This window comes from Ylistrum balloti, unplaced genomic scaffold, assembly GCF_031769215.1.
Source record: "Ylistrum balloti isolate Yb309-2 unplaced genomic scaffold, AGI_CSIRO_Ybal_v1 Utg370834, whole genome shotgun sequence".
Classification (NCBI taxonomy): domain Eukaryota; kingdom Metazoa; phylum Mollusca; class Bivalvia; order Pectinida; family Pectinidae; genus Ylistrum; species Ylistrum balloti.
In genome coordinates this window covers 259,439-331,527 of record NW_026782481.1, presented here as the reverse complement: position 1 = coordinate 331,527, position 72,089 = coordinate 259,439, and the positions used below count along the sequence as shown (strand labels likewise).

Genomic DNA, 72,089 nt, shown 5'->3' with positions numbered 1-72,089 from the left:
CTTAACTGTTTAAGTCTATTCCAAATAGTGGATCTTGGCTGTTGAAGTCCTCCCCACACAAACAGTGGATTTTGGCTGTTGAAGTCCTCCCCAAACCAACAGTGGATTTGGGCTGTTGAAGTTCACCCCAAACTAACAGTGGATTGGGCTGTTGAAGTCCTCTCCAAACCAACAGTGGATTTTACTATTGATATTGTTGCTGAAATCCTCTTTAAACAATGAATACAGCAACTTATCTCTAAACAAAACATTAGACTTCAGCTACATGACAATGTTATCACCAAACAAATAACCAGTTTGAGCAATAAGTCATCCTTAAGCAAACATATTAGCAATAGATAATGTGTAAGTCAACAATGGATCTTTGAAGAAGAGTTTGTACTACCAGTAAAGCTAACTTTGGTTGTGTCATTTTAAGAAATGTGAGGTTTGGTTTTGGATGAATGCACACAGAATATTTTTAAGGAGTTAAGATCATATTACTGGCAATGTGAATTAACAGTATGTGTTTATCACCTTTAGTATTTCATATGTTGTCTAGTCAGTACAAAATTGCAGGAATTTCAGTCTGTTGTGGTTATACTTCCTGTTATGGGAACAACTAGGAATAGATGAATCTGTCTTGCAAGCTTACCAATAGATGAATGTCATGCAGACTTACCAATAGATGAATCTGTCGTGCAAGCTTACCAATAGATGAATCTGACATGCAGACTTACCAATAGATGAATCTGACATGCAGACTTACCAATAGATGAATCTGACATGCAGACTTACCAATAGATGAATCTGTCTTGCAAGCTTACCAATAGATGAATGTCATGCAAGCTTACCAATAGATGAATCTGTCGTGCAAGCTTACCAATAGATGAATCTGACATGCAGACTTACCAATAGATGAATCTGACATGCAGACTTACCAATAGATGAATCTGACATGCAAGCTTACCAATAGATGAATCTGACATGCAGACTTACCAATAGATGAATCTGACATGCAGACTTACCAATAGATGAATCTGTCGTGCAAGCTGACCAATAGATGAATCTGACATGCCAGACTGTACCAATAGATGAATCTGACATGCAGACTTACCAATAGATGAATCTGACATGTGCAAGCTTACCAATAGATGAATCTGTCGTGCAAGCTTTACCAATAGATGAATCTGACATGCAGACTTACCAATAGATGAATCTGACATGCAGACTTACCAATAGATGAATCTGTCGTGCAAGCTTACCAATAGATGAATCTGACATGCAGACTTACCAATAGATGAATCTGTTGTGCAAGCTTACCAATAGATGATGAATCTGACATGCAGACTTACCAATAGATGAATCTGACATGCAGACTTACCAATAGATGATGAATCTGACATGCAGACTTACCAATAGATGAATCTGTCGTGCAAGCTTACCAATAGATGAATCTGACATGCAGACTTACCAATAGATGAATCTGTCTTGCAAGCTGACCAATAGATGAATCTGACATGCAGACTTACCAATAGATGAATCTGACACCAATAGATGAATCTGACATGCAGACTTACCAATAGATGAATCTGTCATGCAAGCTTACCAATAGATGAATCTGACATGCAGACTTACCAATAGATGAATCTGACATGCAGACTTACCAATAGATGAATCTGACATGCAGACTTACCAATAGATGAATCTGACATGCAGACTTACCAATAGATGAATCTGTCGTGCAAGCTTACCAATAGATGAATCTGACATGCAGACTTACCAATAGATGAATCTGTTCTGATGAATCTGACATGCAGACTTACCAATAGATGAATCTGTCATGCAAGATGAATCTTACCAATAGATGAATGAATCTGATGAATCTGACATGCAGACTTACCAATAGATGAATCTGACATGCAGACTTACCAATAGATGAATCTGACATGCAGACTTACCAATAGATGAATCTGACATGCAGACTTACCAATAGATGAATCTGTCATGCAAGCTTACCAATAGATGAATCTGACATGCAGACTTACCAATAGATGAATCTGACATGCACATGCTTACCAATAGATGTCGTGCAAGCTCCAATAGATGAATCTGACATGCAGACTTACCAATAGATGAATCTGTCGTGCAAGCTGACCAATAGATGAATCTGACATGCAGACTTACCAATAGATGAATCTGACATGCAGACTTACCAATAGATGAATCTGTCGTGCAAGCTTACCAATAGATGAATCTGACATGCAGACTTACCAATAGATCTGTCATTACCAATAGATGAATCTGACATGCAGACTTACCAATAGATGAATCTGACATGCAAGCTTACCAATAGATGAATCTGACATGCAGACTTACCAATAGATGAATCTGACATGCAGACTTACCAATAGATGAATCTGACGTGCAAGCTTACCAATAGATGAATCTGACATGCAGACTTACCAATAGATGAATCTGACATGCAGATCTGAATCTGACATGCAGACTTACCAATAGATGAATCTGACATGCAGACTTACCAATCTGAATCTGACATGCAGACTTACCAATAGATGACATCTGTCTGACATGCAAGCTTACCAATAGATGGATCTGTCATGCAAGCTTACCAATAAATGAATCTGTCATGCAGACTTGCCAATAGATGAATCTGACATGCAGACTTACCAATAGATGAATCTGACATGCAGACTTACCAATAGATGAATCTGACATGCAGACTTACCAATAGATGAATCTGTTGTGCAAGCTTACCAATAGATGGATCTGTTGTGCAAGCTTACCAATAGATGGATCTGTCGTGCAAGCTTACCAATAGATGGATCTGTCATGCAAGCTTACCAATAGATGAATCTGTCATGCAGACTTACCAATAGATGAATCTGACATGCAGGCTTACCAATAGATGAATCTGACATGCACCAATAGATGAATCTGTCATGCAAGCTTACCAATAGATGAATCTGACATGCAGACTTACCAATAGATGAATCTGACATGCAGACTTACCAATAGATGAATCTGACAGACTTACCAATAGATGAATCTGACATGCAGACTTACCAATAGATGAATCTGACATGCAGACTTACCAATAGATGAATCTGTCGTGCAAGCTTACCAATAGATGAATCTGTCGTGCAAGCTTACCAATAGATGAATCTGACATGCAGACTTACCAATAGATGAATCTGACATGCAGACTTACCAATAGATGAATCTGTCGTGCAAGCTTACCAATAGATGAATCTGACATGCAGACTTACCAATAGATGAATCTGACATGCAGACTTACCAATAGATGAATCTGTCGTGCAAGCTTACCAATAGATGAATCTGACATGCAGACTTACCAATAGATGAATCTGACATGCAAGCGTACCAATAGATGAATCTGACATGCAGACTTACCAATAGATGAATCTGACATGCAGACTTACCAATAGATGAATCTGTCGTGCAAGCTGACCAATAGATGAATCTGTCATGCAGGCTTACAAATAGGTGAATCTGACATGTAGACTTATCAAAAGATGAATCTGTCGTGCAGTCTTATCTTTGTCCACTAACTTTTGTTTCTGCAACAAAATTAACATTGAAAACTTCTATATATTGTTAATCATTATACTAGATACTGTACTGTTTAATGGGTGAACCTGTATCGTCACAATAATTTATACAGCATTATTTAAAACTAATTCAACAGTAACAATGTTCAACATTAACAGGGAGTTGATATATGTTTACGTGGAACTTTTCCATATACCATTCTATATGAAATATATGTATAATAATGCTGTTAATGCAGTATCAATTCTTTAATCAATTTTAATTCCTAAATTTTGAAACATGGTAAGATTCCTATAATCAGTTATAATTTGAGTATGTGTCAGCCCTAATCCTTGATCCAATCAATTGAAACTAAATGAAATTGCCTAGGAAGAATTAAATATTCTTGCCGGCGCAATGTTATTTTCTTCAAACTTAATATTGTTAAACTTTCACTTGAAACTGTGTAATTCAATTGGATATGATTATAATTTACAGGCTTGCTATCCTTTCTGTACTGCTGTGTAACGTGAATTGTTAGGAGATAATTTCTATGTAGGGTTATAAACTGAAGTAGGCTCTACATAATACAAAATGTTTAAATCTGGTGTTATATTTGTTGCATTTGATTTTTTGTTGTTTAGAACAATTAAAATTTCAATATGGTAAACATTTTGAGGAATAAGGACATCTTTAGACAGTCAGTACTACTGCCTAATTAAAATCATCACATAGAACTGTGACTGAACATCCTTCATCTTGTCCTTAAGACAGCTCTGAATGAATACCAAACTTAGGAGAATAATTATTTACAGGTTTCACCTTTGAAATGAAATTTAACTAATGAGACACTACAGAATTAGTTATCTGTAACCTTCATGAGGCGATATTGATAACTTTAGGTTTGCTGCCACAAATTGTGGAAAGATATTTCATATATTTTTCTTTTTTTTTTTTTTTTTTTTGCCAGCTTCACATTTAATAATTTCAGTGTAACTATAGCATATGAAGTCATGTTACAGTGTCTGACCTGTGTGTTCCTGTATTGCTTATTCAACTGCCTTGGCCTAACATCAAGGTTATAGGAGTCATATGGATTGAAATGTTTAAACAATTTCTTTGTATAACTTTATGGCAGAGAAAGCTTAAAACATTCATCGTTTAAGAAATTATATTTAAAGCGACTATTACCTTAGATTTCAACATCTGGAAATGGAGAATTCGGTTATGAATAATAAAATATATCCATCATAAAGCGATACACGCCCCTATATCATCAAATTTGTTGTTTTTGTACATATTTTCGGCGTTGGAACATTGTTTACCTTGATCATTGTTTATAAACATGTTCACGCTTGGTTGGTTACAGAGAAAGCCGAGTTGGTCACATGGCTTGTCATGTAATTAATTTTGTTTTGGCTTTGTCGTGTGAGAATTATCTATGCCAAGTTTTGTAACATTCTTTCAGAAAATAGAACATTTTATATAGTTTTCTGGTAGTGATTTTTAACATTATAGTCGCTTTAAGATGTTACCTTGACCCATATGGAATGGTTTTAAATGACTGCTATGTACGGATTCATTATGTCATATCCTGAAATATGTTGAAATCTGTAACTTGTTGGGATGAATATTTGGTTCAATGATGGATCTTGACCAATCATATCCAAAGATACTCTCTGACAAATATAAAAAGACCTCGATGAGATGTTCAGTGCTGGCATTTTGAGACAGCTGATTTATTGGAGCAATTTTGCTTAAAAAAGTGCTAATCTGCCCTTTAAGACTTAACGGATTCTGGAATATTTTCAGTGGTCTACATGAAAGTCTGGTAGTAGTTGATATATTTACCAATGAAAACATATATAAGGTGCATTAAAAACCTTCGCTTTCAATGCATCTAGCCCCCCATGTTCAGAAATAATAATTTCTTTCGCATCAGTAACATATTTATGGTCACGTAAAGCATTCCAGTTCTATTTCAATCATGGACGGATTATCGTTTCACTTTGTGTATACAAGTGTAATTATCAAATTTTATAGTGCTATTGTGCTTTGAAATATTTTATCATTACAACTGTAAAAAAAACCCAAAAAAACGATTTGCTCTCAATGTATTGAACAAAACAGTGCTTGTTTTTTTCTTAAAGTTTATTAACCTATATAGGTCGACACTCTTTTTTTCAAGTCTGTGTCAGTCCTCGAAAGATTCTTAATTGCATTTGTATTGTTTCATTTAGAAATTCAACTTTCCATATTTGTGAATATTTTATAACCTTAGTATCATTTTCGTTTGGGTATAAACAAACGACTAAATATTCACAGAACTTCCCTGTAAAATATATTTACCTTAAGGACTTTCATCTGCAGTAGGGTTCGAAGGCAGATGTTGTGAGTTGCGAATATTGTGTGTTACTGACCAAATGTTTTTAGCTTTAATGTTAAAGCTGTAATTTATCTGTTGTATACGCTGTTGTTGTTTTAATAACTTGAGTATTTAAGATTTACGAAAACTTTGTTTCCATGCTTTATTTTTATATTGTGAAGCCTTTATTAATCCACATTGCATATTTTATCAGATTTTTCATCAATTCATTACTGATTTGTTAGATTTGAACTTTATTTGCAGTGTGAATACAAAATACTTTGCATTGTATTTACTACAGAAAATGAATTTATCAAACAGTTTCGATGTAAGTTGCTGTAAATATACTTTATCAATGTGACAAGGTGTGATCATGGCACGCTATTATGCTTGAAAAAATAATTTCATTTCTTCGAAAAAAATTTCCTATTTCTTGTTACAATCAAGTATATGCTTAAGATATTACTTTAACATCAGTATTGATGTTAAAGACGAAAAGTGAAAATAGTGACCTGTAGGATGAGTATTTGACCTGTGTTATGTGAACTTTGCTACAATTTTTTTACAAGATTAATTTCACTTGCTCTGTTCTGTAAATAGACAATGATTAATAAGAAAAAAATGCATGTGGTTAGTATTCTTGTTTGAATGAGTGGAAATGTAAAATACAACTTTTAATCATTGATATCAATTAGGTTAGTTTCAGATCATGATTATCATTAATGTTAAAACAAATGCTTTGGATCTGATTTTTTAATAAATTTTATATCTTCTTTTCAGATTTTGAATGTTTATGGATATTTTGTTGAAGTATATGATTATATTTTGTCCAGAAAGGTAACCATAATTAAGAATGTTTGTCATTATAAAAAGGACAAAGATATAGGCATATCTGTAACTTCCCAAACTTAATTTGCTACAGCAAAGATTGGAAGAGTGAATTTAAATGCTGTTGTCTATCTTCCAGACCTGACATGAGTTATAACAGCAATGCTAATTTATAGTAATTAATCTTTCTTTGGTTGATTACTTCTGTCGTTGGAAAGAGAATGGTTAATATGTTTTCTTAAATATTATCCATCTTGTTTCTAAAGTTTTTGCAAATTTAAGATTGCGATTTTTATGTGAGCATAATTTTAAGTTGTTATAGTGAAAAGGAAGTATTCTTATAGAAGTGGTTTGAGAAAATCTGTAGGTGTGAGAATTGTTTATGTGAAAGAACAAGATAGTTGCTATCATGAAGAATTTTGGGTCTCATCACTAATCATTATTGTGTGTAAAGTAGTTAAAGATATTTAACTATGCCCCTCCCCTCAAAAGTGATAGAAATAATGATACACATGCCAATAAAAGGGGAAAATAGCCATGACACGATAGACAACTTAATATAATATTAATATTGAAGAATTCCAGGATGGAACAATCGATTGGAACAAAATAAAGTTATTTGTGTACCAGTATGAGCATTCTAAACTCCAGATTTACTGCCCTTTGTTTTACGTTGTCAGTATGGTTTGCTGCCCTTTGTTTCTGTCAATATGGTATAGTGATGAGCTCGAGCAGAATTAGGAAAATTGAAAGGAACAAGGGAGAGAAAAGTGGTCGAGGAGGGAGGGGGCGGGGTAGGTTAGGGAAGTCATGCATATACGTGAAGACTGATATAAACGACAGGAGTAGCAAAGTATTTGTATATCTAAACTGTAGACTTGTACATACGGTGCGTGAGTGTGTATGTATGTGTACAAGAGTTTGTGTAAATTTAAGTCACATGTGCTGTAATGTGTGATATGTACATCTGCTGAGTATTTGTGGTGTGTATGCAATTATGTGCACATGAACTCCGTGATTTAAATTGTCACTTGGGCTGTCGAGCGTGAACATAAGCACTTTAGCTCAGTAATGTAAATTATGTCACATGTGGTGTTGAGTGTGATGATACATTCAGGATTCTGAAATAAAACATTGAAGCAAATTTTACTAATGATGGCGTTGTTCATCCTTTTCTCACCTATTAAAAACAACAAAGTAGGCATGTACGAGGGCTGATTGATGAGTTGTGAGCCTTGGTTTGAAGAAGTTAAGCAGGAATGTCCTTTTTTTCAGCTCTACTATTCCCTGCCTATTTAATGCTGTGTACCGACGACTGGTGTGTCATTTGGTCAGTTTATGTCGAAGAGGTAGCACTCTAAAGTAAACATGGCAAGAGACTGATAAAATGGACAAAATCGCTGAAAGATGAGTGATTCAATATTTGCATATGAAAGATCTAGCATCTAAGGATATCAATACTGATATGGTACCAACACTAGTGAATGATGCCCCTTCATATGCTACAGTGGAAATTTGGGTGGCGGAATTTAAGCGTGGCAGGCAGTCTTGAGAATGACGCCCTTTCAGGAAGGCCTGTCACTTGCAATCCCAGAAATGGTCAATAAAGTCCATGGTAATGTTATGACTGACAAGCGATTTACAAAGAGATCTATAGCCAGTATAGTTAAAGATTTCAAGAGAAAGAGTACATGCCATTCTTACAGAAGATCTTGAAATGAAAAAACTATCAGTCAATTGGGTACCAGGACTTCGGGCAGTTGATCAGAAGTACACCAGGCGGACTTTGTCGCGTGCTAATCTGAACATTATAGGACAGGCAGATCCTATTAATTGTCTGCAGAGGGTTTGTGAATGTGGATGAAACGTGGGTCGAACATTTCACCCCAGATGCCAAGCAATAGCCAAAACAATGGAAGCACCCTGGTTCACCCCCGTCAAAGAAGGCAAAGGCTTCCATTGCATGGAAATGTTATGATCTCGGTTATCTGGGATGCTTATGCCCTTGTCCACAAGTCTGTCATTGTCATGGCTGACATTAACGATTGCAGTTTTGAAGTGGTTGAACAACCGGCCCATTCTCGTGAACCCGCTCCATCAGACTTCCATCTGTATCCAAAACTGAAAAAGGCCACTTTCGGTCAGATGATGACGTCATTCATGCAGTTGAAGACTCTCTGAACGGTCAAGAAAAATGGCATTGAGTCCACTCAAACATCGCTGACCAAAATGTCTAGATTCTGATGGTGATTATGTCGAAAAATAATGCAATATATCAGTCAAAAGTCAAACATGCAGATATGAGTCTCGCAACTTATTACTTCATATTCGACACTGATTTCGAGAAAACAATCTGTTTCCATAACACATTACTAAATAGAGGGAAATATATCTATACAGCGGCATTTCACGTTTACATGTAAAACACGTTGCAACCAGCATTTCAAATTGTTATTGTTTTAAAAACCAGTTTAATGTTGGGATCTAGAGCAGTGTTACCAAATACAAAAAAAGTAGCCCTAAACCTTTATATATGACAACAATATCATTTACTAGTTTAAATGCTTTTGCATCGAACATTAAATACTTTCATAAGTTGTGAGATTCGTTGGAGGCATGACTATTGCCTTATGGTGAAAGAAAGCGTGTGTTGAGTGAGTGTTGGGGATTAATAGAGTCTACCATATGTAGGTATGTGTAATAGGGATATTCTACCCGAGGGTGTAGAATTTTATGTTGTATAGATGTTGTTTTGTAGTGATTTGGTTGTATACAAACTCCTCAATCTTGTAACTTGTTGCTCTTGTGTTTTCTTTTCCCTTAATCGAGACCAACCTCGCATTCACACGTTACAGTGTTGTTAACTCGTGTTATATTTTGTGGTCGTAATATATTGTTTTCAAATACCTCATGATTGTGCTGTGGAAACATACTGGCTAGAAATGTGGTCTGAGACAGTGCTATTACACATCAGCTAACAGGTAAAGAAGGATTGAATAACACAAGAGTTATTTAAATGGTGTTGCACACATAAGTGACAATAATCACAACAAGATAATGTTACACTGACCTTCATACAGACTGCTTAGAACCAGGGAACGAAAAACACATGTGTAGTAGATCAGCAAAGACAGAATGACTCTGGCCACTGCTCAATACATAATTGTTCACAATAAATGTCAGTAATACAATCGGACTAGAAAAAAGTTCGAAATAGCGAGAAATTCGATATGTAAAAGTTCGAAATAAGTATGGTAAAATTACTATAGTTATATAGTAAAAAATTTCGGGACTTTTTAAAAGTTCGAAATACCGAGAAATTCGAAATATTGAAGTTCGAAATACCGAAGTTTGATGGTATATTAACAAAGGCAGATACATTATGATGAAACATCTGCTTATGTCTAGCACAATCCTGAATATTCTAGTTAACTTGCATATCAACTTTTAATTAAACGGTCTTGTTTCGTTTTACGTTGTTAGTATGGTTTGCTGCCCTTTGTTTCTGTCAATATGGTATAGTAATGAGCTCGAGTAGAAAACCTAGGGGATTGAGAGCAGAATTAGGAAAAAATCGAAAGGAACAAAGGAGAGAAAAGTGGTCGAGGAGGGAGGGGGCGGGGTAGGTTAGGGAAGTCATGCATATACGTGATGACGGATATAAACGACAGGAGTAGCACAATTTTGAATATCTAATTAACTTACATACTAACTTCTGATTAAATGCTCTTATTTCGTTTTCACCTGATATGTACCTTTCATACCCCGTCTCTTCGGTTTACTGACTCAACTGTTTATCATATGCCTCGATATATCGACATAATGAAATCGAGTTAAACATAAGTAAGTCGATTTATTATCTTTCCCGATAATATACAGTCGAGATGACGAATCTATTTTCATAAATCGAGTTTTTTAATATCAATTTGACTAAATGTATCTTGATAAGTCAATAAAATCGAATGAATACGGCGACATAATAATGCGGTATTTCGATCTCTGTGAATATGTTTTGACTTTAGGATTAAAGCAAAAGGGGCTAGAGATGAACTCGGGACGTTTATGAAAACACACGTGCCTTCGTCTCTCTATTTCCAAGGTAAATATGTATAGTTATAAGTTAAGATAAATTTACCAGTATATAACATATCTATATTTTCAAATTACTATGTAGTAAAATGATGAAATACATATGTATATAACACTTTAGTTTCTTAAAATAAAAATAAAAGAAATTAATACAGGAAAAAAAATATTTTTAATTTTATCAAAATCTTCTACATTCATAATATATACTTACATTTTAAATTAACACATAACATTTGCGTGATCAGTGGGTTGAGTGTGGTCATGTTGTCCAAATCCAGTGGGGAGATCGTTCATGGTGTTAACGGTGGCTGGGCAGGTTGCAACGAAACATCTCCAGTATGTTCTCTCTGCACGTCTGGTCTTGACGCTGTAGATGTAATTGTTGTGGGTCAGATTCTGTCGTCCAAATTTGTTACGAACAAATTTGATCTATATCTGTGCATTTGCCATAGTTGTTGATGAATCGAATGATGATTTCCAAAAATATGCATGTATTTAAACCTAAGGGAATATTCATAGTGACAAGTGTTTCATGTCATCAGTGATGATAATTTTCTGAAACAGCTTCGTCAATTTAATAAAGTACCCATTTACTATAATCCTCTGGAGTGGCTTGGGCAAATCAATTACTATAACGCCATAGGGTTGAAATATTTCATTATTATTTTTAATGATATAATAACACATTTGTTTAATACAATACCCTATCTATATCTATGATATAAAATACTAAATACAATTATTGTAAATAAACAAGATTATAGTAAATACAATAAATAAATATATCATTTTTATTAAATACAAAATAGAATTAATGTAAATGTACAATTTCTAAAATTAACCAACTATATTAGCCTACAATAACCACTGTATAAGTATATAGTCAAAATGTTTGCCCACAAAGTATATCCCACAGGTAAACAGACATTCTATTGGTAACCCGTAATTTAGAAACTGACTTTAATCCCTTAAAATAACATACAAGATAATTGATGTTGGCAGTGTGGGTAGTTCTCGAGTCATATGTGTATACAAGTATATGTACTATAGACTATGTTCTCGTCCATTCAGATCATACGGGCTTTGTTGAACATTGCAGAGTTGGTAATTGCAATGAATTTTCTGGCCATGCACCATTGTATTTTAGCTTGTATGCAGCTGCTGGTCGTTGTAAATGTTGTGATAAACCAGATAACTGTTGTACAATAAAATCTGTCAATTGGACAGACGATGCTAGAATGAATTCTGCTGAATGTTTGAATGAAAATACAATGCACAGAATTAATTGCTAGATCATTAGATGAGTTAGAAAATACCAAAGTTAGTACTGATTCTTGTCTTGAAGTGTTTATAAATAATATTCATTATGTTTTTGTTCCAAAGATAATGTTGTAAGTACATGTTGTTGTTCATGTCATAAATGATCTACACGTAAAGACAAAGATCTCGATAAGCCATGGGTCGACCATGAATGTAAGCGTATTTATAAATTGTATAGGAATGCTTTGTTTTCTTTAAATAGATGTAGAACTCCGGGCAATAGGGAAATTTTAGTTCGCCAAAAGAAAAAAAAATACACGATGTGTGAGGCAATGGTGAAACGTCATTATCTAAAGATGGAAGGTGACATGTTAAGCATTTTAAAGAGGAATGACCCAAAATCATTTTATAAGCATTTTTCGAGGCGTAAGACTCCGGACATGGGGAATTTATCTTTAGAACAGTTTTACAATTACTTTAGAGCACTCTCTGATATGGATGTTGAATGCTCTGGAAATACTGACCAACAGGTGACAGATAATGAATGTGTTTACACCGAGTTAGACAATGACTTTAGTCTTGATGAGCTGAAATTTCAATTAAGGAATTATCAAGAGGTAAGTCACCAGGGCTTGACGGGATGCTTAATGGGCGAGTGCTTTTGCACCAATTCTATTAAAGTTGTCTAATACGATAGTACATGTAGGTTATTTTCCTAAAGCATAGTCGCAATAGTCCGGTTGCCAGACCAAAGATTTTTGGAGAACCTTGCAATGCGATCCGTACAAAGTATTTTTGCCTTTTCTATTCTTCTGAAGTGTGCTCTTCAAGAATCTGTATGATGCCACTCTGTCATCCTTGGGCAATCCGTACAATATGCAATGAAGTCCGCCATTACTGAAAATCTTGTTTTCGTCAATATCTTAGTAATTATAAATGATGTCAAAACGATTTTGGTGTCTACCCCCATGTTATGAGGGGCAAAGTCATTTCAGTAAGGATCACATGGTATCAAGAACAAAAAAATATAGACATTCAACCCCATGTTTTGAGGGGCCTACAATCAGATTAGGCTATTCCATCAAAAACCACACAACCGTTTTCCGTGAAATGTGCAAATGAGGACAACCGTCATCGATAATCTCAGCTGTAACGGCCATGTAAAGCAGAAACTGTTCTAATAGTTAAGTGCCTAAACTGTTATGAAAGGGAAGGAACAGACGAACCGCAGCACCGTCGTCCGGATGAGACATTAAGCCGTGTCCACGTGCACAGATTTACCTAAGCTGACAGAGTCTACGAAGCTGAAAAACTGATATGAAGGTGAAGGAGCAGACGAACTGCAGCACCTTTGTTCGGATAATATGTTAAACCATGTCCACGTGTGCAGCACCGTTGCTTGGATGAGATGTTGAACCGCGACAATGTGTACAGAGTCATCCAAGCTGACATGGTCATCCCAGCTACCTAAACTGAAGGTGGAGAAAGTGGTCGTTCAGATGGTATGGGGAACTCGGACATCGTATAAAGAGATTAGTTAGAGAACTTGAGTTCAGACTTCTTCTTTGTTTCACCTTCGGTAATTGATCAGCAAATATTGACCAGAAAAAAAAATCTTCAAGGTAGAGGTTTAGAGATGGAAGAGTGTTGCTTTTTCTGTAATGAAGATGGAAGCAAGAAAGAAATAAGCGTAGCAAGCACTGATAGGATACTATCATTGAATCAATTAAACGGAGATGTGATTTTCTCCATGATGATTTCGAAACTAGACTTTCCGCAGACAAACTTAGAGGTCCTTTGTCATAGAGACTGTGTATCTACATATACATCCAAAACTCACAGGAAGTAGAGACATGTTTGACTGGGGCAGTGAGTGATCTGCATGTAGCCGATGGTAGATACCACACAGACTGCTACAAGAAGTTCTGTTCATCTCGGTCAGTGAAGTCAGCTTCAGCAGCATCTAGTTGTAGTCAAGAGGAGGTGGATGTGGCTTTTGAAATGAGAGTCAATGCACTGAGAGCAAAATCATCGCGATTGAGGAGTTCCATCGAATTATACGACCTATATGAGTCAAATGGTGGAGAAGGCATTAGCAGGTTATTAGAATACTTTGGTAGGGATCATCTCGTACTGAATGGCACAGGTGTTGCTATTCTTCTTGTATTTCGAAGTAAAGCATCAAGTTTGTTCAGGTTAGTGCCGAGCAGTGAAGATGATGTTGAGATAGGACTGGGGAAAAATGCCAACCAGACTGCCCATGATGTAAAGGAATCATTAGTTGATAAAAAAAGTATCATGCCAGAGTCAACATGGACATTGCCCTTGATTGTGTCACTTTGTTATCATTGCTGTCCAACTTTCCACAAAGTTGGACCACACTTTACCAGCCTCTCTCATCAGAAACATAGTTACAAATGCCATAAGCGGTAGATTCACAACCCTCCAGATTGAGCTTGACCTGTTGTCTTACAATGGAAGGACCAAGCGCTGAACGAACTACTATAGACATTGGGGCCACTGCAAATGAACATGGACAATTGCTTTCACAACTGCCAGCCGCTCATGCCCTTTTAGGCTGTGATACTGTTGCTCAGTGCTTCGGAATAGGAAAAAGCACAGCCATCAAAGTTCTCAAGAGTGGTATAACACTGCAGAAAGTGAGTATATTATCTGAGGACATGGATGACGTTCAAAAAGCAACAGCATTCATGACTGCATGCTGCGGAGTCAAAGTCTCGGTCACCTCGAACATGTCTGAGGCCCGGAGAGAGAGTTCTGGTCAAGAAGGATGGGCAGAAAAAACATAACAAAGGCTCCAGACCTCAAGTCACTCCCATCTTACCAAGAGGCATTCAAAGAGAATGTAAAGCGGGTGCACAGCCAAACTGCCATCTGGAAGCCTGCTCTTGATTCAGAACTTCCAGCATTGTATCCTGTCCAGTTCAGATGGGAACGTGACGACCGTACCCGATGCTTGACCCAAGTTACAGTGCAACAAGACGTCAGTGTTGCTCCACTGGAGGTGCTGGAAATGATAAAGTGTGGTTGTGCTACGGAAAGTTCGACAACAATGTGTGGATGCTACAAAGCTCATCTGCCGTGCACAATGTTTTGTTCATGCCACGGGGAAGTACACTGCCAGAATGAGCACACCGGACGTGTTGATGACAGCGACAATGTTTCTGACTTGTTTGGTGACTGACAACATGCATCAACACAAGTAATTGGTATGTTCTTTGACGATTCACATACATGCTAAAGTTGATTGTCCAATCTTTGCAGAAAATACAGTTGTGGTTAATACTGGAATGGCCTAATCCGATGCTTTACCCCTTAGAACATAGGTATGAACACAAAAATTATTTTGTTACCACGTTTAATTATTGTGATATTGACAAAAACAAGATTTTCAGTAATGACCGCTCCAATATGTCTATACACCATAAAGTGATTTGTGCGTTCTTCACTGTAATGACTTATTTTGATTCTTCACCCCTCAAAACGTGGGGATAGACACCAAAATTATTTCGATACCATTCATTGTTACTGAGAAATTGATAAAAACAAGATATTCACTAATGGCGGCCTGAAATTGCAAATTGTTCGGATTGCCCAAGGATGACATAGTGGTATCATACAGATTTTGAAAGAGCACATATCAGAGATACAGAAACAGCAAAAAGACGATGCACGCCTGATGGTTTCTGCCACCGGACTGCAAGGTGTTATCATACCACTACATAAAAAGGGAGATAAAAATGATGTTGATAATTTTAGGGGCATTACCTTAATTAGTCACATTGCTAAGTTATTTACGTCTATTTTGAATAAACGTCTGCTTAAATGGAATGAGAGCGAACATGTTATATCGGATACTCAGTTTGGCTTTAAACCAGGTAGTGGTACTAGAGATGCAATGTTCGTACTTAATTACAAAATCCTTACAAAGTAACAAAAGGCTTTACTTTGTATTTTTTGATTACAAGAAAGCGTTTGGTAGTACTTCACATAATAAGTTATGGTTTAAGTTGTGGAAATCTGGGGTCAGGGGACGTTTGCTGAATGTGATAAAATCTATATACCGTGTTTCTCCGCCAATAAGCATACAGTGTATTTTTAATGACCGTGGACCTCGGATTTGTCAACCGGCACATCAACTTGAATTCTGCTGATATTTCGTTTAGATAACGTCAGTCATGAGTGCTAAAAGAAAAATCAATGTTTAAAAAATAATATCCTGGCCTCGATTGCCTGTGGTGTCGCAGTGTCTGTTTCGACAAAATAAATATTTTACAACAACTTTCCTGTTCCTACAATTTGTTCTAGGTATTGTCTGACAAAATTAATTACCTTGTTCACAACTAACACTTATATTTTTCAGAAGCGGATGGCATTATATTATAGTAAATAGACAATAATAAACGATTTTGCAATGTGAGTAAATCTCATAAATACACAAATATGAACTATAAGTAAGATTTTGGTATGTTTCTGAAGCATATAATTTGAACATATAATGTCTTTATCGAATGTCAATCTGACTTCCGTAACGTTTTAAGATATCCTTTTGAAACGTATATAATTTTGTCTGAAAATTTGTAAATATGTCCAGTTATTGTTAAATGTATTTTTTCCGTTCCAGTTGTTCTAAAGAACTTTATGTTATTCCGTTAGTTTCTTTACCGGTTGGTTGTGTTGTTACCTTCTGACCTCCGTAACTAAAATCCTTCTGTATATAAAACTTGTTGCGCAATCAAATAATCGTTTTGCACAATTATGACAAATTTTAAAATACCCAATAATATCAAAGAGTGAAATAATGGATTGATTGATGCCAATAATGGCATAATGAACGTGCATGATGTTGTTGTTTTGACGAATAATAAAATTACATGAAAAATGTTGTAATGTTTCATGCGATTTCTCATTGTCACAGTGTGTATAATGAACGATATGTATAAAATGTTTCCTAGTCTTTATTCACATCAAGTACTTTAAAGAAATCAGAAAATCAGATATTTTTTTATTTATGAAGAGTCGTGTGTGTGAAAACTTGTCAAATCACTCCCGTAATACTCTACTTCGATTTTAAATACATTTACTGAATAGAAAAACTTTTTTTATTTTTCATCACTTTTCATACAATAGTGGGTCAATTATTCTGGAATGGCTGATATACATTAACAGAAACAGAACAGCAGGCCTAAGTTTGGTTGAAGCCCGCTTTCTTGCAAATTAGATAATAAATTATGACTGTCTTATATAATTTATAGTAATTACAGTGTATTTATTAGTATTAGGTAAAGTAATATTTAATATGAAATGACTTTGTTTCAGGCAGGCTTAACGGTTTGAGGAAGCTATTTTTACATTGGAAATGGTCACGTGTTGTTATGTTTACATGCTGTTCGCGGCCATCCGGTTGCATTGACCAAGATAAGACGTACAAGAGTTATAGATTAAAATTAATACTTAGATTATTCTAAATGGTTGAAGAAATTACTTATAATTTTAGGAATACTTTTATTTTTGTGTTTTTGAGTTTCAAGAAACATTTCTAATTCTTGTTTTAGAACGTTTATTAAGTTAACTTGTTTTTGTTTGTTATCACTCATACAGTAACCCTTATAGATTGTGAATCCAATGAGTGTTAGTAAAATATTTATATTCACATGGTTGTCACTGTGGAGTTTATAATCTAGCACTAAGTTTTTTAATGTTATCATGTCTTTTCTATAGCCTATCAACTCAAAAATTTTATTCAGTTGATTGTTTATAGGAACTATAAAGTCACATTTTGTAAAAAAAAGTGATCAAAATCTTAACTACACTGCATAAGTTGCATAGTGGATTAATCCTTATTTTATATTTATATAATAACTGATTGTTTATTAAGATTTTATGAATCAATTTCCATCGATATATTCTCAGCTTATTATCATAAATGTGAGTGAAAGTGAATTTCAGGGCATTTGCCATTTTCTTGTCTAAGTCTTCTTCATCAGGAAATTGGGAAGCCCAATAGATGTAGGAGATTGGTTTTTGGGAGTTTAAGTGTTTAAGATAGTTGTATATTTGTTTGTTGCACAACTGATCTAATTCCCATATAGCCGTTGATGTTTTCAGTTTTATAGTAGGTTTAAAAGGTTCTGTATTCCATATATGTTTGTCTATATTTGAGTTTTTAAATTTATTTTTCCATTTATTTGGAATGAATTTCTTTAAAATAGCGAATTCTGAAATCCAATTGTGTTTATTTCTTAATTTTACTAATATAATATTTTCATTAATATTTCCTTGATTATCTAATAAATCTTTTATTCTAATAATATTTGATTCAATCCATTTTTCAAAGACTATAACTTTATTTTGATATGTGATGAATCTATTTCCCCATATTATCTGGCCTCCAATGTCTACAGTGTGTTTTGGATATTGTTTTTGTCCCCCTCCCATTTCAATCCAGGCCTTTATAATTTTCTTATAAAATGTGGGAATGTCAAATTCTTTCAGTTGGTTTATATTATCAATATTCATAGCAAAAATTATGTATTTTCTCCCAGCCTTGGTAAGGTATCTCCCCGGAATTATTTTCCATTGACTATCCTGTTCGTCTGTTAGCGCTTTCACCCATTTTATTAACATTAACTTAACATGTGCTGTGAGGTCAACTGTATTTAATCCTCCCCTCTCATAATTTTGAACTATAGTTTTTCGCTTAACCCTTTCTTTTTTCCCTCCCCAGATGTAATTATACAATATGCCTTCTATTTCTTTTATTTTTGTTTTTGTTATTGGTAGCACCGAATAGGTGTATGTAATTTGTGGTATAAGTAAGGACTTTATAATTTGTATTCGGCCAATCGTTGTTAATTTCCGTTTGTTCCAAGAAATTAAAATTTTTTTAATTTTTTCTATCTTAGTTTCCCAGTTTTTATAATCATACTGTTTATTTTTACAAACAGGGCTAGCTCTGGGTCAAAATTCAGTTTCGCCAAACCAAATTTTTTTTTGCTATAAGCGCGCGAACAGATTCCGGAACTCACCCTCACCCGACGAGCCCTTAATTTCCCCATATAATAAAAACACATATGCTAATTATATAATTACATTATTTATTCACTTTTTTAACAACAATACATCAAACATAACACAGTATATGGTAAAAGAGTTTATAAACATGGAATTATTACAGGCCTTCTGCATCTCGACAGTTTGCTGTTGTGTTGCCAAAGCAGCAGAGTGAGAGTTCTCATCTGTAAAATTGAAAATAAAATTTAGAATAGAATTGGACATTTGCAGAGAGATACAGGATTACATTGAACCTTATTTTACACCACCAAAGTATTATACTTATTACAGTAACTACCTAAGTAATATATCTCTTAAAAACACTTCAGAGATAATAAAGACATAATCGTTAAACTAAAAGATTGAGTTTCTAATTCATTTGCCAAGCAGGCTGTAATGAGTAACTACATTGTACCATCCTCCAGGCTGGATAGTATTTCTGAATTACTTAATCTAAATTTACATAATTTTCTGTTCATAAATGATGAATAGTTGTATATACTGATCCTTTCTCATGCTTAACCAAGCACTTCTTCTTCATGATACTGCAGCCATCAGTGAAACTATTTCTAACTAATGCCTTAATACATATGTCACAAAACATGAGCTTTTGCTCTGGGTCATATTTTAGCCATGGCCTGCCAATTTTCCAACTATCTAGAAACTTTCTTGAACTACTGCCCCTGTTAGTAACCTGATCAGGACTATCATTTTCCTTTTCAATAGATGGTGTCTTAAAACCAAATGATGACAATCTAGGTACTTTCCCTCCCTATCACTAAAGGGGGGTTTACGTTTTCCCATTTCATCTAACGATCTATCTCAGTGAAGGGCCAAATCTGATGTGACCGAAATATGTACAAAAATATAAAACAAAATCGGCAACATAGTGTAAAAACAACGAAATTATTTCTTGTGTTTCTTGCTATTTTGATTGTCGATCAAAAAGATTAAGAAGCCCATTTCGGGCCCTTTCAAATACACTAGTTTACTAAGTTATGTCTGCAGAAATCACAAACTCGTGCCCATCGACACACCTAATGATCCACCTACCGTAAGCCGATAAAACAACATCTTTCCTTCAGCTAACTTACCTTCTTGTTCACGGCAGAGGCTATCTCGGACCTTGCCCCAGCTGCGTGAGTCAGTCAACCGTGACCGTGTAGTACACAACGATGTCGGAGCAAAATTTACCTGTGTCACTCAGTACAAATAAGTTAAACGCCAGCGATTTTTCTCTATACAGTCATCGGTGACTGGAAATGTCTGTAATCGGCATTTTCGCCAATAGAAATTTGAAATCGCCAATCTCATTTCACTTTCGCCAATGCGAAATACTCAGATAATTGAAATTAAAAGAACTGTTACTGTTATCTATCATTTGTTACGGCAATTATAATAATGGATTAAATGTGATAAATTCATATTACATATTATCTTTTATTAAGCTAATAAATCAAATCTTACCTCCATGCTTGATTCCTTGTATGATCCTCCTTCTTGATTTATAACGGAATTTCAGGGGATAACAATCCTCTTGGAAATGAGCGCTGCACAACACGGAATGTCGAGTAGGCTCCCAGTCTTTCCTTTTTCTTCTGACAAATGCCACCCATTGACGGTGGATATCAGGCCTCTTTGTCGGGAAATTGTGCAGAGAAACACCATTAGCGTTAGTGTTCGAACATCCACCTGCCACGCAACGTCGACCATAACGTGATCCCGGTGTGTTTTCATAGGTAATTATCTCCATCATGCCGCTATAAAATATCGCTTCAATATGTCCACTGTCTCTGGCGGGTCACCGTTCTTACGTCACTTTCGCTGTAAATTTCATTTTCTCATTACAAAACCTTTTTATTTTTAGACCGAGCACATGCACTAAAGCTACACTTTAATTAATCTATACATTTTCATTTGTCAAAAGTAACAGTTCCGAGTACTGGTTACCGCTCTGTTTAAAATTTGCTTGATATTTATGCATACTTATGCATTTTGTGTCTTAATCTTATTGGTTATGGCACGGACTTATATACACATATATAAGTATATAAGTCCGTGGTTATGGCAAATATTCTCCGCCATCTTGTGTAAATGTAAATGTTATCATCTGTATGTATATTGTCAGTCTTATATGATGTTGCATACGGAATGAAAAAAAAATTGGAAATTCAATTATTACACCTATTCTTAGTTTTCTCGTGACGTCAAAACTCTACCCATAATGTCCGCCATCTTGTAGGTCAAAGTTATTTCTATAAATATTCATCGTGGTATCATTATTTGGATAAACTAAACAAGCTATTTCAGCTATGGTAAACGTTTGTGTCGTGTACGACTGTCACAACCGTTCTTCCCAGGGTGTTGTTAAACGTTCCTTTCATGCGATTACGGCTATTATCACAACACAAGGCGAGAAGACGCAATATATACATTCTTAAACCACTATACTTGTGTGTGTGTATTATCTGTAACGTTTCCATGCATAAGGTATTAACGTTAATTTTAATAACTTGATTTGTTGAAGGACGCATTGACGTTACATAGTCATAGGATGTACTGTATTGTAGCTTTATAACTTATTACTGATTGAAAAATATCATGATAAAAACTGTGTTCTAGCTCGAATCATCATTAAAATAACTCTGGTTTTTTTCAGGAAAACCATCAGATCTGTACAACCAAAGTCATCCTGACTGGGCACCTTCCCTGAAACTTGGTCTTGCAAGATCTGGTGAGGAGAAAGCAAACACCTGTTCCCCAACATCGTTAGAAAGGTAAATTATAACTCTAACTAGGCCTATTCTAATTATTATCATTCATTTATTTTGTGGTAACATGTTCTCTGTAAATTTTCCCATTGCTTAGTTTCTAGTAATACATGTTTTCAAATAGATTAATTAGATTGTAATCTTTAGTAGCTAATTCTGTATTTTGTTTTTTGTGTTTTTTTTTGTCATTAGTTATTACATGTGTACATATATTTTTTCCTAGTTCATATATTTTAATGTGAACATCATAATATTTTATTCGGGTAAAAGATTATATAACACACAATACATTTATAAGTATCACAAGTAATTATTATTTATTATAGACACTCTCGCTTAAATTTACAATTGTATCTCAGAAAAGTAGTAATGTCCAAATGAAACCTTGGATATAAGTGAAAAAGCTTATTTCCAATTGGGGTCATCAGAACACCAAAGTGTATATCATTACTATCAATTCTTTATCTATCAAATGAATTGTATATGGTACAAATTATTGGTACCCGGTACATACATTTTTGTAAATAAAATGTGTAAGCAGCTGCACTATGAAATTTTATTTTGTCTTGTGTAATTTTAGAGATTCCAGAGCTCTGGAGAGACAACACAAGAGGATTAAATACTCTGCAGCAGAGACTTTGCTGGAACTGGCAGATCCTGTTCTCACTGCAACGCCATCAGATGTGACCATACAATGTAGTACTAGTAAAACTTGTACTTTTCGTTTGATGGGTAAGCTTGACCCAAGAAGTACTGATCAACAGACAGAAGGACCAAGTGTAGACCAGATCCGATAGGACCACCAAAATCTGACCACTGAAAACTTGGATTTAAGGAAGAAGTTACAAGAGCAGGACATCACACCAGAGTCTCTAAAAGACAAGGATGAGAAGGTGAAATATTTCACAGGTCTTCCTGGATATTTAAGCCTGATGGCATTATTCAATTTTTTGGATCCACACATCAGTGGCAACGGCAGAAATATTTTAACAAACTTTCAGAAATTGTTTTTGGTGCTGATGAAGCTTCGACTAGACCTGAGTGTGCAAGATTTAGCTTACAGATTTGGTGTATCTGCATCAACAGTATCCAGAACATTCAACCGTGTTATACATATCATGTATGTTAGAATGAAAGATCTAATCATGTGGCCCGACCGAGAACAGTTGAGATCTACTATGCCCATGGAGTTTAGAAAGAACTTTGGTCTTAAAGTTGCCGTTATCATAGATTGTTTCGAGATTTTTATCGAAAGACCGTCAAATCTTCTTGCTCGTGCTGAAACCTGGTCGAATTATAAACATCATAATACCATCAAGTTTCTTATTGGTGTTACACCACAAGGAGTCGTGTCATTCCTGTCACCAGGCTGGGGTGGGCGAACCTGTGACAAACAGATTACTGAAAATTGTGATTTACTACAACACTTGTTACCAGGTGATCTAGTTTTAGCAGATCGATGGCACCTGCTGGCTCCCTTAAAACACGTTTAAATCACCTCTGTACGAGGATTATACTGTATGTTAGTATAACGAGACAGAGCACGTCGAGGTTGATAAAATCCTTTCATGCGTGGCGGTACTGCTATTGATAATTGGTCTTGAGACAAATTCAACATTCCGCGTCTAAACGTGGTACACCAAACGAAGCGGTGTCGGCCATTTTTGTTACCGGCACCGAAGCGGAAATCAAGAAAAAGGGCTTCAGTCTTAAATCTCATACTATATTGCCAGTCTATTAGAAGTTGGTACGGAAGCATTGGTAAATGAAACAGATCACATTTAGTAGTTTCATTGAGTCTGATTTGGGTAGAATTTGAAATATTACTGAATGACTTACATTCAAATGGATTTTCGAAAATGAGGACAACAACATTAAGACTCACCAAAGTATGTGTGGGATTTATATCGTTATTGTTATGCTGCATTTGTATTCGTCGACAGATTCCTTACACCTCTTGTCCAGGTAAGGACTTTTACTGTTTGTTTTACAATAGAACACTTAAAATTAGAAACATAGGATCTTTGTGTGTAGTCGTGCCTTTACAACCACCACCATCACGACAGTCATTAAATATACACACAAGTCTGTAATCAACAAATACAGACCATCTTTTAGCAGAGCAACACAGCTTTATCCAACTGTTGACAATGTATAAGAAACAAGAGACACACTTTTAATAAGACATAGGGTCTTAACTGGGACAACATAGAGTGGTAACTGGGACACATAGGGTCGGAACTGGCACAACATAGGGTCGTAACTGGGACAACACAGGGTAGTTAAAATGGCTGATGTATGGACATTCCTGACCAATACAACCTTTTCATGTACACAACTACTGACTGCTTTCAAACACAATGTGTACAGATTCAATATTTTTACTTATTATCGGCTCCACTTCTATAATGACATGCATGCAGTTTCGTAAACAGCTACCTACACCTTAAACTAACTCGGAATAGTTTAAATAATTGTTTTCACCTCGTACTTTAAGTCATGTTTTATCATGGCTTATATTGACAAACAGACAAATGTATCAGTACAGCGAGAGTTTGATATTGTGTAACACACGATTGGCGATATAAGAACCTCTAACTCATTGTGAAATAAAAAAAATTATCACGACAAAAATATCAATAGATGAACATATTTTACTCTGACGTTAGGACTTGGCAGTGCTTATCTGTCAGATCATTACGTTAATTTGTACCTGATTATGACGTCATCATTATAAACACGACCTATAAGAGTTCAGATTATGCAATCTATATAAAAGTTTATTCTAGTTGCCTTTCTGCTGTTAGAACGTATCGCTTGTTTTCTCCAGTGATGATAGAAACGAAAGTCGAATAATTCACTGAGACAATGGCAGCGATAATTACTATTTAGAAATTAAACATTATTTGCATTTAACAACTTTTTTGATTTAACGTACCAATTATTTCAACAACTTTTAAATAAAACTAAAATTATATAATTTTGATTTAATTAAACAAAGATTTGGAAACAAGTACAAATGTACTTATTCTAAGTCCGTCTCATCAATACAGCAATTTAAATTTTACATGTTAACCCTTACATTGACAGCATATAGTGAATTGATTATAATGTAACTTAACTAATGTTTATAATATGAAACGAAAAAGTTAACAACTAAAGGAAGAGAAAATGGAAGAAGAGAAAAGAAAAGGGGGTATATAAAATAAGGCAAGAGTGCATAATTTATAAGTATAAATATTGTATACATGAATTGATGAATTTCCCCGCTTGGATTGATAGGATGCTAGGTACTATTTCTAAATCTTTCACTCGATTTTATAAATTTTTGAGTAGCTATGAATATTTCTACATTTTGGTCATAAGATAAAAGTGGATTGCCAAACAAAAGTAAATCAACACTAAGATGGTAAGTCAACGAGGTTAAATACTTTCGTCTTGGGGCAGAGTGATTGGCACACTGCAACAGGAAATGGAAACTATCTTCAAATAGGTATCCACATGCACACATGGGACTATCAACTAGGTTTCTCCGAAAGAGGTGACCTTTTAAGGAACTACATCCAAGCCGTAATCTAGTATGGTATATTTGGTCTAGTCTCAACCCTACATAATAATATTCAGGCGGACGTCCCCTGGAATTGATATTAAGATACTTTTTGAATGAAAATAGTGAGGGATTATTACGAATTTCCTCAGGAATATTGCTCCAAAGTGTAATCATGAGGGTAAAAAGGAATGGCGATAGAATTCGGACATACATCTAACACCGATTAAATTGTTACCATGTCTTGTGCCATAATTATGTGTGTCAGATATGTTAGGAGTTACCAGACCGGACAGATATTCAGGCGTTCTACCATGAAACATTTTTAAAAAATTGGATTAATTTGTGTTTTCTCCTTCTTTCGCTTAGTGTTTCCCACCCGGTATCTATATACAGTTTATCTATATTAGTTAATTTAGTAGCCCCACATATTATTCTGGCAGCCTCCTGATTTATTTTCTCTAGCTTATTTACATACTCGTTGCTTAAATTATCCCAGACAATATCAGCGTATTCAATTACAGGCCTAATAAAGGTAAAATATAAAAACTGCAAACTTTTCCTGTCTAGAGTAAATTTTAATTTCCGTATCATATTAAGCTTAGATGTTACTTGACCAATAATAATATCAACGTGAGTAGTCCAGGTACAGTCGCGATACTAAGTAAAGAAATAGGACGGTAATTTTTAACATCATTTTTGTCATTCTTTTTATGTACAGGTATTACATTGGCTATCTTCCAAGAATTAGGAAACATACCAAGTTGTAAAGAAGAGTTGAATAAAATACAAAGTGGTAAGACTAATTCGTTGGCACCTTCTTTAAGTAAACGTGGGTTCAACAAGTCAGGTCCTGTAGCTTTTGAAGTGTCAAGTGACATCATATTTGCAACATCGGAAAGGTAATACAGTACATTATCATTATCATAACAGTTCAAATCAAATTAATCAGGACAAAGAAATGGAAAATATACTTCATCCTCTATATCGTTATGATCACAAAATGTACATTTTCATTCAGCTCTAAGAACACTATTATAACACCCAAATTCTATATGTAGATTATGCCCTTGTATACGAAAACGACTCAATAATTTTTTATTTTTATTTTGAACATAATGGGAATTCGTAATTTAAACCCAAACTAAACAGTCCATGCCTAATCTGAGAAAACCACTTCATTTTCATAGTTAAAGCATTATAGTATGAGTTGAAAACGCCCATGTCAGTATTAAAAATTTTCAATCAAGATCTTTTCTACGTAAATAGGAAAACATCAGTTAGTGAGAGTTGTTATTTACACCTGATTAGAATTGGCTTAGAAAGGTATGACGGATACTTCGTTAGTATGTACGGATCTTTGATATATAACTGAATGACTCCTCTGTTGAAAACAGGTGAACAGGAGTAATAATTGAACATTGGCAATTGTAAAACCGTAGCAAATATCAATGGCATATCATGTATGGACGCCAATAGGTGTTATATGACACGTTTTCATCGTTCGACATTACGAATTTAAAACCCCTGATAACCTATGGACTGTCATGTCACAGTCTGCAGCTGCTCTGGACGTCCGTTTTTTGCCCATCAAACAGGGACAACGAGATATCGCCTCCCAGTCAGTAGTCCAGCTGCCTTGTTTCAATAGAAGCTATTGATCTGTAAATCAACTGTAATTTTCCATATAAAATCGGCCTACTGGCTGGACTGGAATACAATGGAATATCAATGTTGATAGGGGGTACAATCGGATAAGTCTTGGCTATTTAAGGTGAAAATCTAAATCGCTAAATATATGTGTGTTAGCAAGTCCAGAGATGCTCACACAGAACGTGAAGTAACAAACGACAGCTTCCAAATGTACAATCAAAATAATAGAATATATAGTATGATGTATTTTATTAAGTTTGACAAGGTCTTTAATGTTTCCCTTCCCGCAAAAACAACTTGTGTGGATTTATCTAAAGATCGAATTCTATTGATAGCCTGAGAAAATTATATATATATTTCAATGGATATCACTCTGTATTCATGTATATTTGTCATATTATATACATCTAATCATTTAAACCTTACGTTGATTTAAATGTGTTTAAATTTGTACATCTAAACCTTACGTTGATGTAAATGTGTTTAAATTTGTACATCTAAACCTTACGTTGATATAAATGTGTTTAAATTTGTACATCTAAACCTTACGTTGATGTAAATGTGTTTAAATTTGTACATCTAAACATTACGTTGATGTAAATGTTTTTTTTTTTAATTTAATTTTTTTTATTCAATATAATGTACAGGTACATAATACAACAGTAGTATTTATAAATATGAAAAACACTCTCCCAGAATAACATACACATTTTCACTTCCTTGAATGCATGTATACATGGCTATACACATACAGATGAGCTTCTCTCAAAGAATATGTGCATGTCTACTCACACATGCCTATACATATTACATGTACATGCAATACAAACATGCACCCAGGCATACACCATACACCTAATAACACATACAGGTAAAGCCATGTATGCATCGTGTACATACACCACACTCGCACCTTCAAGTTTTCACACATACAGCCACACTTATAAATCAATAAATAGGAAATCAATCAGCCAAAGAATGCTAGCAATTCCCTTTGGAAATAAAAAAAGGGGAAAAAAAAAAAAAAAGGTTTGCAGATCTCTTCTAAAATAATCAATTAAATACTAGTAGGTTCAGTGATCTAATATTCTGAGAGCTGTTATTGTGAGGAGGTATGGAAGTGCTACCACACATTATTTTTTTTTTGTTTTTTTTTTATAGAAAAAAGTAAAGGAATAGATTGGAATAAGAGATAGATTGACAAGTTATTAGTATTTTTTTATTATTATTATTTTGAGATATTCATTTAAACAAAGGGTTTCTACAACAGAGTAAACTAATCCAAAACATCAACAGCAAAGCAAATGAATTGCAATTTGGAGAAAAAGTTAGAAGAATAGTATGAATTAGAAGTGACAGGCTTAAGAACAGGATAGACAAAGAAAAGATTGGGATGAAAGACAAAGAAGGAGTTGGAACAAGCATGAAATGGAAGGAATGTAACAGACTTACTCTTTGAGAACTTTAGTTGTTATCAAATGAGCTCAATATTGAGCATATAAAAAAAATATGGAAAAGATACAGAAGTCATCAGCCTGAAAACAGCCAAGCCTTAGGCAATATCTACTAGTTTTTTTCCATTTACTCCATTCATTTGAAAAGATTTGTAAGGAAGAATTACCTTTACCAGTTGAAATAAACTTTGGACAATATAGTTTTCTTTTATAACATTGACTAAATCAAAGACCGATAACGTATTATGCAGAGTTCTGGTTTTATAGATATAAGATTTAATAATCAGAAGTACTTCATTATCTACTCGATTGTAAACCCCAGTATTATTTACCAGGCCAAATATGATTGATTCTTTATTAATTGGGAACACTATTGTAAGAGCATCCAAAAGTGTTTCAAAACTGGCATAAAAATTTTGGACTTCACTACATTCCCATAACATATGAACGATTGTCTCCCTTTCCCTATTACAAAAATTACAGTTAGGGTTGTTTGAGATACCAATTTTATATGCATACAAGTTGGTTGTTAAAATAAAATGATTTATCCTGAATTGTAACCAACGAAGTCTGGTGTTTTGAGTTGATCTAAAAGGAATATTGTATATTTTTTTCCACTTCTCTTTACTTAAATCAAAAATACTTCCCCATTTATGCTGCCCCGTAATGTTAATTTCCTTTTTAATAAGTAGTTGATAGAAGACTTGTGATCCTTTTTTTGCCTTTAAAATTAATTCAAGACTCAACGGGATAGAGGGATACATTAACGTTCCAGTTAGAGGGGTAACAGGCCTCAAGTATTTCTTTATACTTTGGAATACTCCATAGTACTGTAAATAATTAGTTACTAAACCATATACATTACAAAATTCAATAAAATCGTAAAATGAAAATTCTCTAGAGTCCTTTAATAAATCATTTACTACCCTCACTCCTGCATTATACCATTTTTCATAAAAAATTGGTTTATTATTTATGTCAAAGTTTTTATTAAACCAAAGAGGCACTTTAAGTATGAACTCATCATCATTTCTGAATAGTTCTTCTTTCACTATAAATTTATACCAAGCCTGAAAAACATTTTACCAAAAAATATTTTTACATCTATTTTTTGCAATGAGTAAATACTCCCTCCCACAATTAGCTAAAATCTGAATATTCACATTTTCTTTCAAAATCACTAGCCACTTACTAGAAGATCTGAAAATTCTTCTGATCCAACCAAGTTTGAGAGCATCTATGTATGTATCAATCTGTAACATCTTCAGGCCTTCTTCCATGTAATTTTGTACAATAACATCTCTTTTAACTATGTTTTACCACCCCAAAGATAATTAAAAAGAATTAAATTAAGTTTTTTTATGAAAGTTTCATCAGGGTTGGGAAGTGATATAAAAAGATGATTGAACTGGGAGATCAATAGAGATTTAATTATGCTTATTTTCCCAATAGGAGTGACAGATCTACGGCTCCAACACTTGATAAGAGAATAGAGTTTGACAAGTTTCTTTTCATAATTAAGTTTAGCAATTTTAAACAAAACAACATGGAATTCAATACCTAGGAGTGAGAAATGTTCCACTCCCCAATTTAAATTTAAATTTGGCAAAAATACATCCTTACTATATTTTTTGCTCCCTATCCATACAATCTGTGTTTTACCTATGTTGATTTTAAGACCTGAGATTTCTTTGTATATAGTTAGTTCCTTGATGGATTCTTTGAGAGAGCATTCTGATCCATCTAAGATAAGGGAAGTGTCATCCGCATATTGCGAAAGAAGAATTTGGGCAATTATTAATCTCTATACCCTTAATATTTTTATTGTTTCTAATACGTATTGCTAAAATTTCTGCACAAAGGATAAACAGGTAAGGGGCTATTGGGTCGCCTTGACGACAACCACGCTTTATCTCAAAACAATCTGACAAATTCCCCCCTTGATTTATGGCCGAATTAGCTTTACTATGCAAAATTTGTACCCATTTCCTCATGTCATGACCAAACTTTAAAAATCTAGAACTTCATCAATAAATCCATGAAACCGAATCAAAGGCCTTTTCGAAGTCAATCTTCAAAAGCATTCCAGGAATATTACAATCCTCCGTGTATTGCATAATATCAAAAATAAGTCTAGAATTTTCTCCCAAATATCTCCCCGACAGAAACCCTGTTTGGTCTTCATCTATTAGTTTTCCTAGTAATGGTTTAACTCTATTAGCAATGGAACCTGAAGCTATTTTATACACAGTATTTAGAAGAGAAATTGGTCGCCAATTCTTTATAAAATGTCTAGGTTTGTCCCCCTTGGGTAGACAAGTGATTATGCCCTGTCTCTGAGTAACAGACAGCTGATTGTTTTTAAAACCATAATTAATTGACCTAACTACAAAGTTCCCCAAATCTTTCCAAAATTAAAAAAAAAATTCCACTGTATACCCATCAGAACCAGGGCTTTTATTGTTTTTCATGTTTTTAAGAGTATCAGAAGCTTCCATAAGAGTTATAAGACCTTCCAAGCTTTCAGATTCTACTTTACTTAATTTTGGAACATGGTAATTTTTCAAAACTTTATCTAAATATGCATCTTTTATATATTTGTCCTCACTATATAAATGCTCATAAAAAGACTTCACTTCCCTTAAAGTATCCTCTTGTTCAGTTACTATTTCTCCATTATCCAATTCTAATTTGGGAATTATTTTTGATGTGTAATTTCTATTTTCTAAATTTAAAAAATAGCTAGAAGGTTTTTACCCATCTTCAATCCACCTGGCCTTTGAACGAATGAAACTTCCCTTAATCTTATGTTGTCTAATATCTTCCAATTCTTTTTTTTTTCATATTTAGTACATCTAAATTTACATTTTTCTTCTGCTCAATTGATTTAATTTCTTTTTTAATACATTCCTCCTTTAAGTTCTGTTGTTTCTTCTTATATGATGAGTACGAGATAGATTTTCCTCTAATTTCCATCAATAAAGTTTCTAAAAACAACTGGTCATGAATAACAAAATCTAAATCATCGCATCTAGGATTTTTTACATAGTCTGGATGGTATACAGGGAGCCAATACTGCAGTTTAATATTCATAATCGTATCATTGATAAGTTTTATATAATCTTGATCGTAAAGTAATGAGTTGTTGAATTTCCATAGGCCTTTGCCCTTTTTTAAAATAATTAAATTTTAGCGTAATAGTTGGAAATGAATGATCAGACCTATAGCCAGGTTCAATGCCTGTTTCATATGTACTAGGTAGGAGGCTACCAGCAACCAGAAAAAAATCTAAACGAGCCTGTTTTACAGGGTTGCTCCTCCTCCATGTATACCGCCTGGAATCAGAATGCTGCTCTCTAAAGACATCAATTAAATCAAAATTTTCCATAATCTCTAGTATTTTTTCTCTGGACTTTGGATTGTTTACCCTTTTGTAAGATTTGTCATAATCTAGCTCGGGATTCAGGATCAGGTTGAAGTCGCCACATACTATACACTTATCGGTCTTAAACTCATACATTGTTTCTTCTATCAACTCAAAAAAAGAAGGATCACCATTATTAGGACCATAAATAGACATTACTGTCAAATTAGTACCCTCAATTTCTAAGTTAAGTGCTAAAAAGTTCCCATATATATCTCTTTTCTCTTTAATTACTTTTACTTCAAAATTATTGTTAAATAGAATAGCAACACCCCTAGCGTTTGATTAAAAAGAACTAAAGTAGCAGGAATAGCCCCATTCATTTCTTATTAATTCCTCATTATTATTTGTAAAGTGTGTGTCTTGGAGACAATACAGATTAATTTTTTTACTTCTTAGATATGCGAATACATCTTTACGTTTCATTTTGTCACCTAAACCCTGACAATTGGCTGATAAGAACTTTACCCCTTCACCTATACTTAATGTTTAACTTATTAGATGTTCCTTCCATGGATGCTTGGGTGAGAAGAAAGAAGATAGACAAAGGGTATATTAACACAACAGAAGAAATAGAGAAAGGCTGTAGGGGATAGAAACAGAGACAGAAGCTAGTTAGAGTATAAGGTTTAGGAGGGAGAATACTGATCCTGATAGTACCACATACCCCAAAACTTTTATATTCTTTCCTAACTGACAATAAAGAAATTGATTTAAAACAGAGAACCCTTACTAGAGACTCAACACAAAATAACATGACACCACCAGGAGAGTCATTAACACACTTTGTAACTTTTGGGCTGATCTGCTTATAAACATTGCTTGTAGGCAGTAGTACATACCATAATTCCAGAATTCCCCCCAAAAGTACACATAAAATCCATATTTGGACTGGCATACCAGACATTTTGAGCGTTCCTAATATTTTGGTCCTCTACACAAGGCAAAATTGGATTCAGATAAGTATCAGAAGATTGAAAATCCATTTTTATACAATAAGTAGTATAGGCTAATTAAAATATTGTGACTCCATATGAATAGTGAAAATAGATATATGTTTGGACAACAATATCTTCAGTACAAAATAAATTATCATCAAAATTGAGATTATCCAATATATGATAATGACTTAGAAAATCAGAATACTATGATAATTATTGTTTATATTATTGAAAAGGCACATCATCAACAATAAACACTGATACCAGATACAAAACCACAGGCTAGTCATCCATGCTACATGTAGGTATCGAGGTTACAGATACATTCATACTGGGGTTCAAAATCTTTATTGTATTACTGAAACATATATCACTCGAACTTATATAATTACATTGAATATAAAACAGAATTTACTCATAATCACTGTCTTATCAATGGTACTCATGATTAACAAACACATGTTTATAGTACCACCTTACTGTTTCATTATCTTATAATACTGCATGGTTGTACAACATGTGTTATCCATAAAAATAACATTATGGAAAAACTTTCTATTTTTTTTTTTTTTTTTGACAAACATTCATAGGATAGGTAAATATATATATAAAGAAAATATATATATATAGTTAAACTGCTTTATATATATAATTATATATATAGTATACTATACATTTTTATTTTTATTTTTATTTATTTTTTATTTATTTTTTTTTTTACAGTTTGAGATTATTGTAAGGTTTTGCATTTGTTTCCCTGTCAGTGGTAGAAATGTAGCAGGAATCACGATATCAAATTGCAAATGTTGGTAAAACATCTAGTATAAATAATTTAATGTTATGATCACGACTTCTTATTACTACATGGAAAAAGAAATGGAATCACACTGAAAACAATGGAGCTTATGAAGAATCTGCAATATTTGATCTACTTGATATGAGTGTCATATAATTTTAAACTGAAACTTGATATTTGGTCATGTGCACTCAGCAACTGTATTACAACATAAATTCTTGCAAATTTTGACAAAAAATAATTGAGTTTCATATATACAAAAAAAAAAAAAAAAAAAAAGAGAAAAAAAAATCACTTGAACAAAGTGTATGTTAACAAACAGTGATTTGATCATTGACTTACCTCTCTCAACAGAAAATACAATCCGTGTATCATGTAAGAGACAGTTCAAAGGTCAGTCTCATACATTGCTACACCACACATACAAATATACAAATAATCTATTACTATTGTGTTATTTTTTGTCCCACGTATGTATTTGTATTCATATTAACACTCTGGATGTGTTCATTCACAATGCAGTCAATGTCATCAAACAAACTGAATTTCACTCGTTGTTTTGTTTCAACACAGAGACCATACACATTACAGTTATAATACCAGCTGTACTCAATTTTGTCACAAGCCCGTACTTTGTCCATGAGTAGAAAGTTTTCGCTGGTAATGTCCTCAGCTATGTATAGTCCAGCTTTACGTAATGACTGTTTGTTTTTTGTCACAAGGTTAATGTCACTGTTTAAGAACTTCACAATGATTGGTCGAGGTGACCTTGATCCACTGGGAATACGATGTACTGCAACGATGTCATAATAACCATTCAATTTCACACCGGTCACTTCCAGGATTTTCCTTGGTAACTCCTCTCTCAGGTTTTCACCTCTACATTCTGAGAGCCCTCTTATCCGGATGTTGTTTTTCCTGGAATACTGCTCATTACGGTTAGCTGTGTCTAAGGCTTTGTTTAACCTCCTCTGCTGTACCACTAAGACATCCTTCAACTCAACTATAGTACTATCCCGTTTCTCAACCTCCTCCTTCAGGTTTGCTACATCCAACTCCACACTGGATAGATGTTCACCAATATCATTGGTACTATTCTCGACATGAAGTTTGACTTCTGACACTATGTCCTCCTTAATTTCATCTTTCATAATTCTCATTGTCTTTTTCATGGCTATATCCAATGCTTTATCAACTGCATCTTGTATGTCTTTCACACTGATAGGGTTCTGGTAACAACTAGTTTTCAAATCCTGTATTTCCTTCCTAAGCTCACTGATTTCCTTCATTAAAATGTCTGTGTTAGGTTCCAGGCTAAGTCTCATTTGTGATTTGTCCTTCTCCTTATTTTTAGTAGCTCTGGTTTGTGTGAAACTCATTGTCCCTAAGAATAATCACTGTACAGGTAGAGTGTGCCAACACAGGTAAGACAAACAGGTAAACTCCCTGGCCACTGATGATTTCTACTCACACCAATATGAAACAATGGAGAATATCATTTTTGTCAAATATCTTTTTAACAAAATTGGTTTTCTTCAAAATGCTTTTACAGAAGTGTCCATCACAACTTTCTGCACACTGTGGTATATATTTTATCACTGAGTTCTTCTTCTGCCTTGTGTAGTATACCAAAACATCAGGAGCAAATAACATGTGACTGGTATGTTCAGTGAAAACATATCTCTCTCCCACGTTGATGTAAATGTGTTTAAATTTGTACATCTAAACCTTACGTTGATGTAAACGTGTTTAAATTTGTACATCTAAACCTTACGTTGATGTAAACGTGTTTAAATTTGTACATCTAAACCTTACGTTGATGTAAATGTGTTTAAATTTGTACATATAAACCTTACGTTGATGTAAATGTGTTTAAATTTGTACATCTAAACCTTACGTTGATGTAAATGTGTTTGAATCTGTACATCTAAACTTTACGTTGATGTAAATGTGTTTGAATTTGTACATCTAAACCTTACGTTGATATAAAGGTGTTGAAATATAAAAGTTTACGTCATAGTATTGCATTGTTACATTTGAATCGACAAGAAATGATACATACTTCAGAGCAAGAACTATACTTTAAAGCCGTTTAATGACTGTTACATTAGATCAAAATAAATACATCACAACATTACACACTTCAACACAAAATTGATTATGTTAGAAGCCTTCAAGTTTCTTATTAAAGTTTTGTTAACAAGTATTTGTTTAATAACATAAATATACACACATTCTCCTGATATCCACACATGTTCCTGACATCCGCACATTCTCTTTATATCTACACATTCTCTTGATATCCACACATTCTCTTTATATCCACACATTCTCTTGATGTCCACACATTCTCTTGATGTCAACACATTCTCTTGATATCCACACATTCTTTTGATATCCACACATTATTCTGATCTCCACACATTCTCATGGTAATCTGTGTTTATCTCCCGCTCCAAGTCCAGTGTTTAATATTTTCAAAAGTTCAGAAATAGTCATTTAAACTCTCACGATATGATTCTTCAGTTTTCTTTTATAGCTTGTTTCGGTATGCAGCTTATTCTATTTCAAACAAATATAAAAATATAATGCATGAAACGGTCAAGGAATCCATTATGTCGGACGGTGAATTGTCACATATGTTGATAAATAGGAAACTGATCAAAAACACGGGTGCACACGTCAGAACTCCAGCTCTCTTCACACGATTAGAATTTCAGTTTTTAGTCATTGTGCTTTTTATTTCAGATGACAAGCAACCGCGACACGAAGACGGACTTGGGCTCATGTCTAATACAGTATCAGGTAATAAAATCCAACATCTACAAAATTATTACTCAAATTTGAGATGATGTTTAAAACATGTAATGTAAGAAAATTACAATCTGCATCGACTAATTAGATAAAGGATTAATCCTGAATGGTTTACCTATGATGACGAATCAATTCCTCAGCAAGCATCAATAAAGGGATTCTGTAAGCACTATCTAAACTTATTACTTTTTATTCCAGCACCACTTGGAAAACAACTTTCATTTGGACTACAAAGCATTAAGTTAGATGAGGAAGAGACCGGTAAACAATTTGGATCAACAGATGGAAAACCGAATTTACAAATAAATGAAACCATGTCACGCGGACAGAACAAGAAGATAGAAACCAATTCGTTGTGGAATGCTTACTACATCCGTGACATGTGTAACCATATTGACTCGCATGCAACATATATCAAAGCAAGGACGCCTGTTTTCTTCTACTCTAAATACAATGGGCTGCTCGCGTGTAAATCTCCTAAAGCCGGAAGTACTCTTTTGGGTGCATTGGTCAGGGCACTGACACGGAAAAGTGATAACGAGGTTTTCGACATGTTTTTACTGGGACGAAATGAGATCCACAATGGCTTGAACGAAGTTTTCGGTCCGATGACGGCCAAGGTGATCAAGGAATCCGCGCTGACTGTCATGGTTACACGTGACCCGTTTTCAAGGTTGTATTCTACATTCATTGATAAATATTTTCTACTCGGACGTCTTGGTAGGGAAATAGCAACCCATCTCAAGCGTGGCTTTAAAGAAGAAAACGAAGACTATTGTGGATATGATGTAACATTTCAAGAATTTCTAGACTATGTTGTTTATCTAGCTGAAAACATGGTGGAAATGAACGAACACATGGTTCCCGTAGCTCAACTTTGTGACGTTTGTAATATAAAGTATGATCTGGTTTGTCGGCAGGAGAACCTTACACAGGGTGCAGAAGAAGTATTAAGGTTGACAAATAATGTCACCAGCAGCAGATTGGATGCTATGCGCAAGTCGATGACGTCGAAATATGCGTCTGTTTTTACCCTGGTGTCTTCACACCTTTTTGACTACAACAACAATCGACAAGACTGTCCAAACAAAATGATTTTTATGGCAAAAATGTGGAAAACTTTTGCGATTCAAGGATTAGTGAATTCTGGATTAGACTTTCCAGAGCATATATTTTCACAATTTTCATTTGTTGCGCGCGAGGCACATAATATAACGTCTGCCATTTTACAAGTGACAAAGTCTAAACCGTTATCGAAAGTGAATCGACGTCTGCAGAGGCTTAAGTTTCTCTCGGAAGCTTACCGTGACATCAGGTGGCAGACGATTGCTAAATTACAAAAAGTGTATTATTTAGATTTTCTGCTGTTTGGATATTCAAAACTTCCACCAACGTATTACAGTGAAAGATAACCGTGACCGACTTCGGTTCTAATTTCCTTGGTAAAAATGTTCTCCTCATTCGGCAGTGATCTAGTTCACATTCTCATTATAGATGCATGAAAAGTGGACAGCAATGTTCCGTTGTAAGATAGTAGAATGTTATATTTACGTTACCAACATGTGGTAGCAATATACCGGAATATCATAATTACATTTACATTATGTGCTGTTCATATGTCATTTATATACTCAATTGTAGTATACCAAGACGTTGAACCACAATTTACAGCGATTCAGTATGTTAACGTTGGAATAAACCCAAGCTATTTGTATATATCTCCCAGATAAATAAAAATGGCCGCCGGTCAGTTTCGGTATCAATATATTGACAGAATCGAATTCGTTAAGAGAGGCATTCATGCTATAGAATTGTGACATCAAAAATCAGATATCACACATGTAATTTGTCACAAAATCCCTAGTAGTGCCAGACATATGAGATGACAAAGTTGTCTGCTTTCTTAGACGTTGATCTTATTCTCCACATATGGAATTTATTACAAGCACAATGTCAGCCATTTAAAATTTCTGAAAACGAAACAAACCCAAGACAAACAAAAAAGCTCTAGACACGTGGCTTGTGATATCTAATTGAGAGCTAGACACATCGTTTGTGACATCTGATTGAAAGCTAGACATGTCGTTTGTGATATCTAATTGAGAGCTAGACACGTCGTTTGTGACATCTGATTGAAAGCTAGACACGTGGCTTGTGATATCTGATTGAAAGCTAGACACATCGTTTATGATATCTGATTGAAAGCTAGACACGTCGTTTGTGATATCTTATTGAGAGCTAGACGCGTCGTTTGTGATATCTTATTGAGAGCTAGACATGTCGTTTGTTATATCTGATTGAGAACTAGGCACATTATTTGTGATATCTTATTGAGAGCTAGACATGTCGTTTGTGATATCTTATTGAGAGCTAGACATGTCGTTTGTGATATCTGATTGAGAACTAGACACATCATTTGTGATATCTTATTGAGAGCCATATCACTTCTGGATAAGATCTCAATGCATAACAATCTGATTTGTTCCAAATAAACGAAAATAACGAAGCAGTGTTGTCATTAGAATTTTGCGACAGTTTTACACTTTTGAGAGAGAGAGAGAGAGAGAGAGAGAGAGAGAGAGAGAGAGAGAGAGAGAGAGAGAGAGAGAGAGAGAGAGAGAGATCAAAATAGACATGAATATAAGTTGCTTTTATTTTTTTACAAACTAAGTATTTTTCATGGTGATGTCATTGTTGTTTGTATTGAAGTATACTATTCTCAGTGGTCATATGAAACATCACAAGCTCAGTCTGTATAATTGTTACGAATCCAGGAATGGTCCTAAACGGAAATTGTGAAACATTTGACAAATGTGAAATAGCGGAAACTTAAAAATATTATTTCTCTACTATTGCTAGTATATTAACAGAATCCCTTTCTAAAGTTTCGTCAAATTTTGTGAAACTTATATTTTCTATCCTACTAATTACTGATAAATTTGTCCAAAACTTTCTTAAATATTTTGACGACCATAAGTCCGTTAGTCTAGATAGAATTAATTTAATAGTACTCAAATTAGCATATGATCCTGTTTCTAGGCCTCTTACATATATTTGGAACCTGAGTATTAAGTCTGGTAAGTTCCCTAGTGATTGGAAGTTTTACCAATTCAAAAAAGGGCATCTAAATCAGATGTGTCCAATTTTAGACCCATATCTGTCTTAAATGCATTATCTAAGATTCTTGAGAAGCATGTACACTGTGAATTTTACAAATATCTATGTGCAAATAACCTGTTCGTGTCCTCTCAATTTGGTTTTAAAAACAGATCTCTCCTGTGAAACTGCCTTATTGAATATTGCTAACTCATGGACACAGGAAGTTGATCAAGGTAATATAAATGGTGTTGTATTTTTAGACTTTAGAAAAGCGTTTGATTGTAGTTGGCATGGATATTACGTTTTTGTAGTTTGCACGTGTATTACGATTTTGTAGTTTGCACGTGTATTGCGCTTTTGTAGTAGGCACGTATGTTGCGTGTTTGTAGTTGGCACGTGTATTGCGTTTTTGTAGTTGGCACGTGTATTGTGCTTTTGTAGTTGGCACGTGTATTGCGCTTTTGTAGTTGGCACGTATATTGCGTGTTTGTAGTTGGCACGTGTATTGCGTGATTTCTAGTTGGCACGTGTATTGCGTTTTTGTAGTTGGCACGTGTATTACGTTTCCGTCCATTATATTCTGTTTGCTTATATCAATTGTTTTTTTGATATTAAGCTTGCATATTTTTATATAATTTTTTAAAAATTTATTTCCCGATTTGTTAGCTTATCGTTTAGTGGTGATATTGAAAGTAATCCCGGTCCAGTTCAAATTTTTAAAAAAAACTTACCTAAATGTGCGATCTCTCAAAAAACAAAAAGTTTGGTAAGTTCAAACTCAGGTATTCATACACATTCTTTCGATTTCAACCATCATAGAAACGGAAACGATAAAGCTACGGGTGGTTGTGTGTGTGTGTTGGAAAAGGAGAGTAACACATGGACATAGTAGTTATGAATAGGCGAATCGACTTGAAGAGGGATAATGTTGGAACTGTAACTGTTTGAGGTATTAATTTGTAATCATAGTTGTCCTCTTGAAGTTTATATAGACCAGACATTAATGAGGACTACTGGGCTAAATTAGACGATACCCGAGAAACTGATGTTAAACATACCATGAAATAATCATCAATAAAACAGAAGTAAACACCGCTAACTTGATAGTCCGTTGATTTTTACTACTAACCAAAACGTAATTATATGTTTACAATATGTATAATTATGTACCACGTGTGTGAGTTTGTGTGCTGTATTGATACTATACTTCTAGTGTATTTGAAAAAAAAATCCTTGAAAAATAAAGAAAATACAAAACAGTATTATAGTTAATGTAATTACTGATCAAGTCAATAATTTTATTTTTCAAAAATGATAGCTGTGCGTCCAAATGACAAACCATTGATGAATACACATGCAGATGAGGAATATGATACACAAAAACCTATACAGAGTGCGTATTATTGGGTATGATATCGGAATCTTCGGAATGAAACTATTGACTTCATTCGTAAGGCAAAGACAAACTATAGCATAAATGTTGAAAACAGAATAATAGTGAGTAATATCAAAATATAGTATTACCTTTACGAATGAACCGTTTTCTATTCCGAATCTTCAATTTAAAAACCAAATAATGCATCCCTCTACTGGCAAGGTCTACATTCTTAACGATTTTCTATTCCGAATCTTCAATTTAAAAACCAAATAATGCATCCCTCTACTGGCAAGGTCTACATTCTTAACGATTTCGACGCCTTCTCGTGACCTTGAATTATCTCAAACCACACAGCTCAAAACCCGCTACTCACTAACAAATACCCACCATACTGTATAGGATGTGCTTGATCAAATTACATTTTCCATTCTCATAAACCACCTTGCCATGATGGTGTTGGGAATGAAATCTTCGTGCTGCCCTTGATATACCTGTTGCAAATATTAATAATATCTAGTGGGGAAACAATTGACCTAATGAGAGGAAGAAATAAAGACCTATTTCCATAACTTATAACTTCAGTAAACTAAAAGAAATATTAGAGGATTGCAAAAACGACACGTAAGTAAATAACACGTTTTATTAATTTAGTTAGATACTGTAAAGCCAAAAAATAAATTACACTGCATCATACAGCTGTTTCGTCCTTCTAGGACTCGTCAGTGATGCTACATCATACAGCTGTTTCGTCCTTTTAAGCCTTGTCAGTGATGCTACATCATGTAGCTGTTTCGTCCTTCTAGGACTCGTCAGTGATGCTACATCATACAGCTGTTTCGTCCTTCTAGGACTCGTCAGTGATGCTACATCATACAGCTGTTTCGTCCTTCTAGGACTCGTCAGTGATGCTACATCATACAGCGGTTTCGTCCTTCAGGGACTCGTCAGTGATGCTACATCATACAGCTGTTTCGTCCTTCTAGGACTCGTCAGTGATGCTACATCATACAGCTGTTTCGTCCTTCTAGGACTCGTCAGTGATGCTACATCATACAGCTGTTTCGTCCTTCTAGGACTCGTCAGTGATGCTACATCATACAGCTGTTTCGTCCTTCTAGGACTCGTCAGTGATGCTACATCATTCAGGTGTTTCGTCCTTCTAGGACTCGTCAGTGATGTTACATCACACATCTGTTTCGTCCTTCTAGGACTCGTCAGTGATGCTACATCATACAGCTGTTTCGTCCTTCTAGGACTCGTCAGTGATGTTAACTCGTCATTGATGCTACATCATACAGCTGTTTCGTCCTTCTAGGACTCGTCAGTGATGCTACATCATACAGCTGTTTCGTCCTTCTAGGACTCGTCAGTGATGTTACATCACACATCTGTTTCGTCCTTCTAGGACTCGTCAGTGATGCTACATCATACAGCGGTTTCGTCCTTCTAGGACTCGTCAGTGATGCTACATCATACAGCGGTTTCGTCCTTCAGGGACTCGTCAGTGATGCTACATCATACAGCTGTTTCGTCCTTCTAGGACTTCAGTGATGCTACATCGTGTTTCAGTGATGCTACATCATACAGCTGTTTCGTCCTTCTAGGACTCGTCAGTGATGCTACATCATACAGCTGTTTCGTCCTTCTAGGACTCGTCAGTGATGTTAACTCGTCATTGATGCTACATCATACAGCTGTTTCGCCTTCCAGGACTCGTCAGTGATGCTAAGGGCCTAAATTTTGAAGCCTAGTAAGCGACCGAAAATCCAAAGTGATCGAACGAAACGTCGAAATCCAGACAGGAGGTACAGCAGCCCAATAATTAAATAAAGGTGGAGTTTCAAAATGGCATAAGAAGCAAACATCTGTATCCGCATGTTTACAAATAGGCATTTAAGTCCAAACATGTACATATGCAAGAATATAGCGCCCTTTTTGTGTTATGGGGGAAATGATAAAATACCATTTCTTTAATTTTTAAGAAAACGGAACATGAGCATGCTGATAATAACATGTTAGATAATATGTATTCAAGAAGTCACAGTTTTCAATACATTGGGAACAGGAGAAAAAATTGAATACATTGAGAACAGGAGATAAAAATGTGATGGGTTTTGAGAAACTCACATCCGGTACAATGATGGTCTGTTTATGCTACAATTGAACTAAACGTGAACAAAGACTAATATCGGTATAATTGATCTTACAACACTGCTTTTCATTAAAATCGGCTGAGAATTTGCCTCGTATCATCTCAACTCGGTTTTCACTATTCATAAGTACTCATTGTCGACGTCGCAATTGAAAGGTGTGCAGGATCGAATTAGAGTGGGATACTGCCCGTGTTTTATAATTACTGTTCCTGACAGACACAGTTTTGATCTTTGTTGTTTCACGCGCACGAGGTGGGAAACTAAGCTATTTAGAAGTGACCTAAACCCCCCTGACGGTAGGCTAATTTGTGTCATGATGAATTTTACAGGTGTTAAAAGACTTATCATACCTTGATAGTTTAGCAGACAAAATACTAAACATAATAAAAATTGGACAAAAAGTTGAAAGAGACAAAGTGAGTTTTAGCGATCTTCCAAATGAGGATTTCTAACAACTGCGAAAACAAATATTCGAATATAATTTTCCTATTCAAACACCACCCTATCGAACCAATATCCGTTGTCATCCCTAGAATATACGGTCGGAAAGTAAAGACCCAAGTAAGCGTTTTTCTTCATCCACACTTTTTCCGCATGATTTGATTTTAAACTTATAATTTGTCCTTCGGTTTTCCCATCAAGATTTCTTTGAGCTAGACATGTATTTGCCCTCTAACGTAGAGTCATCAGTAAATTTGGATTGCAGTCAAAGCTAGGACGAAACGTTCTTTCCGCAAAGAGGTTCCAAAAGAGGTTGTAGCAAGACAGGGATCCTTGTTGTTAAAGTCTGTTGTCGTCGCTTCCACCCCAATACACCCACCTGGCTTCCAAAATGAAGGCGCTTTGTTGTAAACATCCTAGTAAAAAGACTTATGAAATAGAATGTACGTATTTTACTGGAAACCCCTCAGACATTGACACCCTTCTACCATATTTGTACTGGTGCATATTCGATCCAACTAGACTTAGTTTACAAATAAACTGGTAGTCCTGATATTTGTTTGAAAAGCCTGGTCCATACTCTGTAGAGCAATGTAATCATGGTTATTAGTAACATCTCTTTATTGCAGAATGACATTTCAACTTTAGGATAATCGTCAGTAACTGCTATACCCATGTAGATATCTCCATATGATGCAGGAAGGTTACTCATTTCCGCCTCCCAAATCTGCATTTATTCCAAGGATACGATCTCCTGACAATATTTTCACTGTAACTATCAGACATTCGCGCTTCCAGACCATTACTTTTGTAAAAGTTAAACGTCTTGATTCCAGACGTAGCAGACAGGTACTCATATCGCTCCCTGTTTCCATTGTGATCGTAAAGTCCGATCCAAACATTTTTATTTTTGGCTACATCAGGTTGGTACCATCCAACTTGAGTTTTTCTAGTGGTGAAGTCCATCCGCAAGAAGTTTTCCTCCTCCGAGCATTCGGGAATGGTACTGACCTGTGGTTTTATTTGTCGTCCTGGTAAACCATTCAGTGTACGCGCAGTCACCCTTGTTTGCAATGACCGACGACCAATATCGAGTTATTGTAGTACATCCGGGACATAGAATGAAGTACGTATAGATTTTCCTGTACCATGACAGCATTCAAGTTGAGAAACATGTCTTCGGTGTGAATGGTCACTGTCCCTGGTCTTTGCATGCTTTTTCATACTTTAGTCCGCGATAATCGGGGATGGAAGCAGGGTAGTTGTGTTTAAGCTGGGGCGGGGGGTTGTTGGCTGGTAGATAGTGGTACAAGATATGCCTGTTACGGTTGTTGAGGTTAAAAGAGGATGATGAACTGTCTGGATTGTAGGACAGTGTTAAAGGCTGGTTCGGGGTGTCCTATACAAAACATCGTATGGGGATTTCATTCGGAACTCGCTGAATTGTCCAGGTAACTCTACTAGAATCTTATTACGGGCCTCGTCAATAGATATAACAACGACGTACAGAAGTGCAATTTCTGTCACAATCAGTATCCAATGTTTACCACCTGTCATCTCGTTTTGTTATCTAAAAAAGGCGAAATCACGATAAATTGAAGAGCTATGTGTAGTTACAGCCTTTTTGATAAGACACATGAACACTTCATGCCTCATAGGGAAATAAGAATACATTTCAAGCTGCGATTATTCAGGATTATTGAAGCAATATGAAGATGAGGAAACAGTTTTCCTGTAGTACAATGGCATTCATGTTGTTATATTCCATTTATCGTTCGTAGACACAACCATAACAGAAAATTATAAAATCTTGAACATCTAAAACATCAAACTGTTTGAGCAGTTTACCTTATGCATTTATTTTTACATTTATTGCAAATGAAATACAAATGAACGAAAGTTATTACAACTTACGTCATTTCCGTATCAAATAAATACATACAAAAACATCAAGAAAATACCAACATGGCAACATTATCGTAATTCAAACTCAAATTCCATAAAACTAGGCCAAAAAAAGAACAAAAGAAAAATTAACACGGAGATTTCTGAAAGTACAAGGATGATAAGATCAGGTGATCCGAAAGATGCGAACAAGGTGTACAACAAAATTAATTTATCACGCCATAGCCTAAGATTTCATCATATAAATATATTACTAATGAATTAATAACGACAATACGGCCAAGTGAATCGTCAAATTTTCGAAATAATCTGCTCCTTTATCAAAACACAGATATTAAATAAATTACATCGCATACATAGAACATAAACAAATACAAAATTAGATCAAGAGCGGTGGTGTAAATTTAGGTGTGTCAATAATCCCTTCGGCCGATGGACGCTGAAGTCTTGTCATAAGGTCGGATAGCTAGGTGACACTATAGGAATTGCCTTGGTTGAGATGTACCAGCTGCCAGACTTGTATGTCAGCAGGTTTGGAGTTGGTTGATCTAATACTGATCAACCAAACTCCTGCAGTGATCAATGGATACCACCTGCGTGTCGCGCCACGAATGACTTGGCATGTTGAAATGTCTTGCTACAGGCAGATCCGGGCGTTTCTATTTGGTAGAACATCGGTGATTGTTGATCCTGAGATTAAGTGGTTTTTGTCGCCCCCATATACTGCAAATCGACGGGATGCAATTGTACTAGTCCTGTCTAGTTCTTTAACTCTATCGATTTCGCAGTCGATCACAGCTGGATTATATCCCCGGTACTTATTTAATCCATCGATTTCGCGGTCGAACATCCTGCACATCCGCTTATGTAATATACTTGATTACGTGTGTCAAGTGCCATTTTCTTAATGAATGAACACTGTAAATATTAAAATTAACATTATATTTTTATTAGCTTTTCGGGAATGACTACAGTTTAACTCGGTAAATTTTGTATAACCGGCTTCGCAAGTTATTCAATTTATCCGATTTCAGTTGTAGTTATACCTCCAAACCGTAAGGAAATAGAAAATTTATCCTTAAGTAAACAAAATTACTTTCCATTAAGGGGTATATTTTCCGGTGATTGACCACGATTTCAAAAGTTCGCATACTAACACAGTACTTGTTTTCTTCTCTTTTTTAGATTCTTGAAGAAAAAAAGAGATTTACTTTGTAAGTATATGAATCTAGAACCTTATTTCGATTATTTGAGGTCAAAGTTCGTGATAAATGAAGTAAAGTAAAGAGGACAAAGAGGAGATTGAGTTCGAAAGACGAGGAGAAAAAAGGCTACCGTCAGTATGATTGATTTTTTATTAAAAATTGATCACCCTCGATTAAGTTTGTGAAATATCACATCCTCAAAACCTTTTGATAAATCAATTTGATTTTTACTTTCCTTAATTCAGTGTTATCTCTATTCTTTCAAAACAAATGTAACCCTTGTAAAATACTAGCCGCAATATACCACTAGGCTAGAAGGAACTTCTCTTTAGCTCGATTGGTTGAGCGTCAGCCTGAAAATTTTCGACAATTCGAAAATCATTCGGTGTTCTCGGGAGTCTTACGTGGATTGTGCATGTGCACCTCTCAGTGTTTATGACGGATTTCTACCTTGTGTCTATTTCGTTGAACCAGACCGAAACAGTTACAGGAGGACATTCTAGAACTGTGCTGTAATGTAAGTGAGAAGAGACTAAATTAACGTTATCGGTTATTTCTACAGTATATTGACTCTACTTACGTGCCTCGGATCCTGTAATAGCTTATTGACATTTTTTACATTTTGAAAACTTTTATGTCTGAGAAATTGCTGTGTTTGATAATAACGTATATTTACTTGTGATTTTTTTAGATTCTGCATATGAGATTTTTATGTGTGAGTGACCTTCACCTTTTCGCATTTCAGGTTGACCAGTTTCGTTTTTAGGTAAAAATTTTTCGAACTTTTTTTAAATTAGTGTAAATAGGACATTTTTTTTATTAGAATTGGTAATCTAAACGTATCTTTAATTTTCTACATCTTATAAACTTTTCAACTTAGGATAAATTCTAATTGCAGGTTAAATCAAACTGGGTTTATTTTAGGGTTGTTTATTACCTCCCTCCTTCCATATTAGGTCTTAGACTTGTTTATTTTCCTGAAACCACCTTTGATTTTCTTATTCTCTTTATCATTTCTTGGCTTATTCTAAATTACTTTGTGCTATTTACTGATTGACATTGACTGGTCACCCGTCTTATGACTTACTCATGTTGTATTTATGTTTTGTAGATTTACATGTTATGTTTATATGTTGATTGTTTCATGTATGTTGGCATATAACGAGTTGTAGTATATACAATTCTTAGCTGTTGTTTTGCAGTTTATTCTGCAGTGTTATTTCGCGACATTTGTGCACATGAAAGGTGTCGACACTCGCGATATTTTGAAGCTGTAGAAGAATTTTAGAAGATTATCTTGGTAAGTTGTTTGTTTTTCATTTGATCAAGTTGTATTTTTGAGTTTTATTTCAGCTCATTTTGGACTTTATTAATATTTAAGATTTTACAATTTCTTACCCTTGATTTGGACGTCATGTCTCTGTCTGCGGATGAGGCTGCCCAGGCGGCTGCCCTGTTTGAAGGGTTTAAGAAAATGGGAGCTATGCCTAAAGACCCAGGTGCTATGAGAGAGTGGATACTGGAACATGCTGCCCAGCAGAAGGAATCTGAGACTACAGAGTGTAACAAGGCCTTCAGTTCAGAATGTAATTATGCATGTATATAAGTTTTTAAGTTTACCGCCATTCGTTAACTTCAAATAACGCACCTGCGTGCGTGATCAGCCGAGATTTAACCAGAGGCGGACATATTTGACAATAGCGGGTGCATGTTTTCTTACAAGAACGCAAAAGACTGCTTGCGGTGAGTTTCTACTCATATATAGGATATTTTATGTTGTACCGTTCTTTATTGTAACCGTAACTAAGCTGCACACACTGTAAATATCAAATTGTGCCTTGTAATGCGTCCTATATGAGGCTTACAGGTGTGTTATTGTTTACGTACAGGTGTGACATTGTTTACGTTCAGGTGTGCTACTGTTTAAAACTGTTGATAAATAGTTATATGATAACCAATTGATTATTTTGCAGGATACTATAGGAAATTCATCAAAGACTTTTCAAAGAAGGTTCGGCCGCTTACCGATCTCATACCCGCACCCAAAGCAACTAAAAAAGAAGCTGAGAAACAGGAAGTTGCTTTCCTGGAGTTGAAGAAAGCACTCACTACACCATCCGTCCTAGCCTATCCAGACTACCAGAAGCCATTTGAACTTCACACGGATGCCAGCCACCAGGGGCTTGGGGCTGTTCTGTACCAGCAAGGCGAAGATGGTATGAAGGTGATTGCCTATGCTAGCCGAGGACTATCTCGCTCGGAGAGGAATTACCCGGCTCATAAGCTATATCTATATCATCAGCAGTTCACAGTGCTTACAGATAACAACCCGCTGACATACGTGCTGACAAGTGCCAAACTCGATGCTACGGGACATAGATGGCTAGCCGCCCTTTCTGCGTTTGACTTTACCATAAAGTATAGGCCAGGGAAATCTAACACCGACGCTGATATACTGTCTAGATTACCCACAAAGGAAGAATTTGAACGACTTTCTATCTCGTGCGAATCAGTTGCAGCGGTTTGTCAGATGACCAAGCAACAGCCCTTTGTGGATAGCCTGCATTGGAACTCTGACATTTTAAAATCAGATACCGTCATTAATGACGTTACACGCCAGGACTTGAGGACTGCACAAAGGAGAGACCCAGTCCTAGGGCCTTGCCTGGAATTTATTACCAAAAGTCAGAAGCCGACAAAAGAAGCTATACCCACAGTCGCTTGGAACGCCAACTTATACCGCCGATTTAGGACTTTGAAAGCCAAGGATGGTATATTGTACAGAGAGGTCCACGGGGACGACGGAGTCAGAACTCAGGTTGTGGTACCCCAGGAGCTAGTAGCTTTAGTTCTAGACAGCCTACACAACAGGATGGGTCATCTTGGTATTACTCGTACCACATCATTGTGCAAAGATAGGTTCTATTGGCCCACCATGACGACGGACATCGAACAATGGATCTCAGGTTGTTCTCGTTGCCTGAGAAGGAAATCGCCTATCAATGAAAGAGCACCAATGGTTTCTATTACGACAACTCAACCACTGGAAGTTGTCAACATGGACTTTTTGACCTTGGAACCTTCGAAAGGAAATTATCAACACATACTTGTTATTACGGATCATTACACTAGATATGCCGTTGCCGTACCAACAAAGAACCAAACATCTAAGACGACAGCAGATGCTTTCTTCAATAACTTTGTTGTCCACTTTGGAATGCCGCGTCGGATACACTCGGATCAAGGAACCAACTTTCAGAGTAACCTTTTGAAAGAACTTTACCGTCTCGCAGGGATCGATCAGTCAAAGACAACACCATATCACCCGTAAGGGAATGGCCAATGCGAGCGCTTCAGTAGGACTCTGTTGAACATGTTGGGAACACTAGAGGACGACCAAAAGAAGAATTGGAAAGCATACGTTGCCACACTAGTTCATGCGTACAACGCGACAAGGAATGAATCAACCGGATTTTCACCCTTCTATTTGATGTTCGGTCGTGAACCCCGTTTACCGATTAGACATAGCTTTTGACATTAGGATGACCAATGATAGCAAAGTTTCCCACGTCAAGTATGTAGAGGAGCTCAGGAAAAGGTTACAGCGATCCTATGACCTGGCAACCACCAGCATCACCACATCGCAAAACCGACAGAAGGATGCCTATGACAAGCGAGTGCGTGGAGCTTGTGTCCGTAGAGGGGATCGCGTGCTAGTGAGGACTTTAGCCTTTGACGGCAAGCATAAACTCGCGGATAGATGGGAAGAAGATGTCTATATTGTCCTAGATCAACCGAACGAGAACATGCCAGTCTTTGTTGTGCAAAAGGAAAATGGGGAGGGAAAGAGACGTACCTTCCACAGAAATCTACTACTACCCATAGGATATTTGAACCCAATGCTGAGAAACGACAACATCCCAACCCCGAAGCCGAGACCGACACCCAAACCTCGTCCCAGGCCCCAGCCTCTATCCCCACAGAGCTCATCTGTGGATGAACGGATGGAGAGTGAAGCCAATGAAACTGATGGGGAAGAGGAATATTGGATGCCGCTGCCTTGAGAGACACAGGATCTGTCGGATGCCTATGAAGGTGTTTTGAGTTGAGATCCTGAAGGTGATTCTGACCGTGAGTCGACCACGGATGGAACCTCTGCTGGTCCTGAGCCCGATGCGAGAGATGCTGAGGCTCTGGAGCCTGATGCAGCGGAAGAGGAGGCGGATGCGAAATCGGAAGAGGAAACGTCAGTATTGAGAAGATCCACTAGGGAAAGGAAACAACCAGCGCGATATACGGATTTTGTCATGACTACAAGTGTAGAGCAATCATGGAAAGCGAAAGCGGAGTACTTAAGATCTCTTTCACCAGATGGACTATTCGTTCCAGGTGCGGAGCAGCTGTTATCCGCTATTATCAAGTTGGTAGTCGATTAGTTTGTTACTAATTGTGTTTCGCTGTTTTTTTACTTGAACAATCCTAATAAAAGTTCTGCAAAACATTTTCACCGCCTGTTATTAATATAAACCAATGTTGAGGGCAACATATTTTTGACAGTGGGGTGTATGTAGCGCCAAGTATTTGCAGTGTTTACATTCGTGGCATACGTTGTCACGTGACCGTTTATTTTCGTTTTGTGGTGTCATGTGATTCGTTGTCACGTGATCGTCTTGTCTTACTTTCGTTTTGCCTGTAATCTGTGTGTTTGTGACGTATTGTGCATGTATTGTCAATCACCTGTCCATCATTTGTGCTGACTTGACAAATTTGACTGACCCCTGATATGGTAGGAGACACGTTCTCCACGCTGATTTTTCGCGCCTTCTTCTTTTCTTTCTTTCTGTCCTGTCTTTATCTCGGCACATATCGATTTGTCTCTCCTCGCTGTGCGGCTATTAATCATACCTATTTCCCTATTACCGGGTTCCCCAACACCACATGCAGGGGATTTTAATTCCCGGATAAACAAACATTTCGAAGAAATAAACGGGTTTTAGTCGTCATGTCGCTACTGGCAAAAGAACCCTGGATAGATGTTTCACAAACAACCTGTGTCTTCAGTAACCATCGACAAACTGTCACTTCTGAAACCACCGTCACCTCCATCAACAGTAGGTTTATTTCCTGCTGAAAGCAACCAAAGAGATAGCCAAGCTCCTGGTTTTCCTTTTCATCCAATATACTATGTCTTATATATACTTATATATTAATCTCTAAGACACAATATATCAAAGTGCATCGTTGTAAAATTGTATCTTTTCACTTACTGTATAGATTTATGAAATCTTAAGAAAATAGATTTATTTAACACACAAAATGGTTATGCTATAAAGTAATATATCAGTCGTTTTTTTCATTTTACAAAAAAAAAAATAAATAAATAAATAAATATTTTTTTTTTTTAAATACAGAGTTCGGGTCGAAGAATTACAAATTCCAATTTTATCATCCAGTGAGATTATGCAAGATAATGTCGGATGTGTTTGTATTCTAAGTAATCTTATACGGAAGATAAATATTCTACATGTAACTGACTTACATCTTACGAAACATTCAATTCAATCTTACTAGCAGAATCCAGAACAGGTAACAGTGACGTCATAACCACCACCCCACCCCTTCAAAAACAATTTTGGAAAGAGATGGGAAGGGTTGGGGGAGGGGGCTGTTGGATAACACTATGAGAAAAAAGTAAGTTGATGACATCAGTGAATCCTGTTCTGTGTCTTTCAGGTCCATTTTCTTTATTAATATGTACAAGGTTGTTATTTATTAATGACGTCATGACATTTTGCTTTCTTTAACACCATGACATACTCTTCCACAACGAAAACGATTTCCTGATCAAACTATAAACCTACTTACATGCATGTGTATATGATTGAAAATTAGTTAAGTGATTAGAGGAATTAATAGAGAAAGCATGCATGATTAGTCGTGTACAGCTGTATCACTAAAGGAAGGAGCATAAGGTTAATGAAGCCAATCCAGATAGCAGTACTTCGGCTTTATCTTAAAAAGATGATTTATTAACAATAGATGGTGACAGATTTGATGACGTTAGCTTTAGATATTATTGAAATAAAAGTTGTTGAAGCTAACAGTACTTGGGATATTGTTTAATAGAACAGTTCCGGAAGCTCTAATGGCAATTGCTGAGAAATGGTTTGCGTGTTCCTTTTTTCAAAATCTATTCACCAATCCTGTTAGTTATCGATAATACAACGTACACTCTCTGCTAAACAATATATAACAAATTAAATCCCATACATCTAAACGGGGGTTCTCTCATTTATTTAATTAGTGAAATATACCGTTAAATGAATTAATGATTTTTAGGTAAAAAAGGAAGTTACTATTGTATTTCAACACATATTTCCAATACCTATATGTGACAAAGTCTATAAATGATTTCTCTGTGTAGTTTTAAAATGGCCACGCTTAGAAACATTTATTCCACAGAAAAGAAACATTATGGAACAAATGAAATCGAGCATTAGCAAATATTGATGCAAAAATCTACAAGGGACTTGAAATCGAAACACCGTTATAATGAAACCTTTCGTTTATGTTTAATGTAAAATGTTTGTTATGTAAGAATATTGTCTAATCTTATGAATATTTACTTGATAATTTAACGTCACTTTTGGACTCACAATTTCAATCACAAAGCTGTGTGAGAACTGACAAGAAACTTCCGATTCCAAGAAATCACATGGTTCATAAAATATTTGGCTATCACATATTAGGGGACGAAACAGCTGTATGATACAGTTTAATTATGTGGTTATCACAGATCAGGGGACGAAACAGCTGTATGATACAGTTTAATTATGTGGCTATCACAGATTAGGGAGACGAAACAGCTGTATGATGCAGTTTAATTATGTGGCTATCACAGATCAGGGGACGAAACAGCTGTATGATTCAGTTTAATTATGTGGTTATCACAGATTAGGGAGACGAAACAGCTGTATGATGCAGTTTAATTATGTGGTTATCACAGATCAGGGGACGAAACAGCTGTATGAAGCAGTTAAATTATGTGGTTATCACAGATCAGGGGACGAAACAGCTGTATGATGCAGTTTAATTATGTGGTAATCACAGATTAGGAGACGAAGCAGCTGTACGATGCAGTTTAATTATGTGGTTATCACAGATCAGGGGACGAAACAGCTGTATGATGCAGTTTAATTATGTGGTTTTCACAGATCAGGGGACGAAACAGCTGTATGATACAGTTTAATTATGTGGCTATCACAGATTAGGGGACGAAACAGCCGTTGTTGTATTGCTTCCTATGTAAATCATACTGTTTCTAATCAGAATTACTATCATAGATATTCATGATATTTCCATCTTTTCATTTAGGCTGGCGTTATGATACTTAGTCCGGTCTTTATAGCTGTGGAGTCATTCAGGCTTGAAGATTTGATTGATATCAGTGTAAGACATGTGCGTTAATATGTGAATGTGACTGGCATTTAAAAAAATCAAGTGATGTCATTCATCAAAACGACTTTGTAAACACAATCAGAAGTGATGTATTATCAACGACATCTTAAGATATTCATCTCATTTGCGGAAAAATACTCCTAGTGTCTTGTTGTATTATCAGTCACCAACATGAGTATGTTAACAATAGTGAAAATTCTTGTTTCTGTTATCCTGTATGTACTTTGCATCATGACGCTGCAACAAAACTTCGTTGAAGGTAATCTAATTAGTTTGTATATTTTAAGTGTCATTTATCTCGAGCGGAACTCCGTGGAAAGTTAGCTCATTATTTTGTTTAACTTAAGTTTCACATTTAACTTAAGCGAAACTCCGTGGAAAGTTAGCTAATTTTCTATATAATCTGACGGGTCTTTCATCTCAAACAAAATATCAAGAATGGTAAAATCGATGTTTTTATGAGTTAAATGGCATTTTACTCAAACAATATTTCATAGTGTAATATATATATGTTTTATGATCTACGTGTTATTTGTAAATTAAGCAGAACTTCGTAATAAATAGATAAATAGTGTAGTTCGTTGTGTGTAGAGTTTGATGTCCGTGTAGATTTTTGTCCGAATAGCATATTGTCTTTGTAGTATAATGTCCGTATAGTAGATTGTCCGTAAAGTATATTGTCCGTATATGATATTGTCTGTTTAGGCTTTTGTCCGTATAGGATATTGTCTGTAAAGTATATTGTCCGTATAGTATATTGTCTGTAAAGTATATTGTCCATATATGACATTGTCTGTTTAGGCTTTTGTACGTATAGTATATTGTCTGTAAAGTATATTGTCCGTATATGATATTGTCTGTTTAGGCTTTTGTCCGTATAGGCTATTGTCTGTAAAGTATATTGTCCGTATATGATATTGTCTGTTTAGGCTTTTGTCCGTATAGTATATTGTCTGTAAAGTATATTGTCTGTATATATTGTCTGTAAAGATATTGTCTATATGATATTGTCTGTTTAGGCTTTTGTCCGTATAGTATATTGTCTGTTATATTGTCCGTATAGTATTGTCTGTAAAGTATATATATGATTTTGTCTGTTTAGGCTTTTGTCCGTATAGTATATTGTCTGTAAAGTATATTGTCCGTATATGATATTGTCTGTTTAGGCTTTTGTCCGTATAGTATATTGTCTGTAAAGTATATTGTCCGTATAGGATATTGTCTGTAAAGTATATTGTCCGTATATGATATTGTCTGTTTAGGCATTTGTCCGTATAATATATTGTCTGTAAAGTATATTGTCCGTATATGATATTGTCTGTTTAGGCTTTTGTCCGTATAGGATATTGTCTGTAAAGTATATTGTCCGTATAGGATATTGTCTGTTTAGGCTTTTGTACGTATAGTATATTGTCTGTAAAGTATATTGTCTGTATAGGATATTGTCTGTTTAGGCTTTTGTCCGTATAGGATATTGTCTGTAAAGTATATTGTCCATATATGACATTGTCTGTAAAGTATATCATCCTTATATGATAATGTCTGTTTAGGCTTTTGTCCGTATAGGATATTGTCTGTAAAGTATATTGTCCGTATAGGATATTGTCTGTTAAGTATATTGTCCGTATAGGATATTGTCTGTAAAGTATATTGTCCGTATATGATATTGTCTGTTTAGGCTTATATTGTCTGTAAAGTATATTGTCCGTATATGATATTGTCTGTTTAGGCTATAGGATATTGTCTGTTAAGTATATTGTCCGTATAGGATATTGTCTGTAAAGTATATTGTCCATATATCACATTGTCTGTAAAGTATATCATCCTTATATGATAATGTCTGTTTAGGCTTTTGTCCGTATAGGATATTGTCTGTAAAGTATATTGTCCGTATATGATATTGTCTGTTTAGGCTTTTGTCCGTATAGGATATTGTCTGTAAAGTATATTGTCTGTATAGTATATTGTCTGTAAAGTATATTGTCCATATAGGATATTGTCTGTAAAGTATATTGTCCGTATAGGATATTGTCTGTAAAGTATATTGTCCGTATATGATATTGTCTGTTTAGGCTTTTGTCCGTATAGGATATTGTCTGTAAAGTATATTGTCCGTATGTTATATTCTCTGTTTAGGATTTCGTCTCTATGGTATATTGTCAGCATAGTATCTTGTCTGGTCATAAGTCACACCAGAATGTCTTATCTAAACGATCATGGTCAGCTAAGCGCGTAGTATTATTGGAATTAATATAAACATGTGATTGATCTCGACATCCCATTGTAATCACAAAAAACCCGAGTCAGGCTTAACCGACAATTATCAACATGAAAAAAACATACGTGACACATAGTTTATTGTCTGTTTAGGATATCGTTCTTATGGTATATTTCTGTGTATCTTATGAATAGGGTATTGTTTGTTCCTTATACAGAGAAAATTGTGTTACTGGAAAAAGCATTTGGTCAATTGCAAGGTACTATTTGATTTTGTTTTACATGTTTCGGGTCATTTTACACATTTGGTCAGTACTAATACTAATGATACATATATGGACCAGACAGTCACGTGGTAAAGATGTTTACTTTAATTTGCCGCAGCAACAGTTTGCGCAAGTTCAACATTTATCATATTACTTTGAAAAATAAACATCGTACTCTAGAAAAAAAATCGTTGTACTCTAGCTGAAAAGATACGAGGTAATACTGCAGCAATCATATGGAAAAATGGGCACTGAACATAAATATTCAAGGGTTGGATTGTCGTCTTTTTTGTCGTTGTACTATAGTACCGTCATTCCAATTAACCGAGTCGTACAGACTTTGAAATAATTTGTAGCTAAGGCAGCATTTCTTTAATCATATATATTTTTTTAGTAAATAAAACGATACTACAGGGTTCAAAGGAACTAATTTTTGATCAGATACATGACAATAAATCAAGAAATTGGAAGTTGCTAGCGCAACATTTATGACGTCATAATCAAGGGAAGTAAATCTATAACTCCACCAAGTTGTAATAATGCTGAAAAATGTGTCGTTTTAGGTCAGTTTCCATCACCACGAGGGCGCTGGGGACCATTTTGCTTCTGTTGGAACGTGTTCGCAGACAACTGTCCATGCAGTTGGATCTGGTTTGGATTTCCGTAACATATTTCTTGGATCATAAAACGTACTAACGATCACCAAACATTATCCCTATCTACTGAATCATCTATCTTCTACATCGATATGGTCAGGACATTGATCGATTCAAAGCACACAGTAAAGTGATGTAAAACTAAACCACATATTGTCATGATTTCATTCATCATGTTTCCAAAACCTTTTACAACAGTGATTGAAATATAAACCGGTTTCATGGATGTTGTAGTTCATGAAAAATAATTCACTTTTTATGTTACAACGAATAATTTTAAACAAGATACGACATCAACTTTATTTATTTTACAACAAATGCGAAGCAATTTATTTCAGTTCATACTAATCACTCTTGTTGGCCAGACACCCGACTAGATTCATGTACTGACTCATAAATAACATGTTTATAGTATATATATATTTCAAATTTGTCTTTGCAAATTCAGCAAAACGTTTTCACTTCAGTAGATATTGTGATTACTTGGATGGGGACAGATTTTAAAAAGTTATATTAGTGTAAAGTGCGCATTTTTTCATCAAAAAATGAAGGTCTTAAGTAGGGAGCGCGCACATTACATGCATGTAGGATTTTTTCTCCACTTTTTTTCCGTGGAAGATTTTGCCTTAATTGATCGTCGGGATTCTCTGGTTTGCAAACAATCATGAGCAACAAAAACAAACAACATTATTACTGTATATATTAATGAAAACTTACCGATCGCTTGCAGTAAAGAGTTGTGGCTTCAGTCAATAACTTTTTTGAACATTTATATTAAAAGCGTCTGCAGACGCATCACAATCACCAATGATATTTGTATAAAAAGCACACACGTGTGCCAAGCTGTCGTTCTTGCTAGTAGTGTACAATCGTCATAATTCGTTCACTTTTCATAGATGAAACTGAAACTTCGTATGTTAATGTCACTAATTACATATCTGTTGATGTCACTCACTTAATTTCGTATTTCAAATTCTATGATTGAAAACGTTGCTCTCGAGTGTGTCACATAACGTGTAGTGCCGTCGGCGATCGAAAAAAATTGAATTTATTACTCAATCAGTTTTAGAAATATCAACTTGAAAAAAAATGTGTATTGTGATCATATCTCTGATGTTGCTAACTGTATTGTATATCTAAAAATATATTTTCTGTGGAGTCTTTATGACTAGAATAGATGTCAATGTCGCCATAATTCTGTGCGTTCCGTCATATTGTCCCGTCTCAAAGAATCCTCTGCAAACCAGAACAATGCTAGTATGTGATTGACGCAAATCTCAATCTGAACGTGATACTAGAACTGTAATACAGGTGAGGTATAGGAACACAATGGAGATCTCCCCAGAACGTTAGGATAATTGGACCAGACTCTGATATACCATACAGGTGAGGTATAGGTAGATATATAGGTAGAAAATTGAGATCTCCCCAGAACGTTAGGATAATTGGACCAGACTCTGATATACAATACAGGTGAGGTATAGGTAGATATATAGGTAGACAATGGAGATCTCCCCAGAACGTTAGGATAATTGGACCAGACTCTGATATACAATACAGGTGAGGTATAGGTAGATATATAGGTAGACAATGGAGATCTCCCCAGAACGTTAGGATAATTGGACCAGACTCTGATATACAATACAGGTGAGGTATAGGTAGATATATAGGTAGACAATGGAGATCTCCCCAGAACGTTAGGATAATTGGACCAGACTCCCTGATATACAATACAGGTGAGGTATAGGTAGATATATAGGTAGACAATGGAGATCTCCCCAGAACGTTAGGATAATTAGACCAGACTCCCTGATATACAATACAGGTGAGGTATAGGTAGATATATAGGTAGACAATGGAGATCTCCCCAGAACGTTAGGATAATTGGACCAGACTCCCTGATATACAATACAGGTGAGGTATAGGTAGATATATAGGTAGACAATGGAGATCTCCCCAGAACGTTAGGATAATTGGACCAGACTCTCTCTGATATACCATACAGGTGAGGTATAGGTAGATATATAGGTAGACAATGGAGATCTCCCCAGAACGTTAGGATAATTGGACCAGACTCCCTGATATACAATACAGGTGAGGTATAGGTAGATATATAGGTAGACAATGGAGATCTCCCCAGAACGTTAGGATAATTGGACCAGACTCCCTGATATACAATACAGGTGAGGTATAGGTAGACAATGGAGATCTCCCCAGAACGTTAGGATAATTGGACCAGACTCTCTCTGATATACAATACAGGTGAGGTATAGGTAGATATATAGGTAGACAATGGAGATCTCCCCAGAACGTTAGGATAATTGGACCAGACTCCCTGATATACAATACAGGTGAGGTATAGGTAGATATATAGGTAGACAATGGAGATCTCCCCAGAACGTTAGGATAATTGGACCAGACTCCCTGATATACAATACAGGTGAGGTATAGGTAGATATATAGGTAGACAATGGAGATCTCCCCAGAACGTTAGGATAATTAGACCAGACTCTGATATTCAATACAGGTGAGGTATAGGTAGATATATAGGTAGACAATGGAGATCTCCCCAGAACGTTAGGATAATTAAACCAGACTCCCTGATATACAATACAGGTGAGGTATAGGTAGATATATAGGTAGACAATGGAGATCTCCCCAGAACGTTAGGATAATTGGACCAGACTCCCTGATATACAATACAGGTGAGGTATAGGTAGATATATAGGTAGACAATGGAGATCTCCCCAGAACGTTAGGATAATTGGACCAGACTCTGATATACAATACAGGTGAGGTATAGGTAGATACATAGGTAGACAATGGAGATCTCCCCAGAACGTTAGGATAATTAGACCAGACTCCCTGATATACAATACAGGTGAGGTATAGGTAGATATATAGGTAGACAATGGAGATCTCCCCAGAACGTTAGGATAATTGGACCAGACTCTGATATACAATACAGGTGAGGTATAGGAACACAATGGAGATCTCCCCAGAACGTTAGGATAATTGGACCAGACTCCCTGATATACAATACAGGTGAGGTATAGGTAGATATATAGGTAGACAATGGAGATCTCACCAGACCGTTAGGATAATTGGACCAGACTCCCTGATATACAATACAGGTGAGGTGTAGGTAGATATATAGGTAGACAATGGAGATCTCCCCAGAATGTTAGGATAATTGGACCAGACTCCCTGATATACAATACAGGTGAGGTGTAGGTAGATATATAGGTAGACAATGGAGATCTCCCCAGAACGTTAGGATAATTGGACCAGACTTTTTGACATCATCAGGAACAGGGCCTGTTAATATGACCTTACCAAGGTTTTGAGGTCATGTTTATACATCATCTTGTGACTTATATATTGGCTAATTACCACTAGGAGACACGAATGCCCCATTGTTTCCTGAAAAATATACGTCTCTTCCAAAATCTATCTTTATATAGGTGATTTGATGAAATGACTGTACCGGTTGTTTCCTTTTACCTTCAAGCAATATGTGATTGATGTACCATTGACAGATGGGGTTAAAAAGAATGTAGATTATATTTTAGAATGTGTACCCATTCTTCCATCATCACATTGAGCTAAAATCACCTGAAGTAAACAAAAATAATTTGTGTATATCAAATTTGTGACATTTAATATCGTGTTTCTGTTTTCCAGTCAAGGAAGTCGTTCAGCCTGAACATTTTATTACCAATTTATTACAGGAAATATATCAACACAGGTGTCTAGTACATACTTTTTCCTTCTGTGGGGAATGTTTTATTATAATACAAAATTTCAAACAAATGAAGTTAAATTTGTGGCATGTTTATTAGAACAGCAACATTATCTCTTTGTAATTTAATTACTAAAAATTAAGCATGCTAATACTCTTACTTTAATTAAAACATTAATCTACATAAATATAATAACATATTAGCATCCCCTGTCAGAATTATAAAAATGGTAAGGACTCTAGGAGTCCACCCTTCCCACCCCACCCCCCGCGACCAAGAAAAGGGGAAGTATTTCTGAGAGACGTATGTCCCGATCTTGTAGGGTCCCAATGATTGTTGTATACGAGAAAATATTTGCCCTTTGTTTTTCTACCACGCATGAAACTGTTCTGTCAATCATTCAATTCCCTCTAAAGTATCAGATAAATAAATACATATCTTCCAACTTTAGCATCAATTTGCGAAAAATACTAAAAGGTCCAACGTTAATCTCCAGTGACAGTTTATCTTTAGATTGTGGTCCTAAGTGAATGGGAAGTGTAGATAAAATCTGGGGTGTATATTGGGAGCTGTCGTCAATTCCTAAAATAATGCCCTGATTTTTTTTGAGATTCGTTTTTGTTTCAAATTCCAAAGTCCTCTCAAAATGTGATAGATTAATTTCAACCAATCAGGTATCGAATCTCAACTAAACGGTGACCAGAATCTTACTTGTACGTTGTGTATATAAATTTTGATTTGAAATATTTCTTGTCGAAATTTTTTATAAATGTATAATCAAAAACCATATTAAAAGTTGTGCATTAAAATGAAAAACATAAGACATCTTTAATATACAACAATATGATGACAAAAACTATACTCGTCAATAATCAATAATGTTAATCAAATGTAAAAACGACAATATCTCAATAATGTTACTTTTTCTTTCAAACCTAGTTATAACCCAGTATCAGAGTTCATGTGTGGGATTTAAATTTTGTCAAATGCAAGACGAAAAACTGGTGCGGATATAAATATTACACTTTCCTTTAAAGTCAATTTCGAGTTTCAATCAGTCAAGTCAATCGAGTTAACCGTAACATCGTCCCACATATACTTAGGTAGTTATTCACCTGTTGGAGCACTGTAAGGCAGCGAAGGATGAGACATGGCAAGGATATTATTGTGTGTGTACCGATTAACATCAGGTTATAAAAATCCATGTTTTACGTTTTATCAAAATATGTTAGGTATCCATACAAATTTTAAAAAAATGAAATAAAAAAATCTTCCTTATCTCTATCTTGAATAAATATTATATACAACAAAAAGGAATGAAACCTTCACAGCTAATAATGCATAATGTCAGACATATTCAGTTATTGCACATTTATCTGAACAAACTATGAAAGCAATGCTAAATTATAAGAATATAAGAAAATACTTCATCAACAAAGAGCACGACATAGCATTAATTGGTTATATATAATACATTAATCACACAAAGGTTTTTTTTTATCATTTTACTAAATCGTAAACATTGATTAACTTCTTCCTGTCTCTCTGTTGTTGAACAAATAAGTAAGTAACACAGCTACTTTACACTGTACGATGTAATGTTTGTTTTTACAAGTGTCATTAATCCACCAGACATGGAGATAGACCGAGCGTCCATACTACATTTACTTCTGTCCCTGGAGGTGACCATGTCATTTCACTGGTATTGTGGCGGAGCGGATTTCTGTCAGAAAAATAAAACAAATTATAACACTGTAAATCTAACATACAATTATCGGCATCAAATGCATTTGTGTAATACTTTGTATTATGCTTCTAACGAAAAATATTCTTTTTCAACTTATCGTTTTGTAAATCTCGTTAAATGGTACACATTTATTTCCATTTTGCCTAAATTTTCACGACAAAGATTGTTTTGAAAACTTTACACGATAGAAATAAAACAGACTTAAAAAAAAGTTGGACCAAGGTTGAAAACGAGAATAAATTGTATGCAATGCTGTTAAACAATAAAAGTACGTTTCAACCTAAACCTAAACAAAACGGACCTCTGGGGCAGTATAACCCGGAGGAGGAGCAGCAGCAGCAGAGTAGGTAGGCGGAGCCGTTGGGTAGCTCGCGGTGGCTGGTTGTTGATAGCCTTGCTGTGGGGGATAGCCTTGCTGTTGGGGGTAGCCCTGTTGTGAAGGGTAGACGACTTGAGTGTTTGATGTTGCTGTCGTTACAACTGTCCGACTTCCATACTCCGGTTGTCCAAACCGTATATAGTTTTGACGAGCACGTCGACGTCGGAGGCATATGATGCAGCTTACGATAGAAAAGAAAACGATGACCCATATCGACCAGAACCCTGTGACAATAAAGTATCAAAATCATATATCTAGGAAATGGCATGTTCACAAGAATGCCAATGTAAAGGAGAAGCTCCTTTACCTCGGCGGGGGCCATTTTCGTCAGTCTACATCTACATATAATAAATCTCGACCGAAATATTAAGAAATACGACGATCACCCTCTATGACATCACATCCACTTCTGGAACGAGTCATCGGAAGACGGAGCAACGAAGAAGTCACCTTCAGACATTGGTATATCTCAAAAAATAATTTACCAAATTAATTATGGCTCCGGATCGAACGATCTGGGTCATATTGTTTATTGGCATCTGTTTGTTAGTCTATTGTCAACTTTAACCTTGTCCATAACTATTGCACCGTAACAGGTAGGGCTTGCAAATTTGGTATGTGTGCTCCTTGCGGCAAGACCTTTCTGATGGTGCAAAAAATGTTACCATGTTACCTTGACCTTTGACCTTCATTTGAAAAACTTAAACATTGGCATTAACTATTGCACAATGAAGACGCAAGCTTTTCACTAAATGCGCATGCAATTATCACATGCTTTACAAAGTTTAGTTTTAATGTTCCACCTCCGAAGTTTGTTGCAACCTTTGGATAGTGTGTCATTAACACCTGTACATCTTGTTTTTCGATTTTCTTTTTCTTTCCATCTTCTTCAAGTGATTTTTTTTTCATACAGAAATAGTCTTACTTGATTCAATACTGATTTCTCACGCACCGTTTTCAATAACAATAAGACTGTTCCAACTTTCTCACATACATCCATGCCCAGCTACACAACCTCTTGCACTTTTGTCGAAAGAAACAACAAAGGGACAAATTTGTAGTCTCTACTTGGGAACTACGTATCAGCACAACACAAATTATAGAATACAATACTAAACGTGATTTCTGTCTACCGGGTATATACTACAGTCAGACTTACACCAGTACTCGTAGACAAAGGTGTGGTAACAGCAGGTACTAGAACCATCGTAACAGCAGTAGGCGTCATCTGTAACGTAAATAATAGTACACATCATAACAGCAGTAGGCGTCATCTGTAACGCAAATAATAGTACACATCATAACAGCAGTAGGCGTCATCTGTAACGTAAATAATAGTAAACATCATAACAGCAGTAGGCGTCATCTGTAACGTAAATAATAGTAAACATCATAACAGCAGTAGGCGTCATCTGTAACGTAAATATCATAACAGCAGTAGGCGTCATCTGTAACGTAAACATCATAACAGCAGTAGGTGTCATCTCTAACGTAAATAATAGTAAACATCATAACAGCAGTAGGCGTCATCTGTAACGTAAATAATAGTACACATCATAACAGCAGTAGGCGTCATCTGTAACGTAAATAATAGTAAACATCATAACAGCAGTAGGCGTCATCTGTAACGTAAATATCATAACAGCAGTAGGCGTCATCTGTAACGTAAAGCAGTAGGCGTCATCTGTAACGTAAATATCATAACAGCAGTAGGCGTCATCTGTAACGTAAACATCATAACAGCAGTAGGCGTCACCTGTAACGTAAATTATAGTAAACATCATAACAGCAGTAGGCGTCATCTGTAACGTAAATAATAGTACACATCATAACAGCAATAGGCGTCACCTGTAACGTAAATTATAGTAAACATCATAACAGCAGTAGGCGTCATCTGTAACGTAAATAATAGTAAACATCATAACAGCGGTAGGCGTCATCTGTAACGTAAATATCATAACAGCAGCAGGTGTCAGCTGTAACGTAAATATCATAACAGCAGTAGGTGTCAGCTGTAACGTAAATATCATAACAGCGGTAGGCGTCAACTGTAACGTAAATAATAGCAAACATCATAACAGCGGTAGGCGTCATCTGTAACGTAAATAATAGTAAACATCATAACAGCGGTAGGCGTCATCTGTAACGTAAATATCATAACAGCAGCAGGTGTCAGCTGTAACGTAAATATCATAACAGCAGTAGGTGTCAGCTGTAACGTAAATATCATAACAGCGGTAGGCGTCATCTGTAACGTAAATAATAGTAAATAATAGTAAACATCATAACAGCAGTAGGCGTCATCTGTAACGTAAATATCATAACAGCAGTAGGCGTCATCTGTAACGTAAATATCATAACAGCAGTAGGTGTCATCTGTAACGTAAATATCATAACAGCAGTAGGCGTCATCTGTAACGTAAATATCATAACAGCAGTAGGCGTCATCTGTAACGTAAATATCATAACAGCAGTAGGCGTCATCTGTAACGTAAATATCATAACAGCAGTAGGCGTCATCTGTAACGTAAATAATAGTAAACATCATAACAGCAGTAGGCGTCATCTGTAACGTAAATAATAGTAAACATCATAACAGCAGTAGGCGTCATCTGTAACGTAAATATCATAACAGCAGTAGGCGTCATCTGTAACGTAAATATCATAACAGCAGTAGGTGTCAGCTGTAACGTAAATATCATAACAGCGGTAGGTGTCAGCTGTAACGTAAATATCATAACAGCGGTAGGCGTCATCTGTAACGTAAATATCATAACAGCAGTAGGTGTCATCTGTAACGTAAATAACAGTAAACATCACAATAACATATAACTTGATAAAGTATGACAACCTTCTAACTGGTTAACGAATGGTTTCATTATCAATGAATTATAGACAGACAGACGGACGGCTGGACAGACAGAGCGCATGAATAAGGAAACCTTCAAATCAGTTCTTACAACCAGGCGTTAACTATTTACAAAAATTAGTGATTACAGACTTTCTTAATATATATATATATATAGTGACATAATAAGTGCAATACTTTAAAATGACTAAAGAGGAAAAACTGTTCAATGATAGAACGCGCCTAAACATGAGGAAGCAATATAATGGCGTCTGGGACGGTCTGCCAACAATGGTCGCTTTCACGATATGGTTCCGGCAACCCGAAATTATTTCACAATTAAAGAACACACTTGTACTGGGTGTTAAAATAATGTATGTAAAGCTAGTTTACAGTTTCGGAACTTACTGTCAATATATATATATATAATAATGAACATAATATTTCATCCATTTTAAACCGTAGTATTGTAAATAATTCTAGAAATGTGCGCGTATCGACCCTACTTTATGCGTAAATTCTAAAAACTAATACTTTTCAGGAAAAGCAGGACCTCTCAAACTGCACGTGCTGAATACGCTGCAGTCTAAGTTCGGTCCCGTTCTGTATTTGGCCTTTCTCTTGAACGTTCAGCTGGTCCAACCATTTCAAGCGGTTACGTGAAAGCGACCGAAGATTCTTTTTTGAGTCTTGCCTGGACCATCTCTGGTTAAACCAAACGATACTCTGTAACTGGGATGCATATTTATACTAAACATATCTGTCTATAATTAGAGACAAACAGAAGTGATACACAGTCGTAGTTAAGTGAATCAAATACATTCCAATTACATATCATCAAATTAATGTAGTGAATGCATGTATCATGACTCTAATCTGTGTTATATACACTAACTTTTCAACCAAACTACCACTAATTACTGTTTATCACGTGTCCACATTCTTGGCATAACTTATTCAATCGGTATTAAGTTGACAGTAACAGCGGAGTTGGTAAGTCATTAAATCAGAATAAACGTGTCTGTTTGTATACCTGTGTATAGGGTTAGAGTAAGGGTATTTGTGTTTTCGACCAAGAATGACTCATTCAGAACATCGCTTATGTATCAGATTTCCTTCCTTTATTTCGCGCATTTTCGTGAATGTCCTTGGAAATATTGACATTAGCACAATATTACAGATTGTAAATAAATTTTAAACAGTGATGTTATACTCACCTCCATAACACCATGTATTTGAATACGGGTATGTGCTGCTTATGCAGAAAGTGTCGCCCTACAATAGGAAATAAACAGGTCAACTCCAGGCCACAGAATTCGTTAATATTACACATTAAAATAGGTCAACTCCAGGCCACATAATTCGTTGATATTACACATTAAAATTCACCAATGACGTTTTTCATAAACAGTTGGTTCGATAATCAAAGACTTTAATCTAGAGTGGGTGCGGTGATTACCTTTCGGCCAAAGCTCCGATTCTGACCCAAATTCTCTACCCCCGGGTAGAATATTCATACTCCACATACATACATCATACCTTCCTACTGTATTTCGTACTCAGGAATTCCTTCAATATCTTGGTGTGTGACAAAGATTTCCTTAAAATATCTGATTTTTTTTCTTAGCATGAATGAAATTATCAACACTAACCTCAAATTGATAGAGTTAACCATTTGTATGTGGAATGTGAATATTCTACCCGAGGGTATAGAATCTGTGTCAGAACCGTGACTTTGCATTAATCATTAATCATCAAAAGCATGTGTAATAATTCCTTTTGTTCACGAGATGGAGTAAGACCTCCAATTGGCAAAGTCCACTTTGTGTATCCACACAGGATACATGTCCACACAGGAAACGTGTATCCCACATAAGCAGAAGTGGAAGACAAGTGGAGGGAAAAGACAATTATGATGGCAAACATGAGGGTTGCCTATTGTTTGTAACGTAACCTTTTCCCAAGGGTCGGAATTCCCCATCTCACCAACAAGTGGCGTATGATTAATTTTCTCTTACCCTGCTGACCTTGTTGTGTACTAATATGTGTTTTCGTTGCTCCAGTGCTTCACATCGTTGTCATGATCAGCAAAAACTCAAATCGATAATGTCAGAGATGATAACCCTTCACGTTCTGTTGTCTATCCTCCCCTCCCCATCTTACCTCTAAGAGGTGAATTTTTTTTATTAATCTCATACCATTAAAAAGCGTGGATAAACCTGCCCATGAAAAGCGAAAGGTGTATCCAGATAGGCAATGGTAGAATAATCTACTAGTTATTGAAAGTAGAAATAACAGTTAAAATAAATAAATAAATAACGATTTATCGACTTCATTACCTTAAACGAGAAAATCCATGAAACATCGAAAAAAAGTCTTTTGTGATGAACATTATATGAAATTGACTTAGGCACTTTCAGTCCATTCAGTAAAAAAACTTATCGATATACAACATTTTTTTCATATATTTCAATTAACAACTTATTCACGTGACATAGACCTCAGACTGACAAAATATAACTCTTATAACAACTTAAATTTGTCTCATGTGTTCGAGTATTTTAAGTGTTGATCACAGCTTGTTGTCCTTAAAACTCTGAATAATCCAGGAAGGATTTTTTCACAAATTTCATACTATTAATAAATCTTAAAAAAGCATGAGTCTAAAAGTAAAAAATTATGAATTATCTATATGGGGAATTGAATAAGTTTGAAATCTTCCCTCTGAAAACTTTTGAAGTTTAATAATTTTGCTGTATCATTAGGAGTGTATGATAGCTATGTTAGTATACACAGATAACTTGAGTAAAGTAAATACCATGGGTCACATTTTAAATGGGTAGTCATAATGACACATAAAGATAAAACACTTGAAGTGTTGATAACATATATCTATGATAACAATGATTCATTCAATACTCTGAATTGTTTCTGAAATATGATTGTTTATTTTGCGCAAGAAAAAAAAATTATGTGTACCCCAATGGAAATAAGCGTTTCAACGCTTTTTTGGGAAATCCTAGGATATATGTACTTTTTGTCTTTATTTATAAATATCACTAGCTGATACATTAAAGATGTAGCAAACAACTCATTCATGATTATGTATAACATGTTATATGTGCCATATATTTATATGTTTTGTATACAAATCTGTACGTCTTTATCCTGAATAATTTTATTATTATGTGATATTAGATATTAGATATACATCTTTTTTTCGGAAATATACATGATAATGTATCAAATTAACAAAAGCTGTTAAGTAGGAGTGAAAAATCTTTATAAATAGATATGTAATTACCTATGTCATTAAGATATCTGATATAGTACAAAAGATATACCTGAAGACATCCTTAAGGTTAAACAGGATATAAAACCTCCTCGTCCTCGCTTAGCTTTGTACACAGGCGAACAGTTTAAAGGTTTTGTCGTGTGTTTGAAAAACACGTGATACATGATCCACATATACAGGAAATGATTAAATATATTAATAAAGAAGAGTTTTAAAGTATCTATATTATAATACTACGATTTTTCCGTTTTACACCCCCTCCCCTGAATCTATATTATAATAATACGATTTTTTCCGTTTTACACCCCCTCCCCTGTATCTATATTATAATAATACGATTTTTCCGTTTTACACCCCCTCCCCTGTATCTATATTATAATAATACGATTACGCCCGTTTAACATCATCTCCATTGTATCTATATTATAATAATAGGATTGTGGTGTCCGTTTTACAACAACACCCCCCTTCCCCGTCCGTTTTTAACCCCGGTGAAAACCAATGAGATGAGATACGAGTTAGGCGACAGTAGAGATGTGATTTATTTTAGGGGATATTGGTGATCTGTATGGGTATATGTATCAGTTCAACGTTCATAGCGTAAACCGTTCAATATAATACACCATCACAATACACACAATGCCTTCTAGTACGTGTTACATCCTGTTTGTAAACACAGAGATTAACTCCCTTCGTTCGAGTCCAAAATCTTCTTACAATATCATACGCACACGTACCTTTACGTGGTGTAACAGAAGTCCAGTTACGATGACCAGTAAGGATTCGGTCCACCCCATGGTCCTTTTGTCTTAATTCTGTTTGGGTTTCGATGAAGAACTAGTTGTCCACAGACTTCCTGTTACACTGCGATCGTCCCACCTGATAAAGTCATATGACCGTGTCGATTGCTATCGGTCACGTTACTTCAACCGCAGTGTATACACTATACTTATCTAACCCCGTGTCTGTCGTAGGATATCGGAATTCCACGGATATTGTATTACACAACAGATTGCCAATATCAAACAATTTTCATTCTATTGTTTATAACGTGTCGACATTCGGACTTGGGCAAGTCTAATATAGTCTTTTGAACTGACAAGGAAACATGATTCTGAATTCATTTTTATGGTTTATTGTTTTCTTTACAAAGGAAAATTAATCTTTTCATCGAACCTTCAGTTTATTCAGAGACTTAAACCGGAAGTATTTAACTTGCTATTGGGTAAAGTGCTTAATTTATGTGTTAAAACCTTCATTTTATTCAGACACTTAAACTGGAAGTATTTAACTTGCTATTGGGTGAAGTGCTTAATTTATATGTTTAAGTTTTTCTTTATTGCCACTTCCCTATATATATTTCGACTTGCCAGGGCGAAGAAAGATAAATTTGTCTTTCTCACCAGAGTCAAAATGCAGCTTATAATTTAAGACATTCATCGGACCATATATTCTTTTTATCCTGCAACATTGATTAAAAATCAGACCATCAATACTTCAGCGGGTTTTTTTCTTTGACGTTACGCTGACTTTTGCATGATGACGTATGCCAAAATAATTGCTACGCACAAATTCTTATAAGTTACACACGATCGAGAAACTTGACTGATTATCTTAATCAAAATTCATTTGATTGGAAATATAACCCGCCAATTCTCAAAGGAAAAAAGTCTGCAGGTTATCGCGATTTATTTTGTGAAACTCCGGATGTAATTCGGAAAAGAAATTTAACAGGCCTTGCAAGCATGTTCACAAAGGATGTCAATTTCGTACGTATGAACTGGGATTATACCGAACACTTTAGAAAGTTTCTAGGTTTGCAGAACGTCATACCATGGTTGTTAGAATTACATTATGCCGATATTTATCTAAAGTTTTTTAACACCCTCTTCAAACCTACAAACATGATCACTGAAGCAGTAAACAAGACTGTACAAAATGTATCAAAACTTGCCTGTGTTCATATTCGTATGGGTGGAAGTGACAAGATACCAGGAGATGACACGCATACAGAAGGGAAACAACTTAAACATGTCTGGAACTTTCTTAAGGCCATGGAAGCCAGAAACTATAGCATTTTTATTGCAACCGACGCACAAATTGTACGGGAGAAGGCAAATGCATTATTCAAACACCTCCTAGAGGCTGAAGGACGAATCCTACACATAGACTGGGGAGCTACTGGGGATGACTTAGTTAATGGTTATAAGAAAGTTGTTGATTTCTTTGTTCTCAAAGAATGTGATCAAAGTTGTACTGTCTAACAACAAATGAGTTGGTGCCGTGTTCTCGGTATACGATACATAACTACTACCCTGGCGATTTACTTTCCCATTAGTCTTACTGATGCTAGTGCACAAAGATAATTGGGCCATCTTATATCTCGGGATGTAACGTTTGAAGCCCGTATTATCTACTGCACCGTGTAACAGGATCATCAATTTAGGAAACGATGTGATTTCGTCAAGTTAACTTTCAGTGTTTTAGATAGATATCGATGGAGTGGACATTCGCCTAATTGATATCTATAGTTCTGCAGACTGTTAAATAGATGGCCTACGTCCCAGCTCTTGTACTGTCGAGAGATGTACCGTCTGTTTAACGGATAACCTCAATGCGATATCTGGTACTATCAGGTGAACTGTCGGTCGTTGATGGATACCTTGTGAACTATCGTCTGTTGAATGATAATTTATATGCAAATGTTTATCTACTTAAGGAATATCCGTCT

The 72,089-nt window shown here is 35.5% G+C and overlaps 2 protein-coding genes and 2 pseudogenes across 2 annotated transcripts; 2 read left to right on the top strand and 2 right to left on the bottom strand.

Annotated features, from left to right (window-relative positions):
- Positions 1-36,981: 36,981 nt before the first annotated feature.
- LOC132558875 (uncharacterized) lies at positions 36,982-37,980 on the top strand (the record flags this gene model as incomplete). Its single annotated transcript, XM_060223492.1, has 1 exon — positions 36,982-37,980. A coding segment is annotated over one exon (999 nt), but the record flags the coding sequence as incomplete, so codon positions are not given.
- A 5,930-nt stretch (positions 37,981-43,910) lies between these two features.
- On the bottom strand, positions 43,911-45,196 carry LOC132558874 (uncharacterized; annotated as a pseudogene).
- Positions 45,197-61,164: 15,968 nt separating this feature from the next.
- On the bottom strand, positions 61,165-70,245 carry LOC132558880 (WW domain binding protein 1-like). Its single transcript, XM_060223497.1, has 5 exons — positions 70,096-70,245; positions 67,281-67,338; positions 64,375-64,443; positions 63,138-63,439; positions 61,165-62,812 (listed from the first exon to the last, which is right to left on the bottom strand). The coding sequence occupies exons 1-5, from the start codon at positions 70,153-70,155 to the stop codon at positions 62,786-62,788; spliced, it is 516 nt and encodes a 171-aa protein (XP_060079480.1). The 5' UTR covers positions 70,156-70,245; the 3' UTR covers positions 61,165-62,785.
- Positions 70,246-70,935: 690 nt separating this feature from the next.
- LOC132558873 (uncharacterized) lies at positions 70,936-71,696 on the top strand (annotated as a pseudogene).
- Positions 71,697-72,089: the final 393 nt, after the last annotated feature.

Excerpts from the sequence above, each read along its gene's own strand:
- LOC132558880 (XM_060223497.1), bottom strand. The coding sequence starts at position 70,155 with ATGGGGTGGACCGAATCCTTACTGGTCATCGTAACTGGACTTCTGTTA. Across the intron at positions 67,339-70,095 it reads TTCTGTTACACCACGTAAAG|GGCGACACTTTCTGCATAAG; the intron begins GTACGTGTGCGT and ends TTCCTATTGTAG. Across the intron at positions 63,440-64,374 it reads CTTTGTCTACGAGTACTGGT|GGTTCTGGTCGATATGGGTC; the intron begins GTAAGTCTGACT and ends TTATTGTCACAG.